Source organism: Nicotiana sylvestris, chromosome 1, assembly GCF_000393655.2.
Source record: "Nicotiana sylvestris chromosome 1, ASM39365v2, whole genome shotgun sequence".
Lineage (NCBI taxonomy): Eukaryota > Viridiplantae > Streptophyta > Magnoliopsida > Solanales > Solanaceae > Nicotiana > Nicotiana sylvestris.
Window position 1 is genome coordinate 57386265 of NC_091057.1, and position 72089 is coordinate 57458353.

Below are 72089 nucleotides of genomic sequence, written 5' to 3' on the forward strand. Positions count from 1 at the left end.
TTGCCCGATGGGACTCCGAAAGCACATTTGGCTGGGTTCAGCTTCAAGTCGTACTTCCTCAGTCTCTCGAAGAACTTCCTCAAGTCCTGGATATGATTATCCTGCGTCCTGGACTTGACTATCACGTCGTCCACGTACACCTCTATTTCTCGATGCATCATGTCATGAAAAATGGCAGTCATGGCCCTCATGTAAGTAGCCCCAGCATTCTTCAGACCAAATGGCATTACCCGATAACAGTAGGTGCCCCAAGGCATGGTGAAGGCAGTTTTCTCAGCGTCTTCTTCATCCATCAATACCTGATGATACCCAGCATAACAATCTACGAAAGACTGGATCTCATGTTTGGCGCAATTATCAACAAGGATGTGGATGTTAGGCAATGGGAAATTATCTTTGGGACTCGCTCTATTTAGGTCTCGATAATCCACGCACACCCGAGTTTTCCCATCTTTTTTCGGCACTGGAACCACATTTGCCAACCATGTTGTATACTGGACCACCCAAATCACTCCCGTTTTTAGCTACTTGGTGATCTCCTCTTTAATCTTGTCACTGACTTCAGTTTTGAACTTTCGTTGCTTTTGTTTAACTGGAGGACAATCAGGGTGAATTGGCAATTTATGAACCACTAGATCAACACCTAGTCCCGGCATGTCATCGTATGACCAAGCAAACACATCTTTAAATTCAAAAAGAAGTTGAATTATCGCGTCTCGCGTTTTCTTGTCCGTGTGAATGCTTATTTTGGTCTCCCGGATTTCTTCAGGAGTTCCTAAATTAATCTGTTCGGTGTCATTTAGATTTGGCTTAGGTTTATTCTCGAAATGTTCCAACTCTCGGTTTATTTCCCTAAAAGCCTCTTCTTCATCATATTCTGGTTCTGGGTTCATTATTTTGCAATTAAATAGCTCGTTGTGATCTGGGCGTGACGTCCGCAAGCATGTCATATTTAAAGCCGCATTATTATAACTGAAAGAAAAAGATAAAGGAAAAAAAATAACAAAATCAGAACAAAGGAAAAATGGAAAAACAACGATGATTTTTTTTTCATTTTTCTTCTTGAAATTTGGAAGACAACAATGTTTACAGACTCAGGAATTCGAAACAACAATTAAAAGAAGAAAACATCCAAGTTATATCCTGGAGATAACTTGGGATGCAGGAAAGGTGGCAGGACAGGTCTACCCGGACTTCCGCCTAGTTGGGAATGGCGTGGCCTCCCAGTTTCGGAGTTTGGCGTTTTTCCCCATATATAGTATTTCGGCGGTGCTGGTGCCTTCTCCTGGTTGAACCATGTGAGCCTCGTAGAGCATTTCTCTCATTGCCCCACATATCTCCTCGATTTCCTCAGCCGTGAAGACCTCATTGTCTTCTTCTTCGATATATCTCGGTTTGACGAAGGTTTCATATAAATCCGGCAGGGGCCGAGGCAGTTTCCACCCCCCATTCTTCCTCTTCTTTGCCCATTCTTCATCTTCCGGGGTGGGTTGGAAACCTATCCCAAAAAGTTTTTTGGCGGAAGGCAGGGTGATGGGTTCCGTTATTCCCTGTAATGTCCGTCCGAGCCCTTTCCCTGGCCTGAATCCGTGCCGGATCATCTCTTTAGCCACCATAACCGAGGCGTTAGACAAGAAAGGTTGGGGGCAAGGTTTTCCCTCTTCATGCTGCTCTGCTAACACAATCTCGAAAGCTTGATAGACCGTGTGTTCGCTCCCTTCTCTTGGTTCGAGATATGGGATGGATGGGTCCCGATAAATAGCATGCTCGTCTTCTCCATGGACCACAATCTCTCGGTCTTCATACTCAGACTTCACCATCTGGTGAAGAGTGGAAGGCACAGCTCCCGCCGCATGAATCCAAGGCCTGCCGAGGAGGAAATTGTAGGACGTATCCATGTCAAGCACTTGGAAAGTTACCTCAAACTCCACTGGCCCTATGGTCAATATCAAATATACTTCCCTAAGGGTGTCTCTCTTGATGCCGTCAAAAGCCCTCACGCAGACATTATTGGGGCGGATTCTTCCGGTCCCAATTTCCATTCTCTGTAGTGTGGAGAGTCGACAAATGTCAACACCTGAACCCCCATCCAACATTACCCGCTTGACGTAGTAGCCTTCGCATTTAACTGTTAGATGCAGGGCTTTGTTGTGTGTCGCTCCCTCTGGGGGTAGATCGTTCTTGCTGAAAGAGACTTGGTTGATGGCAAAGAACCTCTCCGTCATCCGTTCCAATTGTTCAACTGAGGTTTCTACTGGTACGTATGCTTCATTCAAAGTCTTGAGTAAGATCTTTTGATGCCCGGTTGACCTCATAAGCAGAGATAGCATGGACACTTGTTCAGGGCGCTTGCGCAGTTGATCTACTACTTCGTAGTCCGGCATTTTCATTTGTTGGAAAAAAAATTCCGCTTTTTCAACGCTTATAGGCTTCTTTGGTAGGAAGCGTCTCCGTGTGGCGTTGTTCAGCTCTTGGGTATTTGAATACTTTCCAATGAAAGTATTTTCCGGAAGTTCTCCCGTGAGTTCTTTACCTTTGTACGTTACCAACGTCCTCTGATAGTTCCACGGTACTGTGGACAGGTTTGTCATCGGTTTTTGTGGCACGCGTCCGATAACCACTGGCTCATTCAGCCGAGGTGGTTGAATCGTCCCCCAGACCACACAGGCCCCCTTTGGCACGTACATAGGTTTTGCCCGTTTGACTTCGAAGCTCTGCGACTTCTCTGCTCGACCTCATGGGATGTAAAGAACTCCATTCTTCACAGGCACCGCCTTCTTCTCCACCTTCTCTCCGGGCTCGCACTTTATAGTATTGGCCTTTTCCCCTTTTTCTGGTTTCTGGACTGTTTCAGGCTTTTTCCCTGCGTCAACAATGGCGATTATAGCTTTCAAAGCAGGGTCAAATTCTTTGTCTTCGCAAATCATTCCGATCAGCGGCCCATTATTGTGAGCAGGTAATGGATTGTTAGTCACATTTGGGACATCCTCGTCCCTTAGCACTATTTTCCCTTGCTCTATTAAATTCTCGACCACTCTTCTCAATGACCAACAGTCATTTGTATCGTGCCCCTCGGCCCCTGAATGATAGGCGCATCTGACACCGGCTATGTAAGAAGGTGACGCCGGGTTGTGCCTTGTCTGAGGGACTGGCTGCAGGAAATCCAACTGGACTTGCTTCGGGAACAAAGTAGAGTATGGCTCACCGATAGGCGTGAAAGTCCGCCTTCTAGGTGGTTCCTGAGGACGGAAGTTATTTTGCGGAGGCTGTGGTTTATAGTGGTTGCGGTATGGAGGCTGATTTCTGGGAGGTGGAGCTTAGCCTCGGTTGGCTTGGTGCGGCGGATGGACATAAGGCTGGGTGTTCATGACCATGTAGGGTTGAGGAGGATATGCCGCGTTTAAGTGGGGGTAGTAGTGTTGCTTTCCGGAAAATGGGGCCTGGGACTACGATATTCCCTTGCTTCTGAGGCTGCCATGGCTGTTTCTTCCTTTTTCTTCCCTCTTGCCATTCCTCCGGACCCGCTTTGGACGGCTTGGGAGGTCGCCCTTATGGCTGCTTGACTCAAAATCCTACCTGTTTTCAGACCATTCTCCACCATCTCTCCAATCTTAATCGCTTCTGCAAACGGCTTTCCCATGGCTGACATCATGTTTTGGAAATAGTCAAACTCTTGAGCCTGGAGAAAGGTAGTGACCATTTCCACTTCATCCATGGGAGGCTTCACCCTCGACGCCTGCTCGCGCCACTTAATAGCATACTCTCTGAAGCTTTCTGAAGGTTTCTTTTTCAAGTTCGACAGAGAATTTCGGTCTGGTGCGATGTCGATGTTATACTGGAATTGTCTCACAAAATCTCTAGCGAGATCATCCTAGACATGCCATCGGGACATGTCCTGATCCATGTACCATTCCGAGGTTATTCCTGCCAGACTTTCCCCGAAATATGCCATTAGCAATTCCTCTTTTCCGTCGGCTCCCCTTAATTGGTTACAATATTTCTTGAGGTGAGCAATGGGGTCACCGTGCCCGTCGTACTTCTCAAACTTTGGGGTCTTGAAACCCACTGGTAGGTGCACGTGAGGGAACATGCATAGGTCGGCGTAAGATACACTTTTCTGTCCGCTCAAACCTTGCATGTTCTTCAAACTCTGTTCAAGGCTTCTCATTCTTTTGGCCATCTCATTTTGTTCAGCAATTCTGGGATTCTGATCCTGCCCAGGTGCAAGCTCGCACTGAGGCTGTGGAGGATTAGTGCTGGTGGCGAACCTAGTTGATTCCATCGAGAAAGATGGGGCTTGGAATGTAAACGAGGATGAGTCAAAAGTCGGCTTGTATGCAGCAGGTTGTGCCGTGATCGGGCAAGGTGGTGCAGTAAAGATATTTGTGTTTACATCCATCGTTGACACTCGAGGATGAGACTCAGAGGGCGATCCAGCAGAGAAGGTTGAAATGGCTGGGTATCTGAATGGGGTAGCAGGATAACTTATGGGGACATTAGAAATCCCGCTTGTCCTGGAGAATAACTCAGGGAATCCAGGGACGATGCTTGGTGGCTCTTTTCCATTATTCCAGTTATCAAGCATTTCCAGCATGCGAAGCCGCAAGATTCTATTTTCCTCCGCAATTGCGAATTCGGGCGTGAGGACGGCCGAGATAGAACTTTCCTCGGAAACAGGGATTGTTGGCAACGGAATCTCTGAAGACATTTCTACACTTCCTTTTGACCTTGTGAAGTAAGTGTGAGCACTGCCTCCTGTCTTAACAATAGGTAATTGAACACTCCCTTTCGATCTCGTGAAATACGGGTGCGAGGCCAGACTTTCACCAAACCAACCACCTTTCCAAAAACCTGGAAGGAACTCATCGACAAACGAACGGTTAATTCGAATCAAATAACGGATAGGCAATCTCACGTTGGGGCATGATGCACCTATACAGTTAAATGGATTCCTACATGTTTGCGACGAAAGCATGTGTCATTCCGGCATTCTTTAAGGCTTTCCTTTTATTATTTTCCCTTTTTTTTCAATTTTTCTCTTTGGTTAAACCGCGACCGGATCCGATGAGGATTGCCTACGTATCACGATGCCACGTGAATCAGATCATTACGTAGTTCAAAAACACAAATGAGCGTAAAAGAAGCACACCTTTTATTGTTGAAACGGTCTATTACAAACTACATTTTGCAAAAGAAAGAGCAAACTTTGAAAATAAACCTAGACTCAAATAGACTAAAACCACCCTGATGGGAAAAACAGGCAGAAGATGCTAAGATACAGACTCGATTTATGAGTACATTATGGTTTTGAAAATTGGTGCCCGCGGGGCATCGTTCGGCCTCGCCGCGGTCCTAGGTGTGAGATCCCTCTCAAGTTGCTCCAGCTCATGCATGGTCTGCTTGACATAACCCATTACCGCCGAGAGGACGGTAACGCTGGTCATGTTCTCACATCGTAGACATCGTCTGGTGATGGCATGGGCAATGGCCTTGATCCTATCTTTGGTTTGCTTCTTCTCTATGAGTAGGCGTTTTATCTGATCGCTACATATCTTGAATACCTGAGAATCCTGTATATGCTGATTCTTCAGTCGCCGTACTTCTAACTTCATCTGGGCTAACAAGTCGTACCAGTATCTGCTCTCAATTTGGAAATCCTCGGCCTGATTAACTGCTTTGATCTCAAGTAAAGTCATCTCTCTCTTTATTTTGGCAACAGTTTTCTCGTGGTTGCCTTTCAATTGATTCAAGTATCGGCGATGCTTATCTGCTCTTGTATCCCACTGTGCTCTAAGCTCCGCCATGATGTTTTCGGAGTTCTCTAAGCCATCTCGCCATTCCCTGACTTCACTTTTCAGCCTTTTATCAACTGCTCGTCCGATCGACTCCTTGGCTGTTTATCAGCATCCGTCCTCATCTGTTTGATCTGGACCCTGAGCATCTCGTTTTCCTGAGTCAACCTGTTCTGTTCTCCCATATCGGTAGCAACTTGCACGTTGTGCTCATATTTCAGGCTTTCCACTTGTTGCTTCAACCTGCTGATTTCGGTACAATAGCCTCTTTCTTTTTCCAACCAATCCCACTGCTTTTGCGATGACTCGGCGAAATTCAGGATGTGGGGTCTTTTAGCCGGCCTTTCATGTTCGAGTTCTTTTCTGTACCATGCCAGGTAGCCTGGTGCTGTCTCACTTTTGGTCTGATCTCGCACGCAAGTATCTGCTTTCAAATATTGACATTCATTCCAGATCTGGCGGATTTTTGCTTCCGGAAATTGTCCGTCAGGACTTATCTCAATCGTTTGATCACTAAGATCCTCCTCATACGGTATCATCTGGTATCTTCCGAACTGTCTCAAGACTCGGCAGAGTGTGTAAGGTTGAATGCTCTTAAGTCCCATCAGCAGGAAATGAGTTTCAGTTGCTGGCATATATATGACTTCATCAACAGGCAGCCATCCCAGTGTCCACTGTATTTGGCTGGCAGTAAGAGCTTGAAAGAATGAGGTCCATGCCATAACTCCTTTGGGCAGACTGATCTCTTTGGTTCTCGTGTAAAATTCTTCTATGCAAGTTTTCTCTGAAGAACCATGGCTCAAGAGCTCGGAACGATGGCAGAGATGTTCAGTCATCCACATTTGTAGCAGCAAGTTACAACCTTCGAAGAAATTCCCCCCGGCTTTGCAAGCTGTGAGAGCTCGAAAAACATCAGATACCACCATAGGCGCGATAGTGCTATTGTTTTGAGTGAGCAAAGTACTGACTACCCCGGATATTTTCAGATCAATATTCCCATCTTTCCTTGGAAATACTAAAAGGCCCAAAAATGTTATCATGAAAGCCACCCGTCTGTGTTTATCCCACTTCTGAAGACTATTTTTGCTGCATAGTTTGTTAATCGGATTGTTGAATCCTCCTACATGACATACCTGTCGTATAGGAAGCATGGATTACAAAAACCGGCGGCCAAATCTGGATTGCGGACTGTCCTGGGTATTTTTAACGAGTCCAGGAATCGATGTACCGTGACAACTCTTGGAGCGACCAAGTATTTTTGCCTTAATGGAAGTTCAGCGTTCCCGATGTACCCAGCCATTTCTTCCAGAGTCGGGGTGAGTTCAAAATCGGAGAAATGGAAAACATTGTGTGCCGGGTCCTAGTAGGTAACCAAAGCTCTTATGATATCTCCCCGAGGCTGGATTTCCAACAAACCCACGAGACCTTTCAGACATTTCTTGACTTCATCTTGTCCTTCAGCACCTAGATCATTCCACCATAGCCGCAGCTTGACAGGGATTTTAGTCATTATCGAAAAGTGTTCATTTTGCATCGTGCTCATCCTGTACATTTATTAGGGTGATTTTAACAAAAATAACTTGACTCAAAAATATTTTACAAGAAGGATCAAGTTTTCGAACACGACCTTTCAACACTTCGGGGATGAAGATTTTAAGGCTGTGTGGGTCAATTGGACAAAACACGACCCAAAAGGTGGCTGTTTATGCAAAGTCAGCCTTCCGGCGTCCCTTTTGGGAACATTCGGCTATTTATGATAAAACAGCACCACCTGACTTATTTTGACTCATTTTTTGTTTTGTTGGTTTTGGCTATCTTAGCAAAAAAATGGGTTGAACCCGATGGGGGTTGCCTACGTATCTCACATCCGGTGAGAATCAAACCAGCGTAGTTCGGTACATCGTGAATAGAGCAAATCAATTAAACCCCTTTTTTTTTGGAATACAATTTTTTTTTTTAAAAAAAAAAGAAAGCAAGAATATGTTTTTTTATTTTTTTATTTTTATATATTATTATTATTTTTTGTTTTTCTTTCAAAAAGAGATAAAGAAAATATTCTTAAGGACTGCTAAATAGCATTTTTTGGATTAATAAATCAAACTAAAAGACAAATTTTATTTTTTCTTAGAAAATACCGGTGAGGTTTTGACATTACTTGGACATTGGTTTTATTTTTTCAAAATAAGTACTTATCTCCCTATACTGCTATTTTTCCTTTTTTTTAAGTTTTCCTTTTTTTTAGGAACCGGTCAACACGCAGATCCGAAGAAAATAAATGCGCCAAAAAAAATGGGATGCAGCAAGATGGTCTTTTCATTTCAGGTTGCCTGTCTTAGACGGACCCAACCCCTGTGTTGAGTCCCCTATGTCAAATGCAACATGATGCAAATAAACGTTCCTACTAGGGATCCGGCATGAAGTTTCGTTATACTAGGTTTATAACCTGGGTATATGTTCTAGACTGTGTACCCGAGCGGACAACTCGAGTCGAGGAGGGGGCTACGTACCGGGGACCCGCGAGATCGTCCGGCTTTGTAACTTGTCCGGCCTCTTTCTTATTTCAGGTATTGACACTAACAGAATAGGGAGTCTCGACCAGCGAGCTTCTCCCCGGAGGTAAGAAGAGAAGGGTTTCGGCACAGTTTATATACAGTTCAGATAATATCAAAGCGGTAAAAGACAACATTTAGCACGTTATGCAAAACATGTAATAAAGATCAGATAATAAAGCCAAATATAACAATTATTCTAAGCTCGAATTCTTGAACCCTGAACCAGTGGTTCTGGGTGAGCTTTTCCCCAGCAGAGTCGCCAGAGCTGTCACACCTCCTTTTTGCGCGCCCCGCCCCGAAGGGTAAAAATGCGCGAGGGAGTTTTTCCAATTTAAGTGACAATATTCGAAATGGGATTATTTATTTAATTCAGAGTCGCCACTTGGGAAAGGTTTGGTTTTTGGTGTCCCAAGTCACCGGTTTATCTTGAATCCCAAATCGAGGAAATTTTCGACTTTTCCAAATGAAGTCTGCGAACCAGAAATTCTAAGTAAGGAATTTTGTTGACCCGAGGGAAGGTGTTAGGCACCCTCGAATCCCGTGGTTCTAGCACGGTCGCTTAAATTGTTATAATGGCTAAATATCTGATTTAAATACATGTTGTGACTTATGTGCTTTTATTAAGTTTAAACCGCTTTTATTATTATCATTTATTTTTATAGAATTGCAACGTCGTGAAAATGCATCTCGAACCACGTCACAATCAATGCACCCGTAGTTGTTAACACATTTCGACTCCGTTGAGATTTGAATTTTGGGTCACATAAATGCGCACCCGAATTTAAGAATGTAATTTAATTGAGTCGCGCCTAAAGAGTTTAACACGTTATTATCTTTGGAGAAGGCAGCGAAATTCACTAAACAGTCCATCCCAAATTCTAAGTATTTATTATGGTTAATTATTGAGGGCCCCGCAATTTGCATTTTTATTTTTACGAGGGTCGTCTCATTATTTTAGAAAGGATATCCTAAAGTGACTACATTTCTATTATGTTTGTCTCTAAAAAATAGAAGAAAGAAAATGTATGCTAATTGAATTTCAGGCTTAGCTAATTATCTGATTGATTATTGCGAGGTGGAAAATTTTGTGCTTTATTGAACATGCTTTCAATTTGAAAAAAGAAATTGCGTACAAGACAAATATCATGCTGAACTCACCCTAGGCGTCTGTCTTATTTTATGCAAAATGACCTTTTGAACAGATTAACAGCATTGACTACTATAAAACTAATACCAATAAGATTCAGACGTGATCCTATAAACTGCCTAACGCGACCAAATTTGATAGAGTTAGTTTAAACAATTCAGAATTATGATGAGTCTTTCTGTTGAATTAACAACATCCTGCCTTACATGTTAGGGAAACAAAAATAGAAACTGAGATTTGACTGCCGATATACTAAACACACACGCACTCATCATCATACAGACATCTTAACAACTATAACCATGTAGTGTTAAATAGACTAAACTTCTATCAAGTACATATTGCACAAAGGTATATTTTAATGAGCTATAAACTGATCTAACAAATATATCATCTCCCGACACATCTGATTTAACAATAATACTGTCTAGTAATCCACCTCGGTTAGGATGTATATTAATTCATACAAAGTAATTGAAGATAAAATGAACTTAAACAAATACAAGCTAACTAACATTCAACTTATTGCTATGTTTTTTAATACAAGTATTGTAAAGCAAACAACATTCATTTCTGTATTTCTACTTCAAACTTCAAGCTTTCAGCAAACATGGTTTCAGAAGTGTGTACCTGGAAATGCTTACAATTGAAGAAGAAGAGAAGTCAGTAGAGTGATAATGGCAACAGAAGCAGCAGCAGTAACAGCAGATAACAACAGGACAAATCCCAGTGCAAGATGCAACTATAGCCGATGGAACAAATAGTAACAAAATAACAGCAGCAAACAATGCAGTAGAAACAATACTCCAAGACAGACCAAGTCCAGGAGAACAACTAATGCAAACCAACCAATAAACTTAGTTGAGACTTGGAAGAAATCAGAATTGATTGAACAGGTTGAACAAATGAAACCCAAACAAAAGTAGGAAGAAACAGTTTCTGGTTTTTCTGTATGTTTTTTTTTTCTCTTGTGTATGTGTCTGTATATGCCTATTATGTGGTATTTCTCTCTGTATCTATGCTTTCTTAAACCCCTCAAAATCCAGTCTAATTTTTCAGTGCTTAAATCTGTCTGAGTTTCCCCCTTTTTATAGCCTAACATCAGCCCCTTTTAGTTTGTTAAACATATCAGAAACCCCTTCCTTTCTTGCTGTTTTTCCACTCAACATTTTAAAATATGAAAACCTCCCATGAGATTCCTGACAGCCCTTTTAATCAACTTATTAAACTAAAAGCAGACATGGGCAGCAGGAATATAACCTGACAGCATATGCTGTCAAGTTATTTTAAACTCTAAAAGGGCCTTTATGCACATGTTGTGCACAAATGTACATGCCACCAATTCAGACTGCAACTACAAACCAAATCCTTAGATTTCTGATTCAAATTAACAACTATAAGTAGCTATACTCGATCCTCAATTTTGATTCAAACAATGTTCAGCAAGAACAGATCAAATTGTTATCATTCAAACAGCTGAAACTATTCGACGACACGTATCGAATCGACTATACTAATTATAACATATACAATTAATAGCCAAGGATTGGAATCAAACAGTATTGAGCAGGGGTTCAGATTGTACTGTCAAAACAAAGACGACCTTGGGAACTAATTAAATGACCAATTTCAAATTCAATCGACTATGCAGTTTACACAATACACACATTATCAGTGAATGAAGAAAGACTTGACCATATACAGAGGCCCGGGCAAGGTGGGCAACACAGTTGATAAAAATTCAAAAACACCAATTAAACAAGACGTTTGGCCATACGAACAGACCTTTAACAAACACATGAACTGAATAAAGAAAAAGAAAAACAAACTTACCTTAAAGCCTTGAAAAATCAGAAAACCTTAGCTCGTATTTGAAAAGACCCTTCTTGGGGTTGAACGGACTTTAATCGAAGTGTTCTCAACTGAGAACACTTCGATTAAGGTCCATTAGACCCTAATCACTTGGCTCAAACGGACACAGACCAGGCCCGGGGTTTCTAGGGTTCCTAGATGGCAGATTTGGGATTTGGGTTTTCACGGTTAGATTCGGACAAACCAAGCATGGTTTGGTCACGAGGGAGGTCCGGGGACTATCTGGTGTGAAGCTGGGGTAAATCGGTGTAAGTCGAGGTCCGACTCGAATCTTCAAATGAAGATTCGAGAAGGTGGGAGGGGATTCGAGCTAAATGGTTGGTGGATTTGGGTTCAGGATGGTGAGGTGCATCTATGGTGTTAAGATGAGGGTCACCGGCGTCCATGCCGCCGGGATTAATGGTGAGGGGAAAGGGGCGGCTAGGGTTCCTGAGGTTTTGGGTCTGTGGAAGGGATGACTAAGGCAGGGGGTTTGGATAGGGGGCAGGGTGTGATATGAGGCCTTTTATACGGGGTGGATGGTTGTGTCTTGGCCGTTGGATTGCCACTGATCAACGGCTGTGATCTTTCCATTAAAAGAAACGGTGTCGTTTGCTTTCATACTGGGGTGGATCAGACCGAGTTTCATTGGGTCGAGTCTGATAACGGGTAAAGGAGATGGGACGAGGGCTGTTAGATCAGCCTGGTTTGAACGGCTGAGATTAGACGGACTTATACGGCGTCGTTTGGGTAAAGGATTGGCCTGATCTGGGCCGTTCCTTTGAACCAATCAACGGCTCGAAGAGATGATGCCTATACGGCGTCGTTTGGGGCGTCTTGCAGAAGGCCTGGGTTATTTGCATTCGTTTGGGCCTAATTTTATTTAAAATCTTGGCCCAAATCTAATGTTTTCCTTCTTATAATTAAATAAAAATTCTTAATAATAATAAAAAAATAAAATCATACCAATATTAATAAATACTCAAAACAACAATTATCACTCACATTGACATTTAATTAAAAATAAAATCATTAAATGACAACAAAAAATAGAATAAAAGACACATATATTTTACGATTTTCCTTTTAAAATCAATTACGGTTCAAATACACACGACACACATTTTTTTTGTATTTTGTTTGATAAAAAATAAAAATAGACGAAATCACAAATAACTAACAAAATGCCACGTAAAAATCCAAAAATTGTACAGCAAGACCATTTGTTATTATTTTTATTTCTTTTGGAGTGATTGTCGCGTAAAACAAAAATCACGTGCTCACAGTCAGCGAATAACATACATCATGGCACCTCCCCTTGAATATGGTACGTTAGTGCGTCCATCACCAGTGCAAATAAGAACGGGCTGAGTGCAGATCCTTGGTGCACCCCTTAACAACCAAAAAATGCTCAGAGTCGCCTCCCAATATCCTGACCTGAGTCTTAGCTCCGTCATACATGTCCTTAATCACCCTAATATAAGCGACCGACACACCTTTAGCTCCAGACATCTCCAAAGAATCTCCCTAGGCACCTTGTCATACGCTTTCTCTAGGTCAATAAACAATCTGTGCAGATCCTTCTTCCTATACCTGTACTGTTTCACCAACCTTCTAATAAGGTGGATAGTTTCAGTAGTCGACCGACCCGGTATGAACCCAAACTATTTATCGGATATAGACACCGTCCTCCTCACTCCTTACTTCCACCACCCTCTCCCAAACTTTCATGGTATGACTTCACAACTTGATACCCCTATAGTTGTTACAACTATAAAATACTTATCTCTACTTGATCTGTTTAATACATACAAAATGTACTAGCACAATAAGTCAAAATTAAATCATTTTCATAATCAAGATAAATTATATTTAATCTTGTGCTATAACTATTTCAATGGTTTATCCAATTCCATCGTTAGATTGTGAGTATAAACATTATGACTTATAAGAACCGATGATTTAATCTTTTATGTATAAGCTAAACTCTGTACACTAAATCATCTACTACATAAGCAAAGAACACATAGACGAATGCATGATCTATTTAAAATAAAACTTTATTGAATTGAATAAATAAATAAATAATTGTTTCATAAAAAATACTATAACAAAATGTATACCTTATAGTATATCCTTGCACGAGTACTAGAATTTTGACTAAAGTTAATTGATTTAGCCGAACCGGTACATAGAGGGTGTTTGGCTAAGCTTATAAGCTAGTCAAACTGGCTTATAAGCACTTTTTGGCTTATCTACGCATTTGGTAAAATTAAAAGTGCTTATAAGTTAAGTGCTTATAAGTCAAAAATAAACCAAAAGCCATAAGTTGGTCTCCCCCAACTTATCAAATTTTAGCTTATAAGCACTTTAAGTTTGACCAAAATATTTACTATTCTATCCCTAAAATACTTCTTTTTAAAACAAAACTAGTAGTCGTACCCGCGCGATGCGCGGTCAATATTAAAAAAATATTAATTAAATTAAATTATGATCAGGCTTGTTTGATCCTATTAGATCGTATTGCTTTAATAAAATTCAATTGTCATCTTGTTTGTCAATACGATATACCCAATAATGAAATCTCTATTAAATCAAACGTACTTATATAGTCAGTGAATAACTTTTTTGTTCTATTTTTCTTTATTATATTAAACAATATTTAGTATTCGCTTTCTTTTTGTAATATATGAGAAGATATATAATTTATTACTATTGATTTTTTTTTTATTTTAAATTTTATTATGTTGTTTTTAATAATATTATCTAAATTTTAGTGAATAAAATCTATGTTAAACTAACGGGACTTATACATGCAGCGCATCGAATAACGTTTTTGTTATGTGTTTTTCTTTATTATATCTTTTAATATTTAATACTATTACTTTGTTAATAGAAAGTTTCATTAGCATATTACGTTATTTAATATTTTTCTCTGAAGTTTTTTTATTACTTTATTTTTATTTATTTATTTTAAATAATTTTAAAACTCCAACTTAAAACTACTCCCCAATTTGAATTGGTAATTTATTATTTTTTTAATTTTATTTTTTATATTAAAATTATATTAAAACTCCAACTTGAACTACTCTCCAATTTGAATGGGTAGTTTTTTTCTCTTTTTTTTTCGTTTTTTATAGCTTTTTATTTTAAAATAATTTAAAAACTCCAACTTGAAACTACTCCCACCCAATTTGAATGGGTAGTTACTTTTTTATATATTTATATTTTCATTTTCTAATTATAGTTAATTATAAGATATCTATTTTTATTTTAAAATTATTTTAAAACTCCAACTTGAAACTACTCCCCGATTTGAATGGGTAGTTTTTTTTTTCTCTTTTTTTCGTTTTTTATAGCTTTTTTATTTTAAAATAATTTAAAAACTCCAACTTGAAACTACTCCCACCCAATTTGAACGAGTAGTTACTTTTTTATATATTTATATTTTCATTTTCTAATTATAGTTAATTATAAGATATCTATTTTTATTTTAAAATTATTTTAAATCTCCAACTTGAAACTACTCCCCGAGTTGAATGGGTAGTTTTTCTTCTCTTTTTTTTTTTGTTTTTTTATAGATTTTTTTTTGCTTTTTTATTTTAAAATAATTTAAAAACTCCAACTTGAAACTACTCCCACCCAATTTGAATGGGTAGTTTTTTTTTATATTTATATTTTCGTTTTTTATATAGTTAATTATAAGATATCTATATTTATTAATTCAAATAAAGTAATCAATTAATATATATATATATATATATATATATATATATATATATATATATATATATATATATATATATATATATATATATATATATATATATATATATATATGAATATATTCATATATATGGTAGTTTTATATTTTTTTATTATTTTTGTTTTTTATATATATTTAAATTCAAAAAGAATAACCAATAATTAATTATTAACTAAATAATAAATTTAGTAACTAATTATGTCATGTGGCTTTTTTTAGGCTGCCACTTGGCTTAACGAAAGGGATTTTTCCTCTCCTTTTAGTAATATATAGATATTTAAATTCAAAAAGAATAACCAATAATTAATTATTAACTAAATAATAAATTTAGTAACTAATTATGTCATGTGGTTTTTTTTAGGCTGCCACTTGGCTTAACGAAAGAGATTTTTCCTCTCCTTTTAGTAATATATAGATATAGATATTTAAATTCAAAAAGAATAACCAATAATTAATTATTAACTAAATAATAAATTTAGTAACTAATTATGTCATGTGGTTTTTTTTAGGCTGCCACTTGGATTAACGAAAGGGATTTTTCCTCTCCTTTTAGTAATATATAGATTCTGTTGTTCTTAATAATATTATCTAAATTTTAGTGAATAAAATCTTTGTTAAACTAACGGGACTTATACACGCAGCGCATCGAATAACTTTTTTGTTATGTATTTTTCTTTATTATATTTTCAAATATTTAATGCTACTACATTGTTAATAGAAAGTTTCATTAGCATATTACGTTATTTAATATTTTTCTCTGAAGTTTTTTTTTATTTCTTTATTTTGTTTTTTATTTTCAAATAATTTTAAAACTCCAACTTAAAACTACTCCCCAATTTTAATTGATAATTTATTATTTTTTTAATTTCGTTTTTTATTTTAAATCTCACATTTGAAACTACTCCCGATTTGGATGAGTAGTTTTTCTTCTCTTTTTTTCGTTTTTATAGCATTTTTGTTGGCTTTTTAAAAAAAATAATTTAAAAGCTCCAACTTGAAAATACTCCCACCCAATTTGAATGGGTAGTTATTTTTTTATATATTTATATTTTCGTTTTTATATTATAGTTAATTATAAGATATCTATATTTATTAATTTAAATAAAGTAACCAATATATATATACATATATATGGTAGTTTTTTTAGTTATTTTCATTTTTAGATATATTTAAATTAAAAAGAATAACCAATAACTAATTTAATAACTAATTATGCCATGTGTCATTCTATTGTTTTGCCATTTGGCTTCACGAGGTGCTTTTGTCTTCTGCTTTTAATTATAGATAGATTCTTTGTATACCTAGTTCTTCAGCTACTTATTATTAATTTCAGCACTGTTACTCAAACACGTAACTGCTTATTTTTTAAATCAACTTCGGCACTTAAAAGTGCTTTTCGACACCTAATGCTTATCGGCTATTCTAAATCAGCTAAGCCAAACGGGCTCATAATCTTATAGCGTGCCACATTATGAACATTACCCTGATACGGACGAGAAGGGATGCATAGGAATAACATTATTTCAAATAAGATAATCACACCCGATTTAGATTTGACTTTCGACTGTGTTAACATTTGATTTATATTTCCTTTAGGTTAATGTTGTGAGATTATAAATAAATTATTGAAAACGTTTATTGTTTAGGCGGTGTTTTTATTTGTTTCTTACTTTTAATATTCTGAAGCTTCGGTTATTGTTAATGTAACAAAAAAGAAACAAGCGGAACCATTGTGTTTAAGGTTAGGTTACATACTGCATCAAAGTCTATATGTCCTTTGCTTCTGAAAAAAATCTAAAATAAAACATTATTACCCTCTGAAGTGTCAATAAAATTTTCTTTCATTTATAAATTTTAAAATATTTTTACTTTAAACTTAACCGATAATAAATTTTAATGTAGTTTATAATTATCTTTAAAAAGATCAAGATATCAATCATTGAATTCAAGAAAATTATTACAAGCATCGGCCTTTCTGCTCTAAACTTTATCATTTGACGAAGCAAAATGGAGTAATAAATTTTTCTTAAGAATAGCGTGAAGACACACGTGATAGCGTGAAGACGGTTGGCAATTTTTTTTGTTTTTGTTTGTGAAGTATCAAATGAAAAATGAAGTCCAATGCAACCAACGGAAGTGCCAAAGGCCGCTTTTCTCGTTTTCTTCCTCTTCTTCGGAGGAAAAAGAAAAAACATCATCAACCCCCCCCCCCCCCCTACCAAATAGTGCTGCTTCATTTCTTCCCAAAAATTTCCGCCCTCTAACACATCATTTATTTAACAAAATTTATCACAAAAATAGAAAAAGATTCAAGAAACTTAATACACCTTCCTATTTGGGAGAGAGAAAGAAGATCTGAAATTACCTAAATCTTATGGAACAACTTGTCAACTTTATTATTAGACCCCCAAGGTATGATCTTGATAAACCCCTTTTCCAATTTTGGTCTTTTTTTTGTTGCTAATTTTAATTGCTATAGTATGCAGATATGTTTGCTTTTGAGTTTATTTTTGTAAAGTTTGAATCTTTATCCCAAATTCTGATGTGGGTTAGTTCTAATTTGATGTGGGGGTTTTCTATTTAGTGTAGTATCTTACTTTGCTAATTGAAATTGCAAGAAGTATGCAAAATATGTTTGCTTTTGTGCTTATGTTTGTATAGTTTTTATCTTTTTCCCAAATTATGACGTGGGTTAGTTTTAATTTGATGTGGGGTTATCTGGAGAATTTGCGGATGTGGGGGTCTACTTTTTATGCTTCTCTTTATTGTGCACTTGTCTGGTTTAGGTTTCTTGATCTTAGGAGTTATTGTTTTGTACTTCATGTGCAGAAAAGTTAGGTGTAAATCATAATCACTCAAGTACTGAATTTCTTTTAAATTTTGAAATTGACAGGTCATTTGTATGTGTTTATTTAGGGCCTGATATACTTTTGAGACTTGAATTATAGGGTTTTTAATTCAAACAAATGAAAATTCTGCAAGTGATTTTGCAAAATTTGTGAAATGTATCGCCTTTCCTCTTTATTTGATATTGAACAGTGCATCTTTTGATTGGATCCACCATTGAGACTAATGACTGTGTGTTTAAGGCGTGTTTCTATAATTTGGAATTTGGAAGTGTCTCTGAGTATTGCTTTTTCTGATTGAAGAAACTAAAAAAGCTACTTTATCGTGCTACTTTTGGAATGCAAACATGTTGCATAGGTGATGAGGACTTCATATTTAGTACATATCCATGGCATATAGTGGGAATCCTCTGTTCAGTTTATGAAATTTCTGTTGAAATTTTTTGTACCTTATTTTCTTTCTAATTTCTGTAGTTAATTCTGAACCTAAGAATATAAAGGAGGAGATATTTCTTAGACTTAGGGTTCTGACTCATCCATTGTGGTACACGAAAGAACTAACTCTGGAAAGGGTATTTCCAGAAATTACCTGGAGGAATTTTTACTCTTTTACACTGGGATTTGGAAAGGGGCTTGAAGCAGCGAAATGTCTGTTTCTAAGCAAGATACTTGAGGTTACTACCATCCGTTACTGCCAAGATAATTGAGTTCCTTATAACATGCCTTGACAACTGACCTATACCCATTTTCTTCTTCTAATTATTGTGCTATATAATAGATGCTAATCTTAAAATAACGACTCTACTTCCTGTGGATTTCAGGGCTGAGTATGATCCTAAAAATGATCTACTAGATGAAGAATTCATGCTTAAAGGGAAATGGTACCAAAGGAGGGATCTGGAGGTGAGTGCGTTGGTAATTAATATCTTGCTATTTTCAGTTATTTTTCTCTGAAATTTAGGTCAAGTCAATGTTTTATTTACTTATTAAATAAACTATTTCCAATTAATTTATTTACTAGTTCATATATTTTCTGTTTATGTTTCCCAGAGCTGGTATTAGTTATCAAAGAAATATTTTATTTACTCATTGAATAGACTATGTATTTCTTTACCCGTGTTTACGTGTATTCTTCATTTGGCTCTGTGTTGTTAATAACCAAGTAATGAGTTGGAGAACTAATATGAGACAGTTGACGTTGGAAAACTAGAAAGTGACAATGAAGTACATTTACTACTATGAAATAGGTTGAAAGTTGATCATGTAGAGACAGATCTAATATTATATGGGAGCAAAACAAATAATCCTAGTTATCTGATCAATTTTCAGACTTATGTATTCAAATTTAAAGTGATGTTCATAAAACAATGAATATAAGCAAAACTTAATAGCTGGAACTTTTTACTTTGTTAATTTTGATGGAAAGAAAAAATCTGAATACTATTTTGTAACATCAATGTCCACGGGAACTGTGTTAGATCCCTTTGCTCTTCATAATTAGGTTGTAGAACCTGACAGATAAAGAGGCATGTTATTCTCTAGAATGATGTGTTGAGAAGCAACACGACAATTGCTATAAGTAATGTCCATAGAGGAACATGCTTTATGGAGTAAAGTCATAGCAGAGAAATACTGTGAGGAGCTGGGGAATGGAGAAGCGATCGCATCATGATGCCACATGGAACTGCCTTACGTGAAGAGTTGGGAGACTTCTGTTAAAACATGTAAATTGAAGTGGGCGGGGCAAGAATTAACTTTCGGAAGCAAAGATTATCTGATAACTCCCTTTATGTGAGGCTTTCCCGATAATCATCAACATATCATGCCAACAAGGAGAAAGCACACCACGAGATCCTTATTAAAATATTACAAAAATCATTTCAGGAAAAATTTCAATCCTTCACTTATGGCTATAGGAAATTAATAGAGGTTGATCTTCTCTTTTTGTTTGTGGTCTTTTTATTTGCTTGTTATAAAGGGGAGCCTTGGCGCAACCGCGCATAGTGGGAGCTTAGTGCATTAGGCTGCCCTTTTATTTGTTTGTTTATATGGACTCCGAATAATTGTGTGGTTACCTAATATAAAAGCTATAGCTTTTACTATTTTTGTTATTGGACCAAGCTTGTGAAATGGATTGCGGTGAGACTTGAACTTACAACCTCTGTATGCGCTCTGATACCATGATGGATTGTGTGACTACCTCATCTGAGTGTTTAAGTTGTTATAGACAGTACTTTTTTTTAAAGACTTATTTACAAACTCTTTAGGTCATTGCTAGTGTTATTGAACAGTTCACCTATTGTCTGTATTTCGAACTATTTAGTCATTTTTTCTTTAATGGCCTTACTGATTTGCAGGTTAAAAATAGTAGGGATGATGTTCTTAAATGTACCCATTATATGCCTCTTATTCGTCCAGAAGGAAAGCCACTGCCTTGTGTGATTTACTGTCATGGAAACAGGTTAGTGAAGGTTAAGTAGTACTCTTCCTGTTTTTACGCTAGAAAATTACTGTACTTTTCCTTTGATGCAGCGATTATATGGAGAAGAACTTTTTTATTTATTTATATTTTGACTTCATTTAATAGTTTTCTTTGCTAAGAAGTTGTTTTGGATGATCCTTTGGCAGCGGATGTAGAGCAGATGCCAGTGAAGCTGCTATTATATTATTGCCACTAAACATAACTGTTTTCACCCTTGACTTTTCTGGATCTGGACTTTCTGGAGGCGAGCACGTTACATTGGGTTGGAATGAAGTGAGTAGCTGATTATTCTATTTGAGATTCAAATGAAAGCTTAGACCTGTTGATAAGTTGTTGGATAAATTCTGCTGTGCCTATTCTATCTTAAAATACTTTAGAGAAGGTGATTAGTTGTCAAGTCTAAAGCATTATTTGAGATTTGCTGTGCAGGGTCTTGTAAAAAATAGAGACAAAACTGTTTCCTCATCTGCGACTGATAAGCCTGAAATATAATGCCTTAGTTTTTGGTACCACCGCTGACATTGTTTATCTATTTCTTCTCCTTGTTTATAAGTCAGTGCTGTTTACAGTTTTCTTTATGCAATGTTTACAAATATGGACAGCATAAATAGATAATGCAAGTGATAAGAATTTATATCTCAGAATATGAGGCTTAGTACCTCGTTAGAAAATATGAGGCTTGATTAGCTGGTTAAAAACATGTTCTGATTTATTTTCTACTTTTGTCTTCCTTTTTCTTTTTGTGCTTGTGGCGTGTTAGTGAATTGAAGTTTGTTGACCTTCTCTTTCTAAATTATTCATCTTTTAGCCATATTATAATGAATGTTAATGTATTTGTTCTAATTATATTTGGATGGACTTTTGGCGCCTGTCTTGCCAGAGGCGGATCTAGGATTTCTAGTACATGAGTGCACTACTAAAAAAAAGGAGGAAAAAATGTATCAAGTGGGAATTGATCCCTATTCCTCTTGGTAAATAACTCAACTTTCAACCAAGTGCACCATTCAACTTTCTTGGAGCATAGGTGCCAACAATTAATATTATACCAATTTTTAAAAATATGTATATACAATTTTTAATTTTGCGGAAAGATCAAGGGTTGCGTGCCCATAATTTTGCCTATAAATCCGCTCGTGTCTAGCTGAAGCCATGTTGTTATGGTGGATGCTATTTCAAATAATGCTGCATCTTGTATTTTGTGCTGGAACGTGTTTATTGGCTGCTTACCTGATGGATGGTGGTAAGAAAGCGAGGATTATGTCATTGAAATCTTGTCTTCTTGTAACCTTCACCTACTTTTTACAGACAGTCGTATTCTTTTTTGCCTCTACTCTCTATAACATGCAAAAGAAGCTTAAGTTATTTTTTCTTTTAAATATGGCATATCAATGAAATTACAAGTACCTAAATGCTCTTACACACAAGCTGGGTGGGGGTGGGATGGGTATGAAGGAGATTTTTTTTTGGGGGGGGGGGTGATATGTTAATCTGAGCCATGATCTATGTGTTAGAATCTTCTGCTTTTGCTGGGATGTCTTGTTGAGTTACAACTTGTTACCAACAACTGCCCGCTGCTTTTGCCTTCTATTGTTAATGAATTTTGACATTTTTTGGTCTGTTTCTCAGAAGGATGATCTCAGAGCTGTGGTTGAATATCTGAGGACAGATGGCAATGTTTCTTTGATTGGCTTGTGGGGTCGTTCAATGGGTGCAGTTACTAGGTACTCTAATTTCTTTGCTTTTTTTGTTGATCCTGCTGCATCTATATACACTGTTTTGCATACAGATTCTTGGCATAAGGAGGGTTATCTAGCAAGTGGAATAACCTGCTGGTGATCTGTATTGTTGAAGAACCAGGGAAATAAAAGGATTGGAGCCGCTTTCCTCAGTTTTAATTCTGTGAAACTTGCCTTCATTGTTTTTCTTATATAAGAAACACTGGTGGAGTTTTTTTTATGTTGGAGTAAAAGTACTGGCTGTTGCCTATCAGATGGCCCAAAAAGAAAGTGCAACAAATTTTATAGATGTTGAAGGCATGCTGAATCCACAAAAAGATAGAACATTGTTTAGTTGTAGTTCTTTGACATCCATAGCAGGCTAATTTGGTATATTATCATTTTGATGTAAGCCTATAGCAATCTTAACTTGGATCTAGCTTAAAAGATTTTCACTGTGTACTAGTAAGAATATTTAAATTCAAAATATCTTGTGCTATGATGTTGTGAGGCTTTAGGGAGCCAAGACTGTGTGTACAGCTCTTAGGCATACACAAGCTTCGCCATAGGCACAACACAATGAGGCAAGTTGATGGATGGGACGAGAAATGCCAAATTTTCCAAAACATATTAACTCCTGTGTTTTAGGATCACAGCATTTTTTTTTTGTGATAAGAGTAGAAGATCATTTATCTTAATACCATTTAGCACGTTCTACACATACTTAAATTTAGTGTTTTAGGATCATAAATTTGTATGGCTAAACCATTCACTTCGTTCATGTCCCCTTAAGCACAAGAAAGGTTTGTTTGGCCAAAAAGTAGTAGTCATCAAGCGTAACAGATGAATAGTCAAGTTTCACATCAAGTTTCACTTAGCAGATCAAAATTGGTCTTGATCTGCTAAGTTTCACATTAGATGAGAAATATTATTTTTTATTAGGTATATCAAGAGAAGATGAGATATTTTATGCGCAAGATTAAGCCTTCAGTCTCAAAGAGTTTCTTATTTGTTACGAGAAAGGTTTTCCTTTTCTGGCTAGTTAATTATTTGTTACGAGAAAGGGTTTCCTTTTGTAGCGAGCTAACATATCGATTAACTTCCGGTAATCAGCATGACTTGAGAGATTGCATGCGCATGCAATCTCTCTACCTTTTTATTTTTATTTTTGCTGTATATGGTCAGGTATATACCTAAAACATTGTGCGTCGTCACTGGTAGCCGTATTAAAGTGACTGACTTATACATCGACTTTGCAGCCTCATGTACGGTGCTAAGGATCCATCCATTGCTGGAATGGTTTTAGACAGCCCCTTCTCTGATTTGGTTGATTTGATGATGGAACTTGTAGACACTTACAAAATCCGGCTGCCCAAGTTCACTGTAAAGTTTTAGAGTTCAAAGTTTTTTATCTGGTGCATTTTGAAATATACTTTCCGTGTTCTTTTCTTGGGTTATTCTCATATTTTCTCTTTGCAACTGAAGGAGTGGCCTTCTTTTGTTCTGTCTTCTTCCTAAGTCATTGCTCTGTGTAAGCTTCTTCCTTTCCTGTTATTTTAGGTAAAGTTTGCAATCCAATATATGCGCAGAGCGGTCTTAAAAAAGGCAAAGTTTGACATAACCGAGTTGAACACAATTAAGGTAATTCCTGTGGGAAGGTGTTTTACGTATGACTCTTGATAATATGACCTTTTTTATGTTTGACAACAATCAGCAATTGAGAAATAGAACAGTATGTAAGTGAAGATATTGTAGGAAGTTTTCCTATTAGTATCAAGCTTTTTGGGTGGAACGTTTTTGGAAGTGCTAGTTCCATTTATTTTTTTAAACAATTTTATTGACCATCTTTGATCTTTTCGTTTGCTAAATTTTATGTAGGTGGCAAAGTCATGCTTCGTCCCTGTTTTACTGGGTCATGCCGTTGATGATGATTTTATACAGCCCCATCACTCTGATCGTGTATTTGAGGCGTACATGGTAACTGTCTAATTTACCCCCTCCCCCTTTCCGGAAAAAAGGAGAAAAAGGAAAGAATTGGATAGTCTTTTTTTCTTTTGTTCTTAAGTTTACAGACTTTATGGGTGTAAAGGCATGTCAAATGTTTCTTTTTCTTAGGTGTAAAGGCATGTCAAATGTTTCTTTTTCTTCTTCAAGTGGATCTCTGCTAAGTTGCTCCGACACGGCAGTTTAGGTGCCTCACCTGTGTCGACATGACACTAGTATGGGTGTGGGTATGGGATTCGTATCGGATCTGGTCAAACAATTTTGGGTACTTTGACCACGACGGAAGAAAAAATTCGAGACGAGATACAATTTGATTACCAAAATCAGAGCCAAAACTAGGGTAAATTTGAAGACAATTGCATACCTTATCTAGGAAATCAATCCTTTATTTATCTACAACTTGAGAATAAAAAAGAAATCCACACTTTACATGCTATACGTAAGTGTTCCACAAAATTTCTTATAATTTAGAGATATTTTGATATTTTTATTTTTTTGAATTATTTTTAGCCGGATCCCTGCACCCATATCCGTGCTAAGATCTATATCCCGAATCTTAGAATTTACATTTCTAAGGATCCGACCTCTAGATCTGCACCCGTGTTGACACCCGCACCCGTGTCCAAGCACCTTAGGATCTCTGGGTTTAGAACGCGAGTTCTCTAGTGCTATGCTCCTTTATGTGCTATGTAGCAGTTAACTTTGTGTTTTTATAACACTTTTCATTCTTGTAACTGGTATTTATTGCTGTTTGTCCAGAAATGACATATGCCAATATACCCCATTTTGTTTCTTATTGTTTAGTGAACTTAATGTTGGCAGGGGGACAAGAATATTATAAAATTTGAGGGTGATCACAACTCTCCACGCCCACAGTTTTATTTTGATTCTATAAGTATCTTTTTCAACAATGTTTTGCAACCACCAGAGGATGAAGCAGGGGGTGCATTCTTTGACATGCCACAAGATTATTTTGGCAAGGTATAGTTCTATGAATCCATGTCATTACTGGTTCAAGTGCGTGGAAACTGCTGAGTTAGGCTAATAACTCATTGGATTCGAACTCTAACTATTTCCAGGGCAGTTGGAGTACAGTCCATGAAGTTGACTTTATGGATGATGTCCATGATGGTATTAGTCTTTTCTTCTTTTTTATTTCCAGCAGCTGTTTCATTTCCTCCAAATTTTTATCTTAGAGAAGGGGAGAACGGGTTTTATCTTGATTCTTCATGCTATACAAATATCGACTGTTATTTATGTTTAATTTGCTATCAGTTGCAGCTGCACCAACTAGTAGAACTGAAGATGTAATAAAGCAGGTTCGCTCCAAAAGACCCATGAGTCGGACAGAGGTAACAGAAAAACCTTCAAGTTGTTGCTTTGATAATTGGTAAAATAGATGGCATGAGCTCAATTCTATTGCAGAAAAGTTTGGGGGTTTTAAGAGGAGAAGTGATGGAAAAGAAATTTATACACGGACATGTATGCTTGGATAACTTGTCAGAGTTGAAAAGAGCAGGTGGAAATGTGTAGTTACTGACTGTTGAGGATATAATATTAATAGTGAGATTTTTTTAGTAACTTAACATTTTAGAAAATATGGTCTCACAATTCAACATGGTATAAGGTCTTGGATTCAAGTATCACCTCCACCAAGTATTTAAAAGAATCTTGACGTGCTTGATCGATGCGAAATAATCAGGCCAACACGTGAGGGGACGTATTGAAGATATAAATATATAAAAGTGTGCTCTCTCTAGCAGCTTAAACTTTTAGATGAGATTTTCACACAATTCAACAATTACGACATACATGCTTGTAACCAAATGCATGGAAGTTGAAATCTGCAATTTCCCTTTTCTTTCTTTGAAATTATAGAATTGGCTGATTCAAAATATATTCTGATGTGACCTATATTTTACATAGCATAGTCAAAAGAACTTTTGCATTCATAGGATGGTTTTTCTCTATACACCCATTTCTATGGAACTTCTTTACCCGAGTTGGTTTATAGAACTGTGCTTTCCTTTCTGTGCCATACGGCAATGCACGACCTGACCCAACTATTTGCTTAACTTGTGTCCACTCCATTGTGCATTAATTTATTTATTATTTTCTGTTTGCATAAGGAGACACTTGCTTTTCTTTGCCACTACTTCCTCATGCTCTATTGCAGACAATCTCATGTTCCCCTTCTGCTCTCGCCTCTGGATCTGCAATCGTTACACAGCTACTCCTTCTCCAGATCTTTTGCTTTTCTTTGCCAATATTTCCGTTTCTATGCCATTCTTTTGGTGAAAAAAGAAAGCTTTCCTATTATTCCCCTTTCCGTCACTAGTTATATTCAATTCAGATTGCCTATTCGCACCGCAATCTTGACCTCTGATCAAGCTATGTACATGGGTAGATAGGCAGTTAGGGGAGCTTTTGGTTGGGGGTGGAGAGGGTCGGTTGGCCTGCCATTTCATTCGATCTCCTGCCACTTGGTGCCTCTGTTAGTTCTAGTGCTAACGAGTATTGGTCTCGTCACATAGAAGTTGGTGCAAAGGAAGAACAAGGATTTCATCCAAGGTGCCTCTTTTGGGTTGAAATTCAAGCTTCTCCTTTTACAATTCAGAGGTGATTTTTTCCCCAAGTTAAGATATGGCAGCTAGACATGCCCAAGTCATTACCATAGTGGCAAGGAGATTGTGGCAATTGCAGGGCTAGTGAATGGACAGGAATCCCCCCCCCCCCCCCCAACCCCAACCCCTCTGTTGAGAAAATTCCATTCAAGGTTGAATGATATTTTATTTTGTCTTGGAAGAAGAAGTTTAGGGGGAGATCCGTACTGCTGAGGATCTTTGTGATGGAAAAGGAGTGATCAAAGGCAAGAAGCTACTTTAAAGGGGACAGTTACTGGTGAGTGGGTGACAGAAAGAGAAGGGAAGGGAAGGGGTAAGTGTCTACAGGGGTGATTCCAGGATGGTGGATGGGGAAAGGGGGATGAGATCAAAACAGAGAAATGCTGGGATAAAATAATTTTTTTTGGCTCTTTATACATTTTCAACCATGAACTGCGCTAACCCTAGTTAATGCATCTGGTTGGATTCGAGTGGTTTAGGCTTCTATGTGTGTCTACGTGGCGAGAAGCATAGATATGAGAGTATAGATCTGTCATGAGAAACTTTTATAGTAAATCTCTATTGCATATCTACTGTCTGCTAAGTTAATCAAATCATCTCTGTTGCATGCCTACAAAAAACCGTGCTTACGCATGAAAAAGTCTATCCTATGTTTTCTGTCTCATTCTTGTTTATTTCAATTTGTTCAGGTCCCGTCTGACATATCTGCGCAGGATAGCCAGACTGAAGACCAGGTAATTCCACAAATTTCGGAATTATTTATGGAGGTTTTAACAAGGAAAACTTTCATAAAATGCTCTTATTCCTTGAATGCTCTTCCATAAAATCAATCACCTGAAATATCCACTTTAACTGGAAGGAATTAGTCTGCTTCAAGAATTTATGGATATGCTTTCATGTTTCTTTGGCGATTTGGCCTTCCAATAGAGTTTATGACAAAAGATGCCTGTATTAATTTTTCGATTTTGAAATGTTAGCATGGCTGGGCAAAAGTAATTTCTGCTGCTTCAACTAATTCATAGTTTCATACATATTTTTCTCCAGGAAGAAGGTACTGGAACCGACTCTGCCCCATCATCTTCAAAAATGATCAGCTTTGATCTTTCCAATGGTGACCCGTTGGGTCCCAATGTTCCTGCATCAATAGATGATGATGACTATGTGGAATACTCACTTGATAGTTTGGCAGATTTTCCTAGTAATGTGGAGGAAGAAGAAAGGGTAAGTACGTTGAGGTTTGCAGGATTTCATCGCTTAATTGTAGGCTTCAGTATTCATTCTGTTTATTCACTGTTTTGACCTTTTGTCTGTTGACAAAATATCAGATGTTAATGAAAGCAGTACTCGAGTCTTTAAAAGACTTGGAGGTAAAACCTCCTCCAGCCGAGCAAGCATCCTCAAAAGTTGTCGAAGAACTTCCTCAACCTTTGCAGGACAGTAAAGAGGAGTCAGCTTCTACAAAACAATGTACTCCCTCAAAAGAAATTAGTGCTAGTCCCATTGTTTCTAATGGACATGATTCAGACGCCAAAGTCCAAGTTCAAGATACTGTTAAAGTATCAGTAACACCAGCTAACAGTACTTTATCGGCGAAAGAAGTGAAAAGCAACGGGACTTCTTCTCATCGTGACATGTCTGTCAGCAGTCAAAGTTCGTCCAGCGTTGACATGGTTGATGGTACTAAAGCCACTGTGACCGTTGTGAAGAACCCAACAAGTAATATCATGGATGGTTTATTGCGTCGTTGGGATCTCAACTTTTTCAAGAACAGATAATGGTTAGACGATTGACTTTTTACAAAGACGTGTAGCCGAAAAAGTTATAGCGGTTAAAGAAATTTGCTGTTCGCTGGATGTACATTTTTGGGGGGAGTAAATATTTGTACTTTCTGTCAGGGGTGGTAAGTTGTGGCAGGTGGTTGTGGGAAATGGAGGGGGTGGGTTCGGTTGTCGCTGATTTACATAGGTCTTCCTTGATTGGTACAAGTGATTCAGCTTGTATATGTATTCCCAATGTGAAGAAATTAGGCTCATAGGCCCATTGTTTGTTGTAAATTATGGATTACCAAAATGTGTTATGTAGATGTACAGGTGATGACAATTTTTTCATGACAATCTTGCAATTGTTAGCACTCTCAAATTTCTCTATTTTATTCAGTTTTATAGTGTTTGTGTATTGTATACAAATAGAACACATCTCATTCTTTCAACATGGAAACATGCTTTTACTTTTTAAAACGCTGAAATTCTGTCAGTGTCAATGCTATTTATTTGAAGTACTCTTTTATAGCTTGCCGGATTTACTCTTTACTTTTCCTAGAGGATATACATAGATTATACACTGATCGTACACGGTTATACACATCGCACATGATATATATTATACATCCGACAACTAATGTTAGTTTAAACGGTTGGGTGAGCGGCTATTTGTCGTTTGCCTTTTGCTTGGTCATATATTTCCTTTCATTGGATAGCCTGGTTTGGGTTTTAGTGCTGGTTTTTAATTTATAATTTGGCTTGTGTGATACAAATATCATTTTGGATTAGAGTCTGCAAACTGTAGTGGCAATACTAGTTTGCTTTCTGCTTGATCTCAGAACCTTGTTTAGTCTGTGCCTTGTTTAGCAAATTTTGGCTGGATCTTTGCCAGCTTTATATTTTGCTCTGTCAAATAAAAGCAGTATTAAAATAGACAGCAGTGGAACTTGTTGCGAATTACAATATATTACTGTAACTTATGATATGTTTCTGTAATAGCCCTCTACATAATAATATTAAATTAGAGAAAAAGAATGCTCTACTATATACTTCAATATTTACACCATTATTGCCTTTGAATGGCTAAAGTATGAACCTGAAACAATTTTTTGGTGCAATAACTGTTGAGGTTTCTATCATTCTTTTTCCCCAGCCAACAACTTCATTGCAGTATCAACCAGCGCATGAATAGTCACAGTGTGTCGATTCATTCCAACTGTTCCTGAGAAAACATTAAAGCTCTCTAGCTCTGATGTGGTTTCTATAATGTACTCCAGTTCCCTTTCCAATCCCAGATTTCTGAACGCTTGAACGTTTGTTCTTTTATCCCTCATCATCCAGATCGACAATTCTATGACAAACCTCCTAATTCTTGGAACCTTAATTGATGGATGTTGATGTTTCCTAAGAATCTCAACAAGTTTTGCAGCCAATTCAGCTTCTTGAATTTTCGCTCTCTGGAACATGATGCTTGACTCTTCTGGTGTTATAAACTTGAATATATGTGCACCTACTCCCATCATTACTTCCTGTAACTTGTTTTCCTCTGTCATTATTGCTTTGAGTACCTGAAAAGACAGAATTCAATTTAACCTGCAGTATACTAGGAACTAAAAAGAATAAGTTTTCGTATAGTACTTACAGTTGGTCCTGCAACAGCAAGTTCTCTCAATTCTTCAAAGTAACCTGATCCACTGTAGACACATAAGTTTCTCAAGATTCTTGCTGCATTTACTCGAAGCAATGGAACTTCCAATGCTTCGACGAGCTTTCCAGTGACCTTGAGTTTCAATATCGTATGGCAGTTGTTCTTGCTTTCAAGTGCCAACATAGCTAGTGCTTCTCCTGCTGCTGTTCTTACTTGACCGCGGTTGTTAGGTGTGGAGTCCTTGAAAAAAATGTTGCACAACTCCTTAAGGATTCCTCCAGTTCCTCCAATTCTCTCTGTTGCATCATCTTCCAATGCAAGACTTTTCAAGATCTCTATTCCCAAGTGTTGTAGAGTAGGGTATTTCTCCCCATATCTTAGTAAGTCCCTGATGTTGCTAATAGTGAAAACTATCTCTGAAATTTCTTTCCTTAGCTCTTTACCTGTGGCGCCTGCTGTGCTTGCCAGCATCTTCACGACCTGGAGAGATCGTTTAAGTGTCAATATCTGCGTTGGCGTTGCTGATTCATCTCTTAGTAATCTCTCTCCTGCTTGTGTGAACTCTATAATTTTGGGCAGAAGACCTCTAGTATTGCCTATCTTTCCACAGTTATCGTGGTCACGAGCAAGTTTCTTTAAAATGAGCAGCCCCAAATGATTGAATGTCCAAAATCCATAATTTTCATTGTCAAAGATAATCCTCTTTTCACAGATTTCATCATTTGCTCCAGTAGGACCCCTGCTGATTTGAAGAAGTGAAGATATGGACTCCATAGCACCAGGTATACCCGCGACACGAAGAGAATTTTGCTTTTTACCAGTAAGCTTTGATATAATCTCTGCTGCTGATAGCCTTAACTCTTCTTCTTGTATGTCTTTCCAATTCAGCATCTCAACCAACCTCTCCATTACTACTATGTTTGTTCCAATCTTCTGAAGTGTGTCATCACAAAACCGTGGACTCGCAGCAAATTTTCGCAAGATTTTAGCACCAATGAGTTGCTCATCAGGTGAGTTAGAGGCTAAGAGTTCAATAGCAAATGAAACCATATCCATCTTTAGACCATCAAATATGCTCCCATTAACACTTTTCGAATAAGCATCATAAAAAAACCGTCTGACTGAAGTCATACCTGATGGTCCCAATTCACACTCTTTGTTCACCTTCTCCAACAGACTACAAAAGCTGATCTTCCATTCCCAATAGGCTTTTTCCAATAGAAAAAGCAATGCCTCCGTGAAGGCGAGGGAATAGAATATAAGTAGAGCACTTTTCCTATTCCTCTTATCGGTATCTCCTTTGGCCACTTCACCAAAGTTCCTCAATACAAGCTTCATCAATGATAGCACCAAACATGCTGTTGCAGATAGTATTTGGAGCCAATACAGCATTTTGCTAACATTTCTTGCTACGAACATCCATCTCGCGTATGGAAGCAGAGGAACCTCAGAACTAGTCCACGTTCGAGTTGGCTGCTTCTGCTTATTCCACTTTGAATTCCTTGCAATTTCTCTATTGTTAACATGCCTACTTCCCTTTGCAACATCAGAAATAGGCTTGAAAATTGTTTTTAGAGCATTGACAATGGTTCTAGTGCTGGATTTGATCGCGCGAAAGCTACTGATTCCAACATCAGCAATAGACCATGTTGCTTGGTGTTGCCACTCAAGCTCATGACTCCTACTAAAGATTCTTGTTCCTTCTATTAAAAGTATAGTAGTTATGACCCAAAAATCTGAAGTGTTCAAAGTGATAGCAAAGCCACCAAGAAGAACAACTGTTGCCCATATGAAACCAAGTGTTCCTAATCCAGTTGCTGCTTTTTCAAGCACTGCTAGCCTCAGAGCAAAAAGGGTAATCTTTTTCTCCGGTGCACGAATCGTTGGCCTTTTCGGAGAAACAGAATTAGCTGTGCTGCTGTTCTTTGTTTCCATTGGACTTTGAGGTTCAAAGATTGTTGGACCTCCACTTTCTACCACACTTAGTCTTCCATTAAGTTCATTTATCTCTAGATGAACACTTCCTTCGCTCTCTATCGATGATCTACGATCCATTTTTCTCTTTTTTTGGACCAAGAAAGATAGCTATACAATGGAAGATTGATTAGGGAAAAAACTCAAGAAAGTAGCACTTAGGCTTTTATGACATGAAGGAGTTGATTAAGGTTTGAAGGAGAGAATGTTGTGTTGATAAAAATAGTATATATACATAGAGAGAGGAAAATGAGCTTAGAGTACACGTTTAAGTTGTGGAAATGAGGAGGAAAGACAAACGTTAAGTTGCGTCTCTTTCCGCTATTTTTTCAAGGAAGTTAGTTTTTAAGTTTCTGCTTTGTTTGTTTGTTTCGCTGCTCTGCTTTTAAGTTTGCCAACAGCAACATGTATTCTTACTAGTTTGGATTAACGGCCTAAGCAAAATAAAATACTAACATTAGACTAATATATTGGTCAAATACTCTATATATACATGCGTAGTAAAATCTTATACTCCTACGTGCTTAGTGAATTCTTGACTTCACTAATTTCGATGAGCCGACCAAAAAAATAACCACTTGATAATTAAAGTATTTATACAATTAAGTCAATTATTATAGGTGAATCTCTTGATAAGTATTAATTTATAATCTGATAAAAATCAATATATAAGGTGAGGGTTACTATAATCAGAGTCATGGTTACAAATAATATAAGACTGGACTAGGCAAAAATAGCAGCTCTAAAGTAAAATATGAAAGCCACTTTCCCCTCTAATTTTGGATAAAGTTGTTTCTCCTTTATCTAACGAATTCTCACACATTTTTTACCTGATTTTTCCTTGTCAGAAGTTTCTTCTTGTAAAAGCAAACTTTATAAGTAGTAAGTTATTTATGACTATTCTAAACTAGCTTGAGCCCATGATGTGGGAAGTGTCATTTCTTGGGGAACAAGCTACTGTCACATAAAATTTAAATTATTTAGGATTTCATTTGATGATCTAATAGATCATTCTTCCTTTGCTTTTATATATATATATATATATATATATATATATATATATATATATATATATATATGACTTGGATTATTCTACTTGTTTTAAAGTACTTATTACGTTTAAAAAAAAATATTTCTGTGCACTAAACTTTTGCTACGCATCTACTATATAAGTTTTTATTTTGTATTTTTTTGAGAGGCTGTTTTGACTTTTGCGACTTGAACCTAGTGATTATTTTCCAAAAATAAATATTTTAAACACTATATACTCCACGAAAAGTTACGTGATAGGTTTATATATTCCACTTATAAAAGTTGAAGATTTTCCACCTTCATTTATTAGCGGTGCAGAGTTAAATTAAGTAACTTATACTTCCAAGAATTTGGCAATAACAAGTGTATATTTAGGCCATGCCGATCAAAACACGTCTAATGATTCAAAGTCAAGGAGAGATTTATCATTAATGTATGTATTTACCCAGTTTGTCATTAATTTGGTTATTTCTGTGATTGTTAGTGCAGAACTTAGACATGATAAGTAGTAATTAGCATCTGAATTGTCGTATAATAATGTGGAAAACAGGCAAATGAGCTGGTCTTGTGGCTTGCAAGATTGGACTACAACAAGTCTTCTTGTGTCAAGTTAAAGTCTTGTAGTGACGTCCTCATTCCATTTTTTCCTTTCCAATCACACAACCTCAAATCGTAAACGAATTCTATATTAAATACATGTAAAATCATTAAAAGAAAAAAAATTCAAAATTTGTTCTTTTATATATATATAGTACTAATTACATTTGCCATCAAGGGAATTGTTTAACGGTTAAGATGGCACAATTCGAACTATAGTATCACAACTTTGAATCTCAGTAACTTTTCACAATTCGAATCATAATGCCACAAGTTTGAATCTCAATGACTTAACTTTCCCTTCTTTCCTATTAACATTATGAGAAGAATTGAATGAAAAAAAGTTTTGGTTGATAATTGTTACGTAGACGTGGGGAGGTGATGCTAAAAAGACTTAGAAGACAAGTGAATTATACCAATTCATGGCTGCAGACAGTTTCCTTTTGTTGATGTCTATAACATATTGCTTGTCCTCTAATAAACAATGCCTTTTAATGTATTTCTATTTTGTTCATTAAAATTGGTTGCTTATTCAGCTTCAACATGTAATCTAATAATGAGAGTTGTAGAGGTTTAATTTTCAGATATAAGCAAGGAATATGAATATGATCTGGACATTAGCATGAAATTCAATCATTTATCAATTATGGGATCGTAGTAATGACTTTATGACATTGTTTATCCATTGGAGTCATCTCCTAATTTGAAAGTCAAAGACCTTTTAAAAAAATTGTTGTGCTCGTCACAATTCAAACTACTTATGATTGACTTACAACGTAACCTAAAAGTCTATTAAGCCAAAAGAAAAAGAAAATAGAAGTATGTGCAGTTTTTGTTAAAATTTTTAATCCTCCAAAATGACCGAAGAATAAATAAAGTCTCGTTTCCACCTAAATCATATGGGTTCTAAGGCTCCAGAGGCTGATGGATATAAATTGTGGTACTCAGGCCGCGTGAGGGATAAGAATGGGGTAGACATCTTGGTTGACATGGATCTTAGGGAGCTAGTGGTAGAAGTTAAGAGGGTGAATGACAGGTTGATGGCTATTACGCTGGTTGTGGGAAGATCTACTTTAAACGTGATTAGTGCTTATGTGCCTTAAGGGGGTTTTGACTAAGAGATTAAGAGGCGTTTCTGGGAAGACCTTCACGGGTTGATCCGTGGCATTCTGCACGCTGAGAAATTATTCATAGGAGGAGATTTCAATGGTCACAGTGGGGCGTCCTCTAGGGGTTATGACGATGTGCATGGGCTTTGGTTTTGGAGTTAGGAACGGAGGTGGTACTTCGCTGTTGGACTGTGCTAAAGCCTTTGATTTGGTGATTGTTAAATCGTGCTTTCCGAAGAGGGAAGAGCACTTGGTCACCTTCAAGAATTCATTGGCCAAGACTTAAATTGATTATCTACTCCTCCGGAAGGGTGATAGGGGTCATTGCATGGATTGCAAGGTTATACTGAGCAAGAACCTCACGACTCAACATAGGTTATTGGTGATGGACTTGGAGATCGTGAGAAAGAAGAAGAAGCGGTCTGGGTATGGTCAGCCTAGGATCATGTTGGGTGCCTTGACTAATGACAAAGCCTTGGAGTTTGTGGAGGGAGGGGGGGAGTTTCTGGCTATGGGAGCCTGGAAGAGCAGTGAGGATGCGAGCTGTATGTGGACCACGACAACAGAGTGTATTAGAGTAGTTACGGGAGAAAGGGTCTTGAAGGGTTTCTCTAGTGGCCACAAAGGTATCTGGTGGTGGAGTGAAGGGGTACAAGAGAAAGTGGAGGCCAAGAAAGCGACATACTTGAAGCTTATAGAGAGCATGGACGAGAAGGCGAAGAGGATGAACAAGGAGGGGTATAGAAGGGCTAAGAAGGAGGCAAAGTTAGCGGTTATTGCGGCAAAGACTGCAGCGTATGGGCATTTGTATGAAGAGCTTGGGGCCAAAGGCGGGGACAAAAAGATACCCAAGGTGAGGGAGAGGAAGGCCCGTTATCTGGATCAAGTGAAGTGCATCAAAGATGAGGAAGGTAGAGTTTTGATGTAAGAGGCTCAGATTAGGCGAAGGTGGCAGACATACTTCCATAAACTCCTGAATGGAGAGGGTGATAGAAACATTGTGATAGGAGATTTGGAGCACTTCGAGATTCGCCAATATTTCGAGTATTGTAGGCACATAAGAGTAGATGAGGAGGGGGTGGTTATGCGCAAGATGCACATGGGTAGAGCAACCGGGCCAGACAAAATACCTATGGAATTTTGAAAGAATGCGGGTAGGGCAGGTTTGGAGTGGCTCACTAGGCCGTTCAACGTTATTTTTAAGACAAAGAAGATGCCCGAAGAATGGAGGCAGAGTACGATGATTCCGCTGTATAAGAACAAGGGTGATATCCAAAGTTTCAATAATTATATGGGGATCAATCTGCTGAGTCATACGATGAAAGTTTTGGAGAGGGTGGTTGAAGCCAGGGTGAGGAGCAGTATGTCCATTTCTGAGAACCAGTTCGATTTTATGTCGGGGAGTTCGACTATGGAAGCCATTCACCTTGTGAGGAGATTGGTGGAGTGGTATAGGGAGATGAAAAAGGATTTCCATATGGTGTTCATTAACCTAGAAAAAGCTTATGACAAAGTCCCGAGAGAGGTTCTTTGGAGATGTTTGGAGGCTATAGGGTCCCACTAGCCTATATTAGAGTGATTAAGGACACGCGTGATGGAGCCAAGACTAGTAGGTAGTCGAGCATTTCTCTTTGTTTTACTCAGTTCGCTAGCATTAGTGTTAGTATGATATCCTTCTATTTGGCTTGTACTAACTAGAGTTTAACTTCTTTCTTGACTTCGATATTTTTTAATCTTGTTGTTATTCCTACTTGTTTCCACCTTTTTCTCTTCTCTTCTTTCATGCGTTCTCCAGCCGAGTCTATCGGAAACAACCTCTCTGCCCTTCCAGGGTAGGGGTAAGGCTGCACACATCTTACTCTCCCCAGACTCCATTTGTGGAAAATTACTAGGCTTGTTGTTGTTGTTATAATTTCATGACCCAAACCCCATAATAGGCTGTGATGACGCTCAATGATATGTCAGGCAAGCCAACGCATGTACCTCCAACCTAATTATCTTTTTTAACTTTTTAAATTAGAAATTTCATTAGCTAAATAGAATTAAATCTAGTACTCATGGAAACATACGTTCTTCTTTACCAAAATACCGAGTATGAATAATACATAAAATGAAATGTTAATAATATTAGGTATAACTGTGAATATCTACTAGAAACCCCAAAAATCTAGTGTCACAAGTACATGAGTAATCTAATAGAACATACAAAACTACTACAACTACTGTCTGATATAAAATAGACAGAAACAATAAATATGATAAGAGGGGGAATTTAGGTGCCGTAGATCGAAGCATGTAGGGCAGCTCACCACTAAGTCTTCGTAAAGTGCATCTACGCGCCTCTATGACCACCTGAAGTACCTGTCTCAATACCTATACAATTAGTGCACAAGTGTAATATGAGTACGTAAATTAATGCGTACCTAGTAAGTATCTGGTCTAACCTCGAAGAAGTAGTGACGGGGGGTCGACTTCGACACGTACTAGTAGTTAGATAATAAAGTACATAAAGTAGGAAAGTATGAAACATAATAAGCAGCAACGATACAGATAAACATTAATAATAAATTCCCAAATATGAATTATTATGAAATTACTAAAATGCCATAACCTGCCTCGAAGGCACAAGATCAATTGATACCACTACCAAATTAAATCTCAAGTACTACGTATGATTCTGCCGAGGCGAACATCCTGATCCCATAAGAATAGTATTACATAATACTGCCAAAGCGAATAACCCAATCCCATAAGAGTAACTCAACATACTGCCGAGGCGAACGACCCGATCCCATAAGAGCAATTTACCGAGGCAAACGACCCAATCCCATAGGAATAGTTTGTAATCCTATCGAGGGAAACAACCCGCTAATCATAAGAATATAGAAATTCTCTCACTCGCGAAATACCTGCGAGTCGAGAAGACACAGAACTATGGTTCATCAAATATTTCACAATTCCAAAGCAAGAGACTCGGTCAATGTAATGACCCGACCGATCATTTTGTGTATTTGAGCCCCATTTCCTCTTACGAAGCTCCCCATATGTGATTTATTGTTTTATGGCTTGTGGGGATGGTTGGTTTCGTTTTGGGAAAGTTTTGGAATGATTTGGACCCTTTGGTTCTTGGTTTAGAAGTTTAAGTTGGAAATGTTGACCTAGGTTTGACTTTTATGAAAACGACCCCAAAATGGTATTTTGATGGCTCTGATAGGTTTGTATCATGATTTTGGACTTGGGCGTATGCCCGAAATTGAATTCAGAGGTTCCTAGGTTGATTTGACTTGTTTTGCCGAGAGTTGGCAATTTGAGGTTTAAAAATTCCTTAGGTTTAACCATAGGTTGAATTTATGGCTATCAGATTCGTATTTTGGTTTTAGGATTTGGAATAGGTTCATTTTTGTATTTGAAACTTGTCTGCAAAATTTGATGTCATTCCGAGGTGGACTGATGGGATTCAGACGCTTGGTTGTGATTCTAGTGATTCTTGAGTTTCCTTTTGAATTTCATACATTTTGATGTCCGATTCATGGTTCCAGATATTATTTTGGTGTTTTAAACATGCGAATGAGTTCGTATGATGTCTTTAGACTTTTATGGATATTTGGTATGGAGCCCTGAGGGATCAAGTGAGTTTCGAACATATTTCAGATTGGTTTGAACTCATTTTTAGGTTGCTGGTATGCTGGTGCTCCAGTTATCGTATTTGCGAGCACTAGCATCGCAATTGCAAAGTATTCAGGGAGGGATCAAGTATCGCATTTGTGATGCCTTACTCATAATTGCAAAGTTTGGGCTTAGGCTGGGTAGGTCGCATTTGGGAAGGGACAAATTTCACAAATGCGACATTTCCCTGGGCTATCAGGCGCCACATTTGTGAGTCATTGTTCGCATTTGCGAGGGTTTGCAATTGTGAACCCAGGGTCACAATTGCGGCTCCGGAATCTCGACCTAAGGGCTGGAAAAACATGACTTTGTCTCTTGGGTAAGTGTTTTTAATCAATTTTCAATTATATTACATGATTATTTATGATTTTTAACCTTTAATCTACGAGATTTAAAGAGAAATTTTGGGGAATTTTTTCTATGTTTTGAAAAATAAAAATTTGAGATTTGAGAGTTGAATTGGACTCGAATTTGAAAACAAAACACATATATGGACTCGTGGGGATTATGGGTAGTTGAGATCTACCCGTGGACTCGAGTTTTGACCAGACGGACATGGGGTTGATCTTTGTTGACTTTTAGGAATTGTGTAAAGATCTTAGCTTTATTAATCGAAATTGGTTTCTCTTGAATTTTTTGATTGTATTTAGTCGTTTTTGGTTAGATTTGAGCCGTGCGGAGGAGAATTTTAAGGGAAAAGCCATTTTTGATTGTTGATTTGGCCTAGTTGAGGTAAATATCTTGCTTAACTTTGTGTGGGGTAGCTACCCCATATGATTTGGTTAAATTGCACTATTTGAATTACGTGAAAGACGTGTACTGGAGGTGCGGAGTGTGTACACAACCTTATATATGAAATTGATCGATTTATACTCTTAGGTTACGTTTATGCATTTAATTAAGTTGTTATTACTTGTTACATCTATCATTGTTGAGTTCATTCTTATATGGCTTAATTGAAGTTGTTATTACATGTTCTATTTTCATTAACGAAGTTACTCTTATATGCATTTAGTCATAGGTTCTATTACATGCTATCTCTTTTATTGTTGGGTTTATATTATGCATTAGAATTGAAGTTGCCATTTCATGGAGATATCTTCCATTGGAGTTTATCGAAGTTGTAGTTATTGAGAGCTAGTAACATGTTTTAATTGAATTGTTATTTTATGGAGTGTCTTCCATTGTTGAGTTATTTTCCGTTCATTTTGTTATTATTGAGATTCTTGTACACATTGTGGTTGAGCCGTGTGCTATGTGTTATGGTGATATTGATATTGTTGTCTTGGAAATATTATGGCATATGAGCACGCGTGGTGCGAGTTGGTTATTGTGTTGTGATGTGATGTGCATGCGACAGTATAAAAGTGGTGATATTGGTGCTCATGCAGCGAGATAAGGTGGGATTTATGCGCGTGCTGCTAGTAAGGGAAATTACTTATAGCCACACAGTGAGATAAGGGGGCTAAATCCCGTGAAGCTATTTTGAAAAAAATATTTTTAAAATAAATGCAAGGCTCACGCGGTGATATAAGGAAGATTGTGATTATGACTTGTGAATGTGCATATAAGGTGTGGTACCTCGATGTGATTCTTGTTGTACATTTTATGTTGGAACGACATGTTGATTTGAATGATTATTGTTTTTCCTTAAATCATTTCACTTGTATTTTGACCATATTTGATCATTTGTTGTTTTTACCATATGTTCACTCTTTGATGTTGTTATCTCTTTTACACCCGTTATTAACCTTATATTGATAATCTACTTTATTGTTATTTATTGCTTTTACTTCCTATTATTAGATTATATTAATATGTTGTTTAGGTTTCTATGTCTAGTAGGTATCTTGACCTGATCTCATCACTACTCCACCAAGGTTAGGCTTGATACTTACTAGGTACCATTGTGGTGTACTCATGCTATGCGTCTGCACATTTTTGTGCAGATCCAGGTACTTCTGCTAGTGCCGGACGCCAGTGAGTTGACTTATTCATTTTAGAGACTTCAAGGTATACCTGCTTGATGCTCACAGGCCATAGAGTCACCTTCTGATATTGTCTTTACTACTGTTTATCTTCATATCAAAACATATTGTATGTAGAGATTCCTAGTGTACTTTATTAGAACTTATGACTTCGTACCACCGATTTTGGGGATTATATGACTTTTGTTCCATTTTGGTTTTATTATGATAGTTATCAGCTTAATTTACTATCTTAGTCGTTACTTCTACTAAATTCTCAATGTGTGTTAGGCTTACTTAGCCTTAGAGTCTAGGTGCCTTCACGACTATAAAGCTATTAAGAAATTCCACTTCTTTGATTCCTTATCGTGCGGATTTGTTGATTTCGAAATCTGAGCCTTTGTCTTTCTATTCTCTCACAAATGGTGAGGATGCACATCGCTGGATCGGCTGAGCAGACACCTGCTGCCCCCTTCTAGAGCTGCGAGAGGCCGGGGCGAGGTAGAGGCTGAGGAGGAGCACGTGCTACAGCTAGCGTACCTAACCGAGTAGCGATTGAGGAGCCACAAGTAGCTCTAGTTGGGGGACAGGCACCCAAGGCGCTTGTTGCTACCCCTGGACTCTGTTACACCCAAATCCTAACTCTATCTATCTTCAAGCATAATATCTTTTGATTGCTTTTGAGTTGATCGGCTTCGTGCTGAATCTTCCATCCATTTCTGCCAAGATTAGAGCTCCAACGGATAGTGCTCTGTGGACCACGTAAGGACCTTTCCAGTTCGGTGCAAACTTCCCTTTAGCTTCTTCTTGATAGGGAAAGCGTTTCTTCGAAAACCAACTGCCCCGTGTGAATTGGCGAGGCTTCACTCTTTTGTTAAATGCATTGTCCATCCTATTCTGGTATAGCTGTCCATGGCATACTACATCCATTTTTTTCTTGTCAATGAACATGAGTTGTTCTTGCCTAACCCGTATCCACTCTACATCGTCCAATTTTGCTTTTTTAATGACTCTTAAGGACGGTATTTCGACTTCTGCGAGTATCACTGCTTTGGTGCCATATACTAACATGTACGGCGTTGCCTCACTAGATGTTCTCATAGTAGTCCGATAACCCAACAAAGCGAAGGTCAACTTCTTTTGCCATTGTTTGTGATTGTCCACTATCTTTCGCAGAATACTCTTGATATTCTTGTTAACTGCCTCGACTACCCTATTCATTTGTGGTCTGTAAGCTGTGAAATTGCGGAGGACAATTCTGAACTTATCACATATTTCCCTTATGAGGTCTCTATTAATATTAGCGGCATTGTTAGTGATGATGGACTCAGGTATCCCAAATCTGCAAATGGATTAGGGTTTGGGGAGTGAGACTAGTTGGTCACTGAGTTAAAACGAGGAGAAGAGATCTGGGCTGTTGGATCATTTGATCAAAGACCTTGATAAATCGGGGCATTATTTATTTAAGAAAAATAATTTTAGGAAAGTATGAGGACCATTGGATCTATGTGATCCAACAGCTGAGATAATTTTTGATAGTGGGTCGAGATTAAATGGAAAATAGGGATAATTCATGACCATTGATGATTTGAATCAACGGTTCTGATCGCTTGTGTTTGTTTTTTGAGTGGGATCAACGGGTGACGTGTTAGGTCGTGATTGGTTGAGAGGTAATGGCAAGGATTGCCAAGTTGGAAGGGATGGGGTGTTTGGACCGGGTTGTTTTCTGGATTGGGCTGTACATTTGGGCTAAAGTAATTTAATAAATAGCTATTTTATACTTAGTTATTGCAATTGTAGCCTTTTAGTTTTAAACCCCCTTTCAAAATCAATTTAAATAAACTTAGCAATTTTAAAAATGTAATAAAATTATAATTACTATATGTTTCTAATTATTTGAGTTAATTATCTATAAATGACACTTATTTAAATTATATCACTGTATACGGCCAAAATCGAAAGAGTTTGACTTCGGGATTATCGTAGCATTTCATGCCCGTCCTCGAGGAGCTCGAAGGAGAATTTGGAGTATGCCCCCGAGGTGCTTCCCTCGAGGTAGCACATCGGAGGTCAATTTCGGAGCAGCACAAATCAATGATCGTCATGAAAAGGCGGGAAAACTCCCAAAGACACGTGGTTAGAGCTGACCAGGTCTGCAAGAATAGTACAAATCCGTACTAAGTCATTATACAACTGTACCAGTAGCATTTCCTCGTCATTATTATACATGTACTATGTTGGGATTCCTCCTCATATATAAAGGGAACCCTTGTCATCTTGTAAGAGGATTCAGATCATTACACGACATATTGAATACAATACAACATTCTTTGCTCTTTGCTTAAACAATTGATTCTTCATATTTATTGCATATTCTTTCATTGTTCATTTATTGTTCTTCATTTATTGATCATTATTAACCGCAAAAGGCCGTCTTTGAGGCCATCATTATCGTTGATCCTCCATCGATCGCTCATCGCTATTAGCCCGTCTAGACCTCGAGGCCCCGCTCCAGCCAGCTAAAGGCCCAACATTATAAACCTTTTGGTTTGCATTTCTTATTTCCTTTACTTACGCTTAGCATCTACTGCCTAAAAACTAGTATAAAAATAAATCTATTTTTAGAACCACAAATCAAATATAATTGTAGTTACATTTTTAAGGTAAACAATTTGGCGCCCACCGAGGGGCTAAAAATAATAGTGATTGTTTTGATGCTTGTTTTCTAATAACACACGTTACTCTTTACGCTTTTTCTTGACAAAGATTCTTTGATTTCAGGCTTAATCATGTCTAGCACACAAAATGCACCTCTTCACAACAGTGAAGAACTTGGGGAAAATAGAGACATAGGGCTGGGTGTACCACTTGTAAACCCCGAAGAAGTACCAAACATTGAGCAAGCTGATATCAGTTCCCACAACGTTCTAAACACGAAAGTAGGCACAGACCCCATAAGGAACAGACGCAGGGAAGACCAGGCTAGAGGCCAAGAAGTACGAAGAGTGGAAAAGGAGGAGTCAGACTCCAAGTCATTTTTAAATGTTGCAAGCACAACAAGTGGCTATTGATCAGCTGCAAAGTCAACAAAAAACCCCAAGCACAGTAGCACCGGAGACGGCTCATCGAGTCGAGCAAGTACTGGAGAGATCAAGCAACAACGGGTCAGCAAGAGACCCTACTATTATGAAGATGCTCGAGGACCTCACCAAAAGAATTGAATCATGAGAAAAGAAGATAGAAGATAATGACAAAAGGGTGGAGACATATAACTCGAGGGTCGATCAGATCCCCGAGGCACCCCCATTATAAAGGGTATAGATTCAAAGAAGTTCGTGCAGAGGCCATTCCCATCAAGTGCATCTCTGAAGCCCATCTCGAAAAAGTTCAGAATGCCCAATGTCCTGAAGTATAACGGGACCACGTACCCTAATAAGCATATTACCGCTTATACTTGTGCCGTAAAAGGGAACGACTTGAAGGACGGCGAAATTGAGTCCGTCTTGTTGAAGAAATTTGGAGAAACACTGTCGAAGGGGGCTATGATGTGGTATCATAACCTGCCCCCAAATTCAATAGACTCATTTGCCATGTTGGCGGATTCTTTTGTGAGGGCACATGCTGGTGCCATTAAGGTTGCCACCAGGAAGTCCGATGTCTTCAAAATCAAACAGAGAGAGAACGAGATGCTAAGGGAATTCATATCTCGCTTTCAGATTGAGCGAATGGAATTACCACCAATCTCTGATGACTAGGCAGTATAGGCCTTCACTCAAGGCTTGAACGAACAAAGCTCGGTATCTTCAAAGCAATTAAAATCGAATATCCCGCCATGACCTGGGCGGATTTGCACAACAGGTACCAATCAAAGATCAGGGTCGAAGACGACTAACTAGGAGCCCCCCCGGGATCAGTATATCACAACAGGATCTTTGCAAAGGAGCAAAGGTTTACAGAAAGGGAGCCAAGATCAAACAAAAAAAGATACCAGCCATAGGTACATGATCGAAGAAACGCACCAAGGCATAACATGCCTCGAGGCGATCGAAGGGTAGATCAAGGTCAAAATTCCCGAGGGCTCATGGGTAAAGTCGGGTTCGATTGGTACACCGGGCCGGTAGAGGCACCCCGACTATCTGAGTAAAACTTCAACGTTGATGTCTCTGGCATCGTATCAGCCATAAGGAAAATCAAAGATGCTAGGTGGACAAAACCCGTATTATCGGACCCTTCACAGAGGAACCCAAACTTGATATGTAAGTATCACGGCACTCACGGTCATAGGACCGAGGATTGCAGGAAGCTTAGAGAGGAGGTAGCCCGTTTGTTCAACGAAGGACATCTTCGTGAGTTTCTCAGTGACTGGGCTAAGAACCATTTCCGAGAAAGAGATGCAAACAGGAAAACAAACCAAAAGAACCATAGCATGTCATCCACATGATCGTTGGAGGGGTTGACGTCCCACAGGAACCCATTTTCAAGCGGACAAAGATATCCATCACCAGGGAAAGGCGAACTCGGAGTTACATACCAAAGGATGCCCTCACGTTCAACAAAGAGGACAATGAGACCTTGTCTTAGCCTCATAATGACGCACTAGTAATTTTTTTTCTTTTGAATAAAATTCATATTAAACGTGTGCTCGTGGATCTAGGTAGCTCAGCTAGCATATTCAGGTCGAGAATGGTGGAGAAGCTTGGACTGCTCGACCAGATCGTACTCGCCTCTCGAGTCCTCAATGGATTTAACATGGCGAACGAGACAACAAAAGGGGAAATCATCCTCCCGGTCAATGTAGCCCGAACAATCCAAGATACCAAGTTTCACGTCATCGAAGGCGACATGAGATACAATGTCTTACTTGGAAGGCCGTGGATACACAGTATGAGGGCGGGCAGTACCCTCAACCCTTCATCAAATGATGAAGTTTCCAACCAAGAATAGTGTAAAAGCAATGTACACGGAACAACATGCAGCAAGAGAGATGTTCGCGGTGCATGACACAACGCCAACATCTATGCCCTCTATGTCGAAGAGACCAAAAGACAAGCAAACAGACAAATAGCGACCACAACCTATGTTCTTGGCTCCACCCGAATAAGTAAATAAAGGACCGTGCCACATCATCGGAGCAAGCAATAAAAAACGAATCGAAGCTCTAGCGGTATCAATGGTAAGTTACAACCTTCTCCCTTTTCATTTATGTTTTATACTAACCTATTGTAGGTGTCCGATTGAGAGGAATCAAAGCACCCTCCAGCTCGAAGACCTAGAAGACCTTGGGTTTTAAAGCATGCGTTGCACTCTTTTTTCCTTAGACTAGATTTTATCCCGAACGGGTTTTACCGACGAGGTTTTTAACGAGGCAACATCCATATGCTACCTAAGGAGAACTCATAAAGTGTTCAAGGCTTCTCTCTGATCAACCTCAAATACTGGGGGCCATCACCCCAGGAGGTCACTTCTTCAAAGAACTCAAACTATGCCCAGGAGGACCTCGATAGGAGAATGTTGTATTGGGCCAAAGGGTCAAATGAACCATGTCCATATAGAATAATCGAGTCCCCAAAAGCAAAAAATATGTACACATATATCAAGTAATTAAGGAATCCCCCATTGCTTATCAAAACACTTTGTGCCTCGAATAAATCCACTATTTTTTCATAAGACAGCTCGAGGGCCAAAGGCGAACACTCGGGGACTGTCATCGATAGTAAGCTTATTGAACCATCGAAAAATCGAATTCGTAAGACCTTGATCAGGAAACTTCGAGCTCGTACGCCCTCAGCGAGGCAACCCCAAATCTGTAAGACCTCAACGAGGCATGCCAAAACTTGTAAGGCCTTAAAAAGGCACAACCCCGATATTAAGGCCAAGGCTATATATCAAACTTGTAAGACCCCTAAAAAGGCATACCCTTGATATAGACGTCGATGTCATCTCACCTAAGGATAATCGACTACGGTTGCATTAAAAGGCTCTGACCAAATTAACGCGGCTCGGAGACGTCCAACTGCCGCTATAGAACTAAAGGCCTCCAAATACTTCAAAATACTTCGAAAAGAACCAGTTAATCAGGCTACCCCGGCATAAACAAAGGAGCTTCAATCATATCGGCTCCAAACAATGACAAGGCTTTGAGACAATCAGCGTTCAACAAAAGGCTTCGAGACAATCAGCGTTCAACAAAAGGCTTCGAAAAATCAGCCTTCATGAGAACCTCCTGAGGTACTTGATTGTCGTCGCATATCGATTCATAATTGAGGTTCTTATTTGAGCCGTCGAAGAGTCGGACGAACACAAAACATGCCAAGGCATAATCAAAAACTTCAGCTAACATGGGGAAAACTATAGCCATATCAGAGGTCGCATCGACCCAATCTAAAAAGCGCCCAAGGGCCAATACGTAAGAGCCTAATGGCCAGCCCAAAGAGCCTAAGGGCCAATGCGTAAGAGCCAAAGAGCCAGCCAAAAGAGTCTAAGGGCCAATACGTAAGAGCTTAAGGGCTAGTATGTCGAAAACCTAAGGGTCAATGAGCCTGAGTCAAAACTTGACTTGAGGATTGAGCCCTGAACGGTTAACTATCATCAATCACTCATCGAGAATGAAAACCCAAAGGGTTTATATAATAAGTTCGATACATCGAACCGGTTATCGACAAACGCCAAAATTTATTCCAAAAAGGCAAAAGGGAAAACAAGAACTGACGAGAAGCAAAAATCCATATATATATATATATATATATGACAAGGTTTCATAAAGTCATATCTACAAGGCTCACGCCTGGAGACCTTACTTAAAAAGGGAACAAATGAAAACCTAATCTACCGCTGGGGTTACTTGACCAGACGGAGCTCCCTTGGAAGTTGTGCCTTCAACGTCCTGGCCCTCGACCCCCGGGTCATCAACGGCCTCTTCCCCCTAGGGGATTTCACCTTTGTCTTCATCATCATCAGAGCCACTGGTCGAACCACTGGTTGAACCATCCTCGGGAGAAAGTGGAGTTGCCGATTCTTCTTTTAGGGCCTTCACCCTCTCAATCTCGATAGACAAATCGATTCCCCCTACATATATATCCTCGAGAGCCTGTCTCCTAGATCTTAATCGGGCATGTTCTAAGGCTTGGGACAGTTTAAGCTCGACCTCTTCGGATACTTTCCTGGCTCGAGCATTTGCATTAGCAACATCTTTTCTGTATGAGGACATAAGCTCAGCAACATCAGACATAGTTGTAGATAGCTCAACGACTAGCTCAACATAGAGGTCTTTGTACTTACAGCTTTCTTCCGTCACCCCTTGGAGTTGGCATTCAACTGAGGCCAGCTTCTCTCCAAGAGCTTCTCTATCGGAAGATACCTCATCCATGCGCTGCTCAGCCCAAGGATTTTGGTACCGCTGGCTCTAAGCTCCTCTCACATTAAATCATCTTTTTGCTTAAGTTGAAAAAGCTAGATTAAGATATCAAACACTCAATTGACTAAAGCACAAAAATAAGACCACAAGGGTCGTATTACCTGCTTATCGAGATCGGCCCACTCTCGAGATATCCTCTCCAAATGAGCTCGAAGGTCACCTAGCTCCCCCTCCTTTTGGGCATGAAGGGCCTTAAGTTTGCCCAATTCAGAAACGAGCTTCCTAAATTTGTCCTCACAACGAGCCAACTCCGCTTGTGACTTGGAAAAGGCTTGGTTGGAGAGCTTGAAGGCCTGAAAACACAAAAGAAGGGAGTCAGAAAAGCAAGAATCGAAACTCAAGATACAACGGTCAAATCAAGATTACCTATTGTTGAAGCTTCTCGGCTTCTTCATAGATCAACGAGGCATCGATATCGAGGCCTTCCTCAACCCCTGCAAAAAATCCTTCAAACGTACTGTTCTCTCTTGGGGATGCCCCCTCGATGGTAATTTTCATATCTTGGGCATCCTGTATCTGCCTAGGAGAGAATGACGGGCCCGATAGAGGCTCATCTATATTGATCACCTCGACTGATTCAACGGGGGCGCTCATCCCCCTCCTAGGGGCTTCATCATTGGTTCCTTAGAGTTCACCAGCCAAATGCCCCTCGGCATCAAATGCGCTTATGTCATTGGTCGGCTAGGGGACTTCGCCCGAAATCCCCTCATCTCGGGATGGGACCACCTCGGTGCCTCCGACTCAGTCACCTTCAGCTTAGTAGATTTCGAGGCAACATTATTTCTTCTCCCCTGAGTACCAACGGGCAATCATCACTCTCTTCGCCCTCATCATAAAGACCTCCGGCCACTACCCGAGTTAAGGCCACTGAATCAGCCTCGGGCTTTCGAACTTTAGCTTTTTTTGGCTTTGGGGACCCGGCCGGTGATTTCTTATTTCTCTTTTTCTCCTTGTCGGGCTTTGGGATATCTGCTTCCCCAGGCGGGGGTTCCCTCATCAAAATAGCCTCTCCAAGACCTGTATAAGCACAAAGGAAGAGAATACTAGCGATAGATACCATCTCTATAGAGCTCAAGTATGAACAGAGATAAAACTCACCATGACTTTTGGCCTCCCAATGGGCCTTAGCTAGATCGCACCACACACACTTAGCATATGGGAAGACCAAATCGAGTTGTCAGATCCATCCCAGAAGTTCCTCGACAGCATCAGGGTACCACTTGACAGCTGTATCATCAAAAAAAGTTAGTTCAAAATCAAGAAAAGGTATCCGATTAGTGGAACATGTTTACTTACGATTTATGTTCAATTTTTCGAGGAACGACATTCTCTTAGAAGGGATTAGGTCCGAGGTCATAACTTGGAAAAAGCGGCTCATCCATCCCCGATCCTTGTCTTCATCGATGCTAGGAAAAAAGGCCTTCATGGATCGACGTTTCAGCTTAAGCAAGCCACCTCGGTAAAGCCGAGGGCTATATAGTCTAATTAGATGGTCGAGGGTAAAAGGCATCCCCTCGACCATGTTTGAGAGATACCTAATCATATAAACAATGCGCCAAAATGATGAATAAACTTGCCCAAGCATCACCTAATATTGGCTGCAGAAGTCAAGGATCACTAGATCTATTGACGGTAAAGAGGCTTTTACCGGGCCTAAGGTAAAAGGATATGTGTATATACTGAGGAAACCGGCCTTGTGCTTGGTTATGTCTTCCCCTCGTGAAGGAATCTCTACTTGCACCATTTTCCCCCAACGACAGTCGACCTTAACCTTCTTGATTTCAGTTATTATACTAATATATCGAGACATGGGCTCGCATCTCCCCAGAACAGAAGAAGGGTTTTCAACTCGGAAATCAGAAGATGTATCATAGGGCCCAGGAGTACACTCCTCGATACTAGGAGGAACTACCGGTTTACATTTAGTCATTCGAGAAGATGATGAAGATTTTTACTTTTGAGGAATAGTTTTAGAGGTCTTTGCCATTTTTAAAGTGAAGGATCCGAGAAAATGGAAATTATCGTTAGAAAAGAAAAGGGAGAGTTCAAGGAAATTGAAAGGGGCTAAATGAAATCTTGGAAGCACTAAGGGAGTAATACCGACAAAGTTATGAGGTTTGGTCTATTTATAAAGATCGTTTGAACGTGCGGAGGAAGCCAGAAGGCCGACCATTGGCCGCCTACAATTAATGATTTTGAGAATCGTGCCAAAGCATCCATTCAGTCACTTCAACCGCTTACGTCTTAATGTTGGCATCAGAACCAAAGCATCAGGAATTGGATTGTCAGAAACTATTGGGAACAATCTACGAATTTGGCTCGAGTGGTCATTCACTCGATTATTTAGCCCCCGTGCTACCCGAGTTCGAGAAAGTTCTCGCTCGGAAACTATGTATAAAGCCTCAGGGTTACCTTTTTTTCTTGAGTTCGAGCGAACACTCACTCGATTATTTAGCCCCCAGATCACCCGAGTTTGAGCCATTTCTCACTCGGGGACTATTCTTACAACCTCAGGGCTTTCTTTACTTCGAGTTCGAGCAACCGCTCGCTCGACTATTAAGCCCAAGGGCTACCCGAGTTCGAGCCAGTTCTCACTCGGGGACTTTTCATAAAGCCTCAGGGCTATCTTTATTTCGAGTTCGTGCAAACGCTCGCTTGACTATCAAGCCCAAGGGCTACCCGAGTTCGAGCAAGTTCTCACTCAGGGACTTTTCATAAAGCCTCAGGGCTATCTTTATTTCGAGTTTGTGCAAACGCTCGCTCGACTATTAAGCCCAAGGGCTACTTGAGCTCGAGCCAGTTCTCACTCGGGGACTATTCATAAAGCCTCAAGGCTATTTTTACTTCGAGTTCGAGCAAATGCCCACTCGACTATTAAAAGGCTACCCGAGTTCGAGTCAGTTCTCGCTCGGGGGCTATTAATAAAGCCTCAGGGCTATCTTCACTTTAAGTTCAAATTTAAATGCTCTCTCGATTATTTTAGCGCAAGGGCCACCCGAGTTTGAGTGTATCCTCTCTCAGGGACTATCTATAACTCTTTAGGGCTATCTTCATTTTAAGTTCAAAGCCAAATTTTGCTCAGTTTGAGGCCATCCAAGTTCAAGCAAACTCTCACTCGGGGACTATTTGTAAAGGCCTAAGGGCTATCTTTATTTGTAGATGATCAAGCAAACTCTCACTCGAGGACTAGAAACAAGGCCTAAAAAGTCTAAGCTTTATTCCAAAGGAAAGCAAGACCCTGCTCTCAATTAACTCGAACTCAGAAGTACCGACGACCTAAGTTTGTATCGGATCAATCCAAACTTAGTCCGAGGGATGAGAAAGAATTTCAAGGAATATTATATTAACCAATTGAGAACCAAAGGGATTACGATGTTCGGGTCTAGTATTCAGACCGATCAAAGGTAAAGTGGAAGTTCAGCACAAGTCAAAGGCAAATCGAAGAAACTTTTGTATTAATAAAAAACGATTACAAAAGCCCACGAGGGGTCCTTACACAGAAACAAAGAAGCAAAAAACAACATCTAAAAAGCCTAATCTACTTTTGAAGGTATATCCTTGGGAGCGACATCTACGAGAACCATTTCCTCGGGGACCCCATTTCGATCTTCAGAGCGACATCTTCGAGAATCTCCTCAAAAACAACAATAGATGAAAGATGAGCTATAACCTATCAAATAGCAAAATCTTTTAACAAGCAAGGAAAATTGTGGCTTGGTGAAAATTTGGCAAGTATGGGTCTCGTCAGCACTACTATTGTGAAGCCACTTCTTGAGACATTGCACCAGTGTGGGATGCAAAAGTTAGTAAATGATGCCACCTCACTCCATGTAAAGCAAAATGAATGAGGTGCCACACCAGGTTGAAGTTAAGAGAGATGAGCAGCGATTTACGGTCCACATATCTTCTGATACGGGAAGAATTAGAGGCCCGTCCCTCATTATTTCGAGCCAACAACAACAACAACTCAGTATAACCCCACTCAGTGAGGAAAAGCTTTGAAAAAGAGCCATGGCATAACTGACAAAGTTATTGCCGTATGACCTTATGACCATGAGTTTGGACCATAAAAATAGGAGTTTGGAGGAGGATGTAAAGAAGGGAAAGGGGTAAAGGCTGTTGAATAAAGACCGAGTAAAGTCTTGTCTCAAGCAATCCCCCATTTATAAGAGGGATAGTAGCGTAACCGATAGGGCAATAAATGCCTTTGGAAAATGTATCAATGGCGCAAAAAATGCTTTTTGGGGAAATGGATCGGCGACACGATCACCTCTTTTGGGAAAGCGAATCGGCGGTATATTCAATGCTTCTAGGGAGACGGACTGATGGGACGTTCCAGTCACTTCGAGCGCTTAAGTCACGAGCATGACGTCATCATGTGATGTTCGAGAAAGTCGAGGTCAAGATTGTTCCTTATCATTTCATTCTAAGAAATGCGAGGACTATCTGTATACATCCAAAATTGGAAGAGTTCGACTTCGGGGTTATCGTAGAATTTCATACCCGTCCTCGAGGAGCTAGAAGGAAAATTTGGAGTATGCCCCCAAGATGCTCCCTCGAGGGAGCACATCGGAGGTCGAATTTGGAGCAACACAAATTGATGACCGTTATGGAAAGGCAGGAAAGCTCCCAAAGACACATGGTTAGAGCTGACTAGGTCTGCAAGAATAGTACAAATCCGTACTAAGTCATTATACACCAGTAGCATTTACTCGTCATTATTACACATGTACTATGTTGGGATTTCCCCTCATATATAAAGGGAACCCTTGTCATCTTTTAAGGGGATTCAGATCATTACACGACATATTGAATACAATAGAACATTCTTTGCTCTTTGCTTAAACAATTGATTCATCACATTTATTGCTTATTCTTTCATTGTTCATTTATTGTTCTTCATTTATTGCTCATTATTAACCGCAAAAGGCCATCTTTGAGGCCCTCGTTATAATTGATCCTCCATCGATAAGTCATCTCTATTAGCCCATCTAGACCTCAAGCCCCCGCTGCAGCCAGCTCGAGGCCCAACATTATAACCTTTTTGGTTTGCATTTCTTATTTCCTTTACTTACGCTTAGCATCTACTACCTAACAACTAGTATAAAAATAAATCACATGTTTTTAGAATCGCAAATCAAATATAATTGTAGATACCATTTTCAAGGTATACAATCACTAATTCCAAAATATTAAAATAATAACCTAATTTACTGGAAGTTAAGGAGTAATTTTGTCAAATTATAAAACCTACGTAATGTATAGACAAAAGTTATTTTATAATAGTAAATATATTCGTAATTACACAATATTAGTACTATGTGATTAATTTTGAAACTAATGCTTAATTAATTTTAAAAAACAGACTTTCATTAATAAAAAAAATACTTTTAAATCATTTGTTGTAAATTGTTAAGCGTGAACAAATTGATTTTAAAAGGTAGGGTCAAAATTGACCGTCAACAGCTGCCCCTCTTTGACCAGAGACGATGAAAGAATTTTTGGGCAAAGAAATTGAACCAAAGCCAATTTTGTCCCGACTTTAGGTACGCAGTGCAAGAATGACATGAAAATTATGAATTGATGAAGAATCTTGGAGAGTTTGGGAATATTGGGCCGAATTCTGGATTTAAATTGATTACATACCTCGCGCTTAACGAGGATTAAGCCTCATGTAGTTCTGGAGTAGGGACTTTGGGGAAACAACACTCGCAGGAATTGCCCAGTATTGTATTATGACGATACAGTGAGATAGAAGATTGGTCACTCATGATGGCTTGAATTTTGCCGACTGATTTGAATGATTCGAAATTTTGAGCTGGGATCTTGAGCCTGCTACTGGCTTGGCTGTCCCTATAGCGATGTAGTTCGATCTGCTGCTAAGAAGTAGTTCCACGTTGCGGTTTTTGTTCCTGCAAAACAAAATAAAATACACAGATACCAATCTATTGTAATGCAGAATATATTAAGATGCAATATAATTGATTCAAGAATGATAATGCTTGGCTGTCGGCGAGCCATTATTTGGGATTGGGATGATGGGACACTTGATCCTGACTTGATTTGTTAGCCGGGCTGGGTACTATTTTCGGGGCATTTGAAAATTTTCTCCGCTTATAGAGAGATATTGATTGGTAAAGTGCGTCTCCGCTTGCTAGGAGAGCTTTGCACTAAGAAATGTCTCCACTTGCTGGGAGAGCTTGATTTGTAGAATGCATCTCTGCTTATTGGGAGAGCTTTGCATTGAAATGTAAAGTAGCCCCTGTTTGGGAGCGATCAAAATCATGCCTAATGCAACATGAACAAATGTTAAAACATTCAAGGTAATAGCAAAACGAAATATTTGCATGCCAAGAGATACTCTTAGCTGCGAAGCTCAGTTACGACCATCGATTAGCAGAACATTGGTATTGAGGTTCGCAATTGTCTATTCCAGCATTCGTGACTGATGGAGCGGTGCTGAGGATTGCTTTTCATTGGCAAAGTTTGCAGTTTGCTATATATGAGTCTCCAATTGGAGAAGCTGACGTTTTATTTGTACAAGGAGCTCCGATTGATTGAGCTGACTATTTTTCTATGTACAAAACTTCGATTGGTGAAGCCGATGTGTGACTTGTACAAGGTGCTCCTATTGGTTGAGCCGACAGTTTGTTATTTACAGGTCTTTGATAAGTGATATGGCGAGTAGACAGTTTGCTATTTATAGATTTACATATCAGCTGTCTGATTCTGAGGCACCTATAAAGAACTCAAGAGTTAATTTTAGCTGTGCTTGAAGTAAGAGGAAGGAGAGATAATCTTAGGCAAGTGGCGGTTCCTTCATTTACCCTAGTGTGGTTCGAGCGATTATTTACTCTCTATTAACCTTTCACTCAAAGAAAACTTCTTAGTTGGGGTGGGGGAGGGGGGGGGGTGGGGGTTGGTTTGCGTTGACCACGGTGTTTTCTTTCCCCAGCCTTTGACATGACTGCGCCACGGAGTTCGATAGATGGAACATATTACTTTATATATATATATATATATATAAAATATTTTGAAAATACTTGTTCTTTTAAGGCAAGCGCTGTCGTCCCGAATTTTTTTGTTCTTTTGTTTTAGAAAATCCACTAGGTAATGTGCCTAAGGAAAACGCCGTTGTCCCAGATATGACATGTTACAAAAGGTTCTTCGCACGCGAACGCATCTCTCTGCGAATTTCATCCCGTCGATGTCGATCTTCCATGGTGTCTTTGACAATGTGGCTACTGGCCGTTGCGACTGCATCCTAACTAAGGCTAATGCATTACAGAGGTTTCCTAAGGCTATGACCGAACTCTTTTAGGTTGCCTACATATCCAAAATAGAATCAGGTCTGGACGTAGTTCGTGGGATAATGATGAAATGTGAGGAAACGACTGAGCCTGACTCAGGCAGCCTACATATCCAAAACGGAATAAGGTCAGAACGTAGTTCAACTACAATAAAAGTAAATTGATGAGATTGAGAAACGAAAATGGCCGAGTCTAACTCAGACAGCCTACGTATCCAAGCGGAATAAGGCAAGAACGCAGTTCAATTACAAAAGACAACTGAATTCGATAAGGATTACCTACGTATTCCTTTCTTAGGAAATCAAGTTGGCGTAGTTCCTGAACAACATACAAAAAATGACATTTGGTTTTTCTATTACAAGATAAAGGGGTAGAAACCAAACCCTACGTGGGTTGCCTACGTATCTCTCCGTGGGAAGCCAAGTTGAACGTAGTTCTGTTACATCAAAATCCTAACTCTATCTATCTTCAAGCATAATATCTCTTGATTGCATCCGAGTTGATCAGCTTCGTGTTGAATCTTCCATCCATTTTTGCCAAGATTAGAGCTCTAATAGATAGTGCTCTGTGGACCACGTAAGGACCTTCCCAGTTCGGTGCAAATTTCCCTTTAGCTTCTTCTTGATAGGGAAAGATTTTCTTTAGAACCAACTGCCACATGTGAATTGGCGAGGCTTCACTCTTTTGTTAAATGCATTGTCCATCCTATTCTGGTATAGCTGTCCATGACATACTACATTCATTGTTTTCTCGTCAATGAGCATGAGTTGTTCTTGCCTGACCCGTATCCACTTTACGTAGTCCAATTTTGCTTTTTTAATGACTCTTAAGGATGATATTTCAACTTCTGCGAGTATCACCGCTTCGGTGCCATATACCAACATGTACGGCGTTGCCTCACTAGATGTTCTCATAGTAGTCCAATAACCCAACAAAGCGAAGGTCAACTTCTCTTGCCATTGTCTGTGATTGTCCACTATCTTTCGCAGAATACTCTTGATATTCTTGTTAACTGCCTCGACTACCTCATTCATTTGTGGTCTGTAAGCTGTGAAATTGCAGATGACGATTCTGAACTTCTCGCAGGTTTCCCTTATGAGGTCTCTACTAATATTAGCAGCATTTTTAGTGATAATGGACTTCGGTATCCCAAATCTGCAAACGATGTCGTTTCGGTCAAAATCTGCCACCACCTTCTTTGTAACGGCCTCGTAAGTAGATGCCTCAACCCATTTGGTGAAACAATTGATGGCTACCAAAATGAAACGATGTCCTTTTGATGCTGTAGGCTCTATGGGTCGTATCACTTCCATGCCCCAGGAGGCGAAAGGCTAGGGTGAACCCATTACGTTTAACTCATTTGGTGGAACTTAGATGAAATCTCCATGAATCTAGCACTTGTGACATTTCTGCACATAGCGGATGCTATCGCTTTCCATGGTCATCCAAAAGTATCCAGCTCTCAAAATCTTCTTGGCTAACGTGAACTTATTCATGTGTGGTCCGCATGTCTCTGCATGTATTTCTTCCAACAATATGGTTGCTTCAACAGCGTCTACACATCTTAGCAAACCTAAGTTGACCATTTGTAGCATTTTCTGGGTATTCCTGGGTTGCAAGATTTTCTTGATGTCATGATACCAAGGTCTCCCATCTGGTTTTTCATTCACATGGAAGCAACAGTCATGTTGATCCTTGATTTCTATCTCGATGGGTCGATGTAGTTCTTGTCTGGATGCTGAATTATAGATGATAAGCATGCAAGGGCGTCGACAAACTCGTTCTGAATCATGGGGACATGTTGAACTCAATCTTTGTGAATTTCTTGACAACTCCTTTACGCAATGTAGGTATGGCAGTATCTTAACATTCTTAGTTGACCGTTCTCCTTGGACCTGGTGTATCAGCAAATCAAAATCTCCTATGACCAAAAGTTCTTTGATGTTCATGTCGACTGCCATTCTGATTCTAAGGATGCATGCCCCGTATTCAGTCATATTATTGGTACACGGAAATATTATCAATGCTGGATAGTATTGTCCAGATTTCAAAATCAGGACTGCCCCAATCCCGATTCTTTTGAAGTTTGCTGCTCCATTGAAAAACAACCTCCATCCGGGGCATGATTCTGCGATGTCTTCCCGGCGAATAGTACTTCTTCTTCTAGGAAATATGTGGTAAGTGGTTCTTAATCCCCATACACTGGATTCTCAGTGAGGTGGTCGGCTAAAGCTTATCCTTTGATAGCCTTATGACTTATCTACACAATATCAAATTCATCGAGGAGAATTTTCCACTCAGATAACTTTCCGGTAGGCATTGGTTTCTGAAAAATGTACTTGAGTGGATCGAGTCAATATATCAAATGTGTGGTGTATGCTGACATGTAATGCCTTAGCTTCTAAGCAATCCAGATCAGATCACAACAAGTGCATTCTATCAAAGTATACTTGGCCTCGCATGGTGTGAGTTGCTTAAGTAGTAGATGGTCTTCTCCTTTATTCCAGTTTCTTGATGCTGCCCCATCACATAGCCGAGGGTATTGATCAAGACTAACAAATAGAGCAACAATAATTTCCCTAATTCAGGGGAACTGGTACTGGCGGGTTTGAAAGATACTCTTTGATTCTGTCGACAACTTTCTGGCACTCCTCCATCCATTTCGTGGTAGCCTCCTTCTTTAGCAGTTTGAAGATAGGTTCATAGATTAATGTGGACTGGGCTATGAAGTGACTTATGTAATTCAATCTTCCCTAGAAACTCATGACATCTTTCTTGCTTTTTGGTGGTGGTAATTCCTGGATGACCTTGATTTTTGGTGGGTATTGTTCTACCCCTATCATGCTTACAATAAAACCCAATAGTTTTCCAGCAGGGACTCCAAATGCGCACTTTGCCGAATTCAGCTTCAAGCCATACCTTCGCAGGCGTTCGAAAAATTTCCTCAAATCGTCCAAGTGCTCTGAACTCTTTTGAGATTTTATGATGACATCATCCACATAAACTTCAATCTCCTTATGAATCAAGTCGTGAAAGAGGGTCGTCATGGACCTCATGTAGGTGGCGATGTCATTCTTGAGACCGAACGACATGACCCTATAATAGTAGACTCCCCAAGGAGTGGTGAAAATTATCTTCTCTATGTCTTTATCATGCATTAGAATTTTATGATATCCAACAGAACAATCCACAAACGATTGCAGTTCATGCTTGGCACAATTGTCGATGTGGATGTGGATATTCAACAAGGGAAATCGTCCTTTGGGTTAGCTTTGTTGAGATCCCAATAATCCACACATCTTCTGATCTTTCCATCCTTTTTGGGCATTGGGATGATGTTTTCAAACCAGCTTGGATAGTTGGTGACTACTACTACATTTGCTTCTATCCACTTGGTCACCTCTTCTTTTATCCTCCGACTTAAATCAGGCTTGAATTTCCTGGACTTCTGCTTGATTGACGGTCTGTTAGGGTCAGTGGGTAGTCAATTCGAGATAATATCGGTGCTTAATATTGCCATGTCATCATAGGACCACACGAACACTTCACCATACTGTCGGAGGAGCTCAATCATTTTTCTTTCTGCTCGACTTCTAGGTGAATGCTGATTCTTGTTTCTTTCATGTCTTCTTCGCTTTCAAGATTAACTACTTCCGTTTCTTCAATGTTGGGCTTCTTCTAACTCTCCAGTTGTTCAATCTCCTATGGGAGATTGTATGGCATCATACTTCTGTCATATTCCTCATACTGATCATTGCGTTCAACGGTTTTGTTACATGTCATAATCATGGAAGGCGGTTTTAATGGTTTGCTTACTAAAAAGAAAAGCTAGGTATAAATAAAGCAGTAAAAAAGAGTTGCAATATTTATGAAAAAGATTCTTTTTATTTCATCAAAAGGGGAATGTCTTAAGCATTCAAAAAAGGCAAATGACAAAAAGTTACAGACACAGTATAGGCTTTAATTGACCGTGTTATTTAAAAAGAAAACTTTTACAGTTCCATACTACCAAGACTCTCGATGAACCAAAGATGGACTGGACGTCCAATTCTGCAACTCTTCCCTAGGTTCGGCATCCCTGATAGTCGGTGTCTTGATTTTAGTTCCTTCACAGTATTCTTCAATCATATTCACGAACAGCTTCCCCATCCCGTCGATGATATCATCATCGAGTGTTGAACTTTGTCCCGGTCTTGAAACAATCTCTGACACAAAAACCTTTTTCCCAGAGCTAACGGTACGAGTTTTCCCTTCTAAAGGCTATATCCTATGCCAGCCCTTCCTTTCATCCCATTGTGTTCAATTGGCTCTATGACCCCATCTGACTTGGCTCCCAACCCTGTTCCTGGCCTATATCTATATTTCATCATCTCCCTCACGACCATCTTGGATCTATACAGCGATTGCATTTTCGGATTTTGTTCAGTCTTCTCCTCTTTTATAGTCTTCATGATTTTTACAGCATGGAAAGCGACTCCGTCTAGCCCTTCAATGAATGGCAACATACTCCAAATAGGCGGAGTGACCTCACTCACCGTGGACCATGATCTCTTGGCATCCCCAATCTAATTTTATGCATTGGTACAAGGTAGACGACATGACCCCTTCCATATGTATCTAGGGCCTACCCAACATCAAATTATAAGTAAAGAAAATGTCCATCACTTAAAATAATACTGGAAAGTCGACCGTGCCTGATCTGAAAGGCTAGATAAATTTCCCCAATAAGATCCTTTTGCGAACCGTCAAAGGCCCTTAGCCTTATGTGGCTTTCCTTGACCTCCCTCAAATAAATTCCAAGTCCCGTAGGGTGGAGAGCAGGAAGATGTTGACTCCTGATCCTCCGTCGACCAGCACTCGAGATACCACTTTGTCCCTACATTTGATAGTAATGTAAAGATTCTTTTTGTGACTTGCGCCCTTGACAAGAAGTTCGTCTCTTCTAAAAGTGATCATATTTTCTTTTACCATTTTCTTTCATATCTATGATTTAGTTTACTTTCTTAGAGTGTCTTGCTCAGTTCCTTATATTGTGGTATCAGAGCTAGCCCATCCTTTAGGAGGGAGGAACAATTTACTAAATATGTCTGAGTCATTTCTATCATCCTCTTCCCTTGCAAAATTGAATATGTCCCCTACTCTATATAAAACCTTGTCCAAAAAATATGATTACCTCTATGAAGTAGATATCCTACCCGATGAATAGAAAGTATCCTCCACTAAACTACACCTCATAAACCCTTACTCAGCTTTTGCCAAAAAATCATTTGCACCCTGGACCCAAATTCGTTCCCTAGTCCAACGCAGACCAAAAGGAGTCAAAGAATATGTTGCTGCCTCAAAACTTGACCAGCATCCTATTCTTGCCATTTGAGAGGAACAATTTATCACCCTTCAAATCCCAGATGATTTTCCCAGACAATGGAGAGATCTTGGTTTTACCCATATCCATTTTGGTGCTATCCGAATCGCTTTAACATATCACGGAAGAAATGGTCAACCTGTTGTAGCTCAACTTTCTCTTCCAGATACAAGATACTTGGAGTACCAACATGTGAATTTAGGTACTGTAGAAGTTACCTTGAATTTTGGGACTATCTTCATAACTATCTTTCCAAATTTCAACATGTCCCTCTATGACCCATACTTAATCGAAGCACTAAAAATCTAAGTCCATATCCAAGGAGCTCCATAACCCAAAGATTCTATCCAAGCCACTCTTCATCACCAAATGACATGGCGGGTCCAAAATCATGCCATGGATCTCTGCCTTCCTGGCGGAGAAAATGCTTTACTCTTGAATATTGATGCTACCAAAAGAAACACCATGTGTACCCAAATACCTAGACAAATCTATAGAGATGAGCTTGTAAAAATTCTTCCTGATTCCTAGATCACAAATTATGAAAAGTTAAGGGCACAGAAGAATCTCTACAATCTGGTGAGGCAACGTTTACCAAAAGAAATGACAAAACCGTTTCCATAAGCTTTGACCATTCCTATTTAAAAAAACCCAATAAAACCATCTTCTCTTGCCAAATAATTCAACCAAAATATACAACAGATACATACCCTAAACCTGACGGAGAATTCTTCTGGAATATACAAAGCATCATGGAAGAACATGACTGGTGTTAACACTTTAACAAAGAAGGAAAAAGAGTTTGGTGGTTCAAATGACCCTTTACGAGACACTATCCTTGGGATCTTGGTTGTGACTGCCAAACTATTTGGAAGACCCAATTAGAGAATATAATGAACACCATCTGCGTCATTGGGAAAGATTTGGCCTCAACAAGACCAAACCGAAATCTAAGAAAAAAGGAAAAACCACTAAAAAGCAATTTCGAGCAAAATATGAAAATAAAGACCCTTCTATTGGCTTATTAACCCGTCGAGGTAAATATGAATTTCTTATTAGTTAAAAACCCCAAGAATGGCCAAAATTATTAGAAAAATTCACTCCAAGCTAGGAAGATAGTGAAACCACACCCAAACCCAAACCACCATAAGCTCATACCTAAAAAACTAAAAAAACCACAAATCCCACACAACCACAGATATTCATGCTAAGTCCTTCAAGCTCTAGTTATACCCAAGATTTTCCTTCACTTCAACTTTTTGAAAAAGAGGGTATAAGCCATGCTCCAAAATTTCCAAGAAAAACATAGTGCTACCTACTGGAGAAAAACCCCCAACAAGTGACATCGAAGCAACAATGAACTGGCAATCAGAAAATTCCATGTGCCAAAACAAAGTACTGAACAACATCAGCAACACCATAAAGAACGTGGCCCCCAACAAAACAAAATGATGAGCAAGGTGGAAACAATTGAGAAAAAGTGGAGTAGACATCGTCTCACCATGCAGGACTAATCAAAGCGTTGGAACTAAGGATGACAAATTTACAATATGAGATTTGTCTGCCAGGAACTTCATTTTTCCAATTCTTCCAATAATAACAAAAGAAGACGATTTAAATTAGAGAACAAATTCAACTTCTGAGAAATGACCACTTTGAGTCACAAAAGACCCCAATTTTCCCTTCAAAATCTACCTTCTTCCCTATGTCGCCACAATCTTATTCCCCACCAAAATTGGACTATACCTTTTGTACTTTTCCAACTACCTCACAAAATCCTGTTTCTTTTACCCAACCCTTAAAAGAAGAACATGATTTTGATATTACAAAATGGTTTGGGAAAGAAAAGATGTTCTTGCAGCGCAAAAACAAACCAAGAAAAGACGAGATCATGGTGAAAGTTCAAAAGGGTCCAACCTCGAAAATCTGATGATTTCTGATCAGAAGGCTCTAGACCTCTATGTCTCCCATCCAAGAAATATATCAGAAGAAGATACCCCATGGTCGGAATATGTAAATTCATCAGACAATGAAATAATTGAAGACAACTCTCAATCAAGCAATGAATCCCCAACAAACTCTTCCGAAGATGAAGATCCCCCGATATTTGTCAACTAGCAAAGAGACCCAAAAATATCTGAAGTAGATGAGGAACAAGGAGGCATGATAGAAGAACCAATCCCAGAAACAGGATATGAGCCCATGGCGTCAAAACTAGTTGGAACTGGTTTCCACACTTTCACCTTAGATGACGTCAAGGTTTCAAAATGGCCTCAAAGAATCCAAGACTTCTATACTTGGATGGTGACCAAAAATTTGGTGGAACGAGAAAAGTATATCATCCTGTTAGAACTCATTTCACGGTTCTCAGGAATCCTTAGAGATTGGTGGAACTCACTTGGAATTCAAGGCAAAAATACTTTTCTTACTTCCCAAGACTTTGCCTTCAATATCAGAATCCTACATTAAGTTTTCTGTGGAGATACTGTCCAAAGACAAGAAAATATGCGAAGACAACTCTTTGAGATGAAATGTGTGTCATTCGATAGAAATGACATTGACAAGCATTTTCAAAAAATGGCGAAGATATACTTCGAGATCGGTGGAGACATCAATCTAAAGCAAGCCTTTGTCTCTTCCCTTCCAAAGTTGTTGGCGAGCCGAACCATGACCATCATTGAAGAAACGTTTCAGTCCATAACAATCCCACAACTTGGTTACATCAGGCAAGCTATTTTCATCGCATTGGATGACATTTGTACGAAGCGCTCTGCCCTAAAACAAATTATCCAACAGAATCAAGCGCTTGACAAAGCATGTCGCAAATCTGATCTAGTCACCAGATCAGGATGTTCCTGCCACACATCTAGGCGATGGAGATGATTCAGGAGGTTTAGATGGCCAAGAATTCCAGACGGAAAATTAAGGTCCAGGAGGCGCACAAAATACTTCAGACGTAGGAGGCCACAAAATTTTCACAAAAAGAACAGATGCTTTATTGCCACGAGATTGGACATTTCACAAGAAATTGTCCCCAATCAAGGAAATTTGTCAAGCTCTTACAAGAAATTGAAGATTACACTGGCATACATCTTGAAAAAGAAGAAGACCTCGAGTCAATATTCTCTATGGAGGATGAAACCACTGAAGAAATATTATTCTCTCTTGATATATACGAAGATCATGGTGATGACCGCTATCAAATATCCGAACCAGCCGCTAAAGACTAGGAAGAGATCAATGCTATCACAGTCATCCCGCAAGTAGAACTCAAGGTTTATTCATCCACATGGGGTAAACCAACCAGAGTCATTGCTTTCATTGACACTGGATCTGCCTGTTCACTCATGAACCCTGCTGTTCTCCCTAAAGATCAATGGGTGCCACACTTTAAGGATTTCAACACTGCATGAAATAGAATCTTGACCGCAACTGTCATCACAAGCACCCAGTCACAATTGAGTTTTTTCCAGGATTGAAATATTGAACCAAGCCAATAGGGTCCGATGTACCAGGGAAAGATCTTATTATTGGATTTGACATTTTCAGACAACTAAAAGATCAACTCCAGATTAGGGCTAACGAGATAACCTTTAAGAAGAAGTTCAGACCTTATTCTAAAATTCCAAGGTTATTCCAAATCACCAATGACGAACAAATCAAAGATATTGAACAAAATCTCATTGAGCATTCATGTGCTGAATCCCATAGGGATTTTATGAAGAAAAGGAAAAGCCTATTATGGATGAATGAAGAGTTTTTTTATCAAGCTCCCTTTTAAGAAGAATGAAAGCATCAATCCAACAAAAGCCAGTCATTCAGGCATGAATCTGGATCATCTTCAGTTTGCAAAAAAGGAATGTGAAGAACTCTTAGAATTTGATCTAATAGAGCCATCATATTCACAATGGGCATGCGAAGCATTTTATGTCAACAAAAGAGTTGAGCAGGCAAGAGGAAAACTCAGGTTAGTCATTAACTACCAGCCGCTCAACCACTTCCTCCAAGATGATAAATTCCCTATCCCAAATAAACTTACTTTTTTCTCCCACTTAGCCAAGGCCAAATATTTTTCCAAGTTTGATCTTAAATCTGGATTTTGGAAATTGGGATTTTACCCTGAAGAAAGAGCCAAAACGGGGTTTTGCATCCCCGATCATCATTTTCAATGGAAAGTTATGCCATTCGGGATTAAAAACTGCACCTGTTCCAAAAAGTCGTGATAAAATATTCCATCCCATCCTCCATACCTCTTTAGTTTACATTGATGCATCCTGTTATTTAGTGATACATTGGAGGAACATGTCAACTTGGTTCATGAATTTGAGGCATTGGTAACATAGTATGGAATTATGCTTTTAGCAAAAAAATGGTTCTTGCTCAAAAAGAGATTGATTTTCTAGAGATGAATTTTGTCCAAGGTGCATATAGTCTAGGACCCCATATATGTCAGGAAATTCTCTAGTTTCCAGATACCGGCCTCACAACAAAGTAGATGCAACAATTTTTGGGTGTCATAAATTATGTAAGAGATTTCATCCCAAATATCTCGACATTCATTTCTCCGCTCACATAGATGCTCAAGAAAAATGCTCCATCATGGGAAAAGAAACAAGATGATGCAGATAGGGAAATAAAGGAGATAATTAAAAATGTCAAGTCCATCTACATCCCTTCAGATGTAAAGAAGATACTGCAAACTGATGTCAATAATGAATATTGGAGTGCCGTTCTATTGGAAGAAAAAAATGGCCCGAGGAAAATATGCGGATATGAAGTGGAAAGTTCAAAGATGACGAGCAACATTATCACTCCACTTTCAAGGAAATTCTTGCAGTAAAGAATGGAATCAAGAAATTCAATTTCTTCCTTATTCATACAGAATTTCTAATAGAGATGGATATGAAGGCCTTCCCAAAGATGATCCAGATAAATGCAAAAATTATTCCCAATCATCAGATTCATAGATGGGCTCAATGGTTCTCTCCACATAAGTTTCAAGTCAAGCACCTGAAAGGAAAGATTTGTTTTTTGCAGATTTTCTGTCTCGACCGGAAGAATTATCAAGGAGATTTTTCCCAACGAAGATGATGTCAAAGTAAAAGTTAATTAGCCACATCTTCATGTTTTCAAATGTATTAGGAACAAGTTCATTGAAACCAATAGATCATCCACCAGAGTTGTTCAACCTCATGGATCCCTTTGATCCATTAATTTTAATGGAAAGGAGAACTTATTATGAGCTCCAAGTTTTTCGACAACACGGAGGATCCATTCTTAAGCCTTATGGGCACAAGCCAAGGATTTTCCACAAGAACTATTATGTTTTTTTTGGTACCTATGCCATCAGTATTATATTTTTATGGAATTCAAATGCAACGTCTTCAAGGATTTTGGTAACATTGAACTAGCTCTTAAAGTATTTTTACTATGGTTCAAGCCTAGAAGATATTAGATAAAATGCTTCAACGATTCCTACACAACAAAGGTATTCATGTTCCATAGGACAGTGAAGATTATCAATGGAAAAGTCCAGGTACAAGCAGAGTCATCATTCTGGTGAAAATTTCTCGTGTCCATTTTATCCATGGAAGAAGAATATATAGAAAAACAGAAAGAATCCTTTTCCAGCAAAACAAGTGCATCCCGAGAGAGATATGGCCAAAAGATTGGGCAAACTGGAATTAGACCAACACTCATCCGCACAGGGAAAAAGTCCAGAAAGCAACAAAAGAATATCAAACCCCATACGAAGTCATTTGAGAAAAGATCACTCATGACATATCCAGATTAAGGTTGCGAATTACATCTCTCAATCCAAAGGAGAAAGAGCACAGCGAAGAACGACTGGCAAGTTCCAGGCTAATCTACACAAGGTCTTTGAAAAGATGCCTATAAGACAACCCTAGAATCAACGAAGGATAATTATCTAAATCCCTGCTAATCCCATCATAATCTTACATTACCTACCAAAAAATCCTAAAAAATCATCTACCCATGCCAAGACAAATTTTCACATCTTTCCATACTATCCAGGCCCCACTTCCACTTGCTTTCACATGCAACACCCTATTTTCACATGCCATCACATGCTCCATCATACTTTCACATGCTATACCATGTATATTTCACCCCTTTCACATATTTTCAGGAGCTTTTTAGATGTTTTGCCAAGAGGGACCCAATTATAGTTAAGTTTTCTATATAAGATAGGTTTATTTTATAATGTAAGTTTGTCTTGTAGTAACCTCCTAATCCTATATAAAGGAGGCCTTGTAGTAGTTGTAAGATCATCTTGTAACCTTTGTAAATCTTTTGTGATATATTACATATGAGTGCTTTCTAAATTTTGCTCTTGTTCTTTCTTTAAAATGGATGGAAAGGCCGGTCCATGTATGAAAATAGAGTAAGAATACTCTAAGAAAGTTAGCTTATTATAGTACGAAAGTTTTTTGAGTTATAAACAACTAACGTTATTTATAGTACAAAAGTTTTATGAGTTGTGTAGCTTGGCAAGCCGTCCCTTATGGGTTGTTGAAGCCAGCCCCTTTGTAGGAAATTTTTTGCGACTATAAGCAAATCAACTGTTTGTGTAGCTTGGCAAACCGTCCCTTATGGGTTGTTGAAGCCAACCCCTTTGTAGGGAAACTTTTATATCTATGATTTAGTTTGCTTTCTTGGAGTCTCTTGCTCTATTCCTTATATTGTGATGCCAATGCCTCGATGGGGTGTTACTTGGTACACTTACCCCTCTTAGTACTTTTAACAAAGCGTCCATATGGCTGTTAGAGCTCATCAATAGATCCATGATGGATATCTGTAATGGAGTTTTCTTTAATTGTTCTTCCATATAATACTCTCTACTTGACATCCTTTTCCAAAACTCCGTGGCTTCTAGGTTTGTTATGTTCCTCCTTGGAATTTTTTCTCTCCCCGTATTTCCTCGATTGACCTCTTCTGAGGCGTAGCATATCCTAGACCTACTCATACCATGGGCTGTGGTAGAGTCTGTCATTTTGGCTTTTCCTTTTTGCTGATAGGTCCAAGAGACGATTTTTTATTCTTGATCTTCTTCATTGAGTAGTGCCGGCAGGTTGCTGCGGATAAGTTTGAACTGTCACTGTAGGCTTTAGTTGTACTATAAAGATAGGAGCCTTTTGAGGAGGGATCCTTGCGGCTTCTGCATTCCCTATAGTGATATAGATCCCTTCAAGTCATATTCTTCATCTAACATGATCATGTAAGCTCCCCAGTTTTGATGATTTGGCAATGGGTTGCAATTCACATTAGGTGGTGCTGGAGTGAAATGAATAGCTCTGCTCTTGATTAGAGTTTCAATTTCATTTTTCAACTTGAAATAGTCTTCAGTATCGTGCCCCGGTACATTGGAATGATACACGCTTCTCTTAGTGGCATAAAAATATTTGGAGGCATGTTGAGGAACCCTTCCTTTGATTGGGTGTATCAATCCTACCCTTCTCAACCTTTCAAACAATTGGTCCAGAGGCTCAGCAATCGGGGTATAAGTTCTGGGACCCCTTTCTTCAATGTTGGGACGAGGACGTGGTGCATACACTGGTCAATTTTGGTGAGTAGTAGTTGGACAAGAGCATATGGTCTTTGTGGGTTTTGGTTGTTGTTGGTTCGAGGAGGGTTGTATTGTGTTAAGGGTGGTAGCATGGTTGGGTATTATAGATTGGAGCATAGATGGGTGGTGATAAGTGGTTGTTTGGGGAGTACGAGGTGCTTCTAGGAGATGAGCTAGTTTGATAGTAGGGGACGACTACTGAGACCTCTTCTTTCTTTTTCTTTCTGCTACCGATCGATCCTGACTGGATAGCCTGGCTGGCCGCTTGCAGTCCTGCCATGGATTGCACCTTAACAGATTTTATGCCGTCCTCTAGGAAATCTCCTATCTTAACCAGCTGGGGGAACTTTTGGCCCATCTTTCCCATCATCTTTTCAAAGTATATTCCCTCCTGGGTTCGGATAATTTACTTGGTTAGTTCACTTTCATCAAGTGGCGGTTGCATCCTGTCAGCTTCTGTCCTCCACCATCGTGCACATTCTTTGCCACGCCCTAAACCTGCAGAGGCGTGGCTAGCACCTGGTGCTGTACTCGCCCGAGCAAACCACCCCGTAACTCATTATTTTCTTCTATAACTATCATGGGCCAACATGTCCACAACTCGTAATGTATAACTATAAGTGGGCAAATGTTGTATCAAGGAACCATCGTTCTTAATACATAAATACATACAGGCAGTCAAGGCCTCTAACATATTGTAAAACATGAACCTCTGTCTACAAAGCCTCTACGATTATTCGATACTAAAGGGGACAGGGCCTCTGCTTAACCATAGTTTATAGCAAAACTCTGACACGATGACTTATAGACTCAATTGCACTCCGAATGAACTGGAGTCTTACCGATCCTTTACTGAATGCTAACCTTGTCTACTACAAGGGCTCGTCAAATTGATTACCTATACCTGTAGGCATGAATGCACCGTCCACAACAAAAGGAAGTCAGTACAAATAATATACCGAGTATGTGAGGCATAACTGAAACATAAAGATAAGTCAACATTAATTAAAGACATATAAAAATCAACCTGAATCTCTGAGGTGCCAACATACATGGATACTAATTATACTTTATATATGTATATATATATAATGCTTCTCTTTGAGACTATTATCCATATCGTAACATGACTGCCCAACTGATCAGTGGTAACTGCCCGACCGGCCGTTGCACGGTGGTAAATGCATGATACTCGACCGACCGTAGCACGATGGTAAATACATGACTGCCTGACTGGCCATAGCACGATGATAAATGCATGCCTGCCCGATCAACTGTAGCACGGTGGTAAATAAATATGCATGACTGCCCAACCAGCCATAGTACGGTGGTAAATGAATATGCAGGACTGCCCAACCGGTCGTAGCATGATGGTAAATAAAGATACATGTTTGCCCAACTGGCTATAGCATGGTGGTAAATGAAGATGCATGGATGCATAACCAGCCGTAGCACGGTGGTAAATGAATATGCATGACTGCCCAACCGGCCATAACATGGTAGTAAATGAATATGCATGACTACCCAACCGGCCGTAGCACGGTGGTAAATGCATGAAGATGCATGTATCACTATATTATGAACATTAACATCTTTATCATATTCCTCAATAGAGACTTAGAAACATACTTAGACATTCTTTGAATTATATTTCATAGGAATGAATAGCAAAGACATCATTAACTACTAAGAGTAGAATCATTTATGGAATAATATTATACTTGGATCATGCCAAAAGAAGAAAGGATTAGCCTTAACATACCTTTAATATCAACTTCATACTTATATTTGTGAACAATCTCCTCTACACCTCAATCTTGAACTATTTCCGGCTTAACAATAGCACCACGAGTTAGAAACAACCAAACAAATGTATACTTGTCGTGACTAACCCCTCTGCTCGTTTTTGTTTGTCTAAGCCCTGTAGAGAGCAACCTCGTTTTGTAAATTCCATATCACTAAAATGAGAGCTTAAGTGAAGAATTGCTTTATTTATGTCCATGGTCCCACACAATTAAAGCCATGACTTTATCACTAAGAATTGGCTATAAGATGCCACCAACATGATAATTTGTATTAGTCACTTGCTGCTCCTTGCTATGTAGCCACGTGGTGACATCCTTGTCACCTCTTAATTGTCAAGAACTCCTTATCCTAAAGTACTACTATTAAAATATTAAAATATTAATAAATTATGGTACCATATAAAATTAATACATACACTAATATTTTATTAAAACATCCATGTAAAAATACATATATTTTATTAGCTTCTAATTTTCCTAATCTCGTATAAAGAGTACAAATTTTCGTACGCTTAATTTTTAAATGGTAAAAACATAACCTTCTTTTCTTCTGAGAATTTTTTTTTATCTTTACAATAAAAAAAATCTCATAAACTTTCTCATATTATATGTATAATTTAAATCATATTCGGAAGTAGTAATATTAATAACCATATAAAATTATATTTTTCAAACGTTTTTATAAAAAATGTTCCACTCAAAATAAATATCATATAAAAATGTATCTAACGGTATCAAGGTTGTTAAATTTACGGGGTCTTATAATAACATAGTCACAAATCCTCTACAACCTCATGAATGACCTTAATCCCTTGAAATATTACGCTAATGTGGTATGTATCTCCATTCACATTTTGAGCAAGTATCTTACTTAAATGAAAAGTTAGGAAAGTCATCTAAATTTATTAAGTAGTAACTTTACCTATAAATGTGCCAATCATAGGTCCTCCTTCTTTATAAGATGCCAATACCTTTTATATGCACATGTAACTTTTATAGACAAAATAGGTGTCTCCTCCACCTTATGCATTCATGTCTCCATCCCTTGGCTGCCACCTATTCCTAACCCATGTGAATCATAACCACATAATAGTTATTCAATATTCTTTGACTTATTTCTCCTCTTCCTACTATAATTTCCAATTTAATTAGTTACACACATAATTCCTTTCTAGATCAGGTTTCACTAAAGTATTAATCACCTTTAACATACTTCATATAATATCCTATCATGATCATGTGGTATAGTACTAGTCCATAAATATGAGGTATTATAGCTTGGATCGTATTACATCCCAAAATTTTAAACTTCGACAAAACTCAATTTCTTCGATTTGTTTACACTCTGCCCTTCATAACACTTACTTATCACTTGTTTGAAATAGCATAAATACTTATAACCTCAAAAAAAAAAATCTTGTCCTTGAACTTATATCAATTATCGTATGACAAATCCAATGTAGAAAAGTACGGGATGTAACATTCTTGAAACGACTCAGATGGTTTTATCTGCAGGTTCACCAGCGCGAACTGATCAGGAGTGATTTCCATATTGAATCGAAAATGGTTCATGAAGTCCTCCACCATATCTTTCCAAGTTCTCCAATTCCGCAGGTCCTGTCGCGTATACCAGGTGAGCGCCTCTCCCGTCAAGTTTCTTATAAACAATTTCATCCTTAATTTCTTATTCCTCTGCACTCTGACCAACTTGTCGCAATAAGCCCTTAAATGTGTGTGAGGGTCCCCTGTCCCATCAGAAGTATCAAAATTTGGGGGTTTGTACCCTATTGGCATATATTCATCTGGATGAATACACAAGTCCTCATAATTCAAGCTTTCACTTCCTCGGGAAACGCGGAGACTATTCATTTGCCATCTTAACATTTTTAACTTCTCAAATATGACTTTCTTACTTACGCCTAGCCTCTCTCTCCATCTCAACATACTGATCGATCTCATATGGCACCCTGACCGTGACAGGTTCTGTTAAGGTAGTTTTGGTAATGGAATATACAAGGAAAACGTACCACTCATGAGTAGCGGCATGTGCCATGGGTATGTGCTAGTTGGTGGTGAAA

The 72089-nt window shown here is 38.8% G+C and overlaps 5 protein-coding genes across 7 annotated transcripts; 2 read left to right on the top strand and 3 right to left on the bottom strand.

Annotated features, from left to right (window-relative positions):
- Positions 1-17301: 17301 nt before the first annotated feature.
- On the top strand, positions 17302-28943 carry LOC104225093 (uncharacterized). 3 transcript variants are annotated; one of them, XM_009776859.2, is made up of 14 exons: positions 17302-17520; positions 18776-18857; positions 20312-20415; positions 20583-20709; positions 22063-22157; positions 23411-23534; positions 23712-23792; positions 24030-24128; positions 24978-25136; positions 25235-25286; positions 25431-25507; positions 27469-27513; positions 27824-28000; positions 28105-28943. In XM_009776859.2, exons 1-14 carry the CDS (start codon positions 17483-17485, stop codon positions 28552-28554), a joined length of 1710 nt encoding a protein of 569 aa, XP_009775161.1. In that variant the 5' UTR covers positions 17302-17482; the 3' UTR covers positions 28555-28943. The 3 variants fall into 3 exon arrangements, with proteins under 3 accessions (XP_009775161.1, XP_070012423.1, XP_070012440.1); XM_070156322.1 differs by lacking the exon at positions 17302-17520 and adding an exon at positions 18050-18312; XM_070156339.1 differs by lacking the exon at positions 17302-17520 and adding an exon at positions 18340-18628.
- A 543-nt stretch (positions 28944-29486) lies between these two features.
- Positions 29487-32343, bottom strand: LOC104225094 (uncharacterized). Its single transcript, XM_009776860.2, has 2 exons — positions 30182-32343; positions 29487-30107 (listed from the first exon to the last, which is right to left on the bottom strand). Exons 1-2 carry the CDS (start codon positions 32240-32242, stop codon positions 29676-29678), a joined length of 2493 nt encoding a protein of 830 aa, XP_009775162.1. The 5' UTR covers positions 32243-32343; the 3' UTR covers positions 29487-29675.
- Positions 32344-34689: 2346 nt separating this feature from the next.
- On the top strand, positions 34690-35185 carry LOC104225095 (uncharacterized). Its single transcript, XM_070147922.1, has 2 exons — positions 34690-34884; positions 34985-35185. The coding sequence occupies exons 1-2, from the start codon at positions 34690-34692 to the stop codon at positions 35183-35185; spliced, it is 396 nt and encodes a 131-aa protein (XP_070004023.1).
- Positions 35186-41186: 6001 nt separating this feature from the next.
- On the bottom strand, positions 41187-41753 carry LOC104225098 (uncharacterized). Its single transcript, XM_009776864.2, has one exon. The coding sequence runs from the start codon at positions 41751-41753 to the stop codon at positions 41187-41189; it is 567 nt and encodes a 188-aa protein (XP_009775166.2).
- Positions 41754-56647: 14894 nt separating this feature from the next.
- LOC138870164 (uncharacterized) lies at positions 56648-57217 on the bottom strand. The gene has a single exon (XM_070147924.1). The coding sequence runs from the start codon at positions 57215-57217 to the stop codon at positions 56648-56650; it is 570 nt and encodes a 189-aa protein (XP_070004025.1).
- Positions 57218-72089: the final 14872 nt, after the last annotated feature.

Excerpts from the sequence above, each read along its gene's own strand:
- LOC104225093 (XM_009776859.2), top strand. The coding sequence starts at position 17,483 with ATGGAACAACTTGTCAACTTTATTATTAGACCCCCAAG. Across the intron at positions 25,508-27,468 it reads GACCCATGAGTCGGACAGAG|GTCCCGTCTGACATATCTGC; the intron begins GTAACAGAAAAA and ends CAATTTGTTCAG. Across the intron at positions 28,001-28,104 it reads ATGTGGAGGAAGAAGAAAGG|ATGTTAATGAAAGCAGTACT; the intron begins GTAAGTACGTTG and ends ACAAAATATCAG.
- LOC104225094 (XM_009776860.2), bottom strand. The coding sequence starts at position 32,242 with ATGGATCGTAGATCATCGATAGAGAGCGAAGGAAGTGTTCATCTAGAG. Across the intron at positions 30,108-30,181 it reads TTGCTGTTGCAGGACCAACT|GTACTCAAAGCAATAATGAC; the intron begins GTAAGTACTATA and ends CTGTCTTTTCAG.
- LOC104225095 (XM_070147922.1), top strand. The coding sequence starts at position 34,690 with ATGGGTTCTAAGGCTCCAGAGGCTGATGGATATAAATTGTGGTACTCA. Across the intron at positions 34,885-34,984 it reads TAAACGTGATTAGTGCTTAT|GAGGAGATTTCAATGGTCAC; the intron begins GTGCCTTAAGGG and ends AATTATTCATAG.
- LOC104225098 (XM_009776864.2), bottom strand. The coding sequence starts at position 41,753 with ATGAATAGGGTAGTCGAGGCAGTTAACAAGAATATCAAGAGTATTCTG.
- LOC138870164 (XM_070147924.1), bottom strand. The coding sequence starts at position 57,217 with ATGGCAGTCGACATGAACATCAAAGAACTTTTGGTCATAGGAGATTTT.